Below are 71,657 nucleotides of genomic sequence, written 5' to 3'. Positions count from 1 at the left end.
TTTTTGGGTCAGCCAAGCTCACAGTTGGGGCATTATCACCTAGCTTAAATTTTGAGTTTCATCACCTTCTGCCAAATACTCGGCACTTGCATGGATATGGTAATCAACAAAAAGCAAAGCCCCGATTATTGCTTGGATTCTTTGCATCCTGTAACCAAAAGTTTTATAAAATGACAGAGTTTAGTTACAAAATTGGTTGTCCTTTATAAAATGAGTACATAGACATGACACTGGTAAGTTGTAACCCACACAAAAGAACCAAACCACTTGCTGTAGTAAAACATAAATTTTTTAAAGGCACTGGGAATTCGGAAAATAAACAAAATATAAAGTATAAACAAACAATATCAACTATTAATAATAACTATATTTATAGAAAAAATATTTATAATAACTACCATAAAGATGTATAACTAGTTCACGCTGACCTTAACCTTCCTTAGATCCTGCTCACCCCAGCTTCTAGGAACATTACCAATGAATGAACCCTGCTTTGCTTGAGATGTTGAACATTTTATTTTTTTCACCATGGAGATAAAGGGTTTACACAAAAGCATTTAACAATTGCAGCATACATAAATAACAGAAAATACCCCATAAGAAAATGATCTTAAAAAAAATTTAAGTAAATTGCAAAGTACATCCCTAAAGTTTGAGATTATTTGGATTTTACAACTTGAAGTTTGACAAATTAGATTTTACACCCTGAAGTTTGGTTTGTTAGCAAAACTCCACCCTCTGTTAGTTTTGGGTGTTAAGTGACATGTTGGCCTACTGATGTGTTTTTTTTTTTTCTATTTGCCAAATCAACCCAAAAAACGATGTCGTTTTGGAAGCACCAATAATGCTCTTTATCTTAAGTGAGAACAGCATCGTTTTGGGAGGCTGATTTGGCAAAACAAGACAAAAAATACACATCAACATGTCAGCATGTCACTTAACTACCAAACTTCAAGGTGTAAAATTCAAACAACCCCAATCTTTAGGGGTGTATTTTGCAATTTACCCAAAAAAAATTTAAAAGATCTAAGAAAGGCTAATCTTAATCTTTTAGCTAACAATAATAATTTTACTCAAACTCAATATTCAACTTCTCATTAAGTCCTCGGCTTATGTGGGGGAAAGGCAATAAGAAATGATGCACAGAAGGTTATGTTACCTTAAATTCAGTATTATTCAGCTCATCAATGGCTTTAGAAGCTAATTCTGCACTTCTAAAGGTCACAAATGCAAAGCCCTTGTTCTCACCAGAATCTTCGTCTTTCATAATTTGAACCTGTTGTCACGACCATAGTGGCATTGATATAAATATTCACAAAAGGCACTTAATAAGATTACTTTTTATAGAAATGGAGCTAACCTATAGATCCACAAAAAAGGTCCAAGTCCCCCTAAGCATCATGGGAATGACAACTATGTACACTTCAGAACCATAGCAACAGGGCAAGAAGTTCAGCATTTTTTTTTCTCATCCTCATCTTCAACCTTTGTCTCATCACCAGCTCCATTGGCATTATCAGTATCCTACTCCTTTTCCTCCTCTTCTTCCTCTACTTTTTCATGCTCAACCTCTTCATTCATCACCTCCTCAGGATCATTGTCTTCATTGAGATCAGCCACATCAGACTCAACTGGCTTTCAGGCTCACTTGACCTTTCCACTTCAACTGGCTTAGCAATTTTCCCTTGCCCATGGCATCTTATGTATCTAATTAAACATGCTGGCAAGGCAACTGTGAAGAACGCACAGAGACTAGAAGAATTCATGGGAAGAAGTATACACATACCAAAAGGAGGAAACAAAATGAAAGGCCAAAGGGAGTTGCAGTCTTGCAGAGTATGAATTTCAGTGCTTTTAGTCAACAGGGTATGAACTTTAACTAAACCCACGTGATAAGATAAAAACTCAAAGGGGTTGCAATGTGAAAAACTTTACAAATGGAATGATGATTACATTAATAGCAGTACAAACAAGACCGGCAAAAGAGATTTATGAATGATACTTATATAAAATTATAATGATCATGAAGGTGGTGCAAATTTTCAAATAATGATTTCCTTGAATCAGAATAAGGCTGCTGTAAAAAACCATATAAGCCAAAGCCCAAAAAAAAAAAAAGGCCTTTCACTATCTTCAACCCTAAGGGTGCACATAACCCCCTAAAATTCAAGAATACCAGAGAAGCACAAAAAAATAAATAAATAAATAAATTAAGGATAATTGAATTAAATATGGAGACAATTATAATGCTTCACAGCCAAGGCAACACACCAAACTCAAAAGAAGTTTCGAGGGTTATGATTAAGAGTCATTCAGATATGAAAGGAACAACAGAGCTCAAACAAAAAGGAGAAAAAAGCCACAAAAATAATGCAGTTCCAAATAAACATACCAATTTGTGCAACTTCCTGCAATAAATTTAGACATAAAAGTTGAGATTAGGTATTTGAGGTGGACATTATAGACATGATTTACATAACCAGTACTCACATAATCAATAATACGAATTTAAAATATAAAAAAAAAAAAAAAAAAATCTTACAATATCTCCTGATAAGTAACATAACCCAATGTTTAGACTTCCTGAACAAAAGACACAAGAAGGTCAATAAACAATGGCGTGCCATCTTATTTACAGACTACACAGACACATTCTTAAAAAGCAGAGAAGGAATATAAATCTACTATAAATTAATTTCATTATTTAAGGCAACTATGAACTATCTCAAATGGGTCACATATATGATACCAAACTGTTATCCTAGGACTATATAACACAGAAGAAATATTCAATCGTCTACCAAAACCCAATTATAGACAAATCCTTACCCTGATTATAAGAACCCATCTAAAATTCAAAACCCCAGAATATCCAAGGCAAATTTATGTCCCACCAAGATTCAATAACTATCATTTACCAAATTCACCCAGATTCTCATATTAAATCTACATGAGTGACTTTATTTTTTTAATGACTTGATACCGACAAAGGATTCTGTAAAATTCCTTTTTCAGCACATTATATTCTTGCACCATATCATCAGATTATACATTAATGCTACTTAAGAAAGTATATAAATAATTTCAAGCATTTTTGTATTCCCAAATACAAGGGAGAAAATAACCTGAAGGAAAAAAAGAAAAAGAAATGTCTGCTAAGTTTTCATATCCAGGAAGTTCCTTTCCAGAGTGAGAGAACCTGAGCAATAAATAAACATGCAGTATCCCTCTCTACATATCTGGAATTATAAATGTAATAGTAAACATGTTTTTTAGTATAATAAGGATTTAGAGCTCCCTAATGAAAACAGCTTATTGTATTATTATTAAAAGCAGAATGAATAGATTTTGTGAATGTAAACATCTAAAAATTTCTTATAAATCTGTGGGTTCCATAAGCAATTCTAACTACATTGAATTTAATTGTCCTTGAAAAAATAACACTATTTATGCTTCATTGGTTAATGCAACCATGCGTTTGAATTTAATTGGAGGACCTAATGTATTTCAACTACAAAACTGTACCTAAGTTTTGCCCCTCTTGAAATTAAAGTTTTGCACTTAAAATCTGCTTTGAGTGAGTTTTCATGTAAAGAACGCAATGCTTTTGTATTTTTCTTGAAAATAGTTTTTTTTTCATTTAAAATAAATAAATAAATAACGATGTATATTGCCAGAAGAAGTTTAGAAATAGAGAAACTAAGGAACAAGTTTTCTGATATAATATCTGTGTCTCTCTTTCTCAACAAAATATTGTGCTGAGAGCTTAACCACAGTCCAAACATCTTTCTATTAGGCAACAACAGAAAGTTTATCAGTGATGCTCCAATCATCCATTAGTTTAACCTTCATTTCAGAGCAAACAATCTGGGCCTCTTGCAACCTCCCCTCCTGTCGAAGGCCAGTGATGAGCTCATTGAATGTACAGGCATTTAGGGGAAAACCGTTATCAGACATGTCTCTGTACCAAATATATGCCCCTGTGAAATCCTTTTGTTCACAATGCCCCTTAACAAGTATGTTATAAGTATCAGCTTTAGGAACAAATCCTTTAGCCTTCATATCATTAATAATATCCTTTACTCCAGACAACTTTCCCTCTCTAAAGTTCCCCAGAATCAAGCTATTATAGGTCATCTTGTCAGCATGAATACCCTGGTCTATCATCTCATGATACAAAGCAAATGCCTTTTGAACGTCACCATGTTTTGCATAACCGTGAATAAGTGCATTATATACAACTCGATCAGGAGACAAACCCATCTGTAACATTTCATCAAACAAATTCTCTACAAGCACTATATCTTTCTCACTGCATGCACTAATTAGAGGATGATAGGTATTTAAAGTAGGTTTAATGCCCAACTTCCTCATATTTTCATATAAGTTGAGACATTTCTGGATGTTTCCTATATTGGAATACCCCGAGATTAGGGAGTTGTATGTGATAGCATCAGGATTATAACCACAAGAAGTGATCTGGGAAACCAAATCTTCAGCTTCTATCATTGTTCCCCTTTTACAGAGCCCATTAATGAGCACATTGTAGGTTACAAGTGTTGCTCCTATCCCATTTTTCACCATTTCATCCAAAAACCTAAAAGAATCTTTCAGTTTCCCTGCCGTACAATTACCATCAATGAGCATATTATATATCTGTGCATTTGGCAAAACCCCTCTTCCTACCATATCCCTGAGGATTATCTCAGCTTCAAGTAGCTTACCATCCTTGCAAAAACAATGTATGAGAGAACCATAGCTTACAACATTTGGCTTTATCCCTTTATTTTCCATTTCTTCAAGAATCTGGAAACACCTATCAAACAATAACTTTCGTCCATAGCCATCAATAAGGGTGTTATATGTCTCAACATTTGGGGAAACTCCTTTCTCTGCCATCTTCTTTACCCACTCCTCTGCCTTATCCATCTCCCCCATGTTACAAAACTTGTCAATTAAAGTATTGAAAGTGATGCAATTCGGCAGCAACCCATGACTTCCCATTTGTTCAATCGTCAAAATGGCTCTGTCCACCTCACCCCTACGACAAAATCCATTTACAATTGTGTTATACATTACCTCATCTGGAACAAGTCCATTCTCAATTAGCTTCTTCAATACCTTCTCTGCCTTTTCCATCTTCCCTTCTTTGCACAACGCATTTAACAAAATGCTACAAGTATAGTTGTTAAACCTTACACCTTTTCCAATTGCTTCTTCATACAAAGCCAATGAAGCCTCATCATCACCACACCTCAAATGCCCATCGAATAGAATACTATAAGTAAATCCATCTGGCACAAATGCATGGGCCTCCATTTCTTCCAACACCCTCTTGGCATCATCCATTCTCCGTGCCCGACAAAGCCCACTAAGCAATGAATTGAACGTAACAAGACTCGGCTCCACATTCTCCGCCTTCATCCTTTCTCTCAAACCAAAGGCACCCTCCAATTCCCCAACCTTACAATAACCATCAATCAATGTATTATATGTAACCAAACTCGGCACCAACCTCCTCTTCAGCATTTCATCAAAAACCTTCTCCGCATCCCTCATTCTCTTCTCTTTACACAACCCACTAAGCAACACATTGTAAACAAACACATGAGGACTCACCCTGCTATTCTTCATATTATTCAGCAACTCAAAGGCCCTATTCAAGTCCCCCAACTTCACCGCCGCCAGAATTGCCTTACTATATGTGAACCTATCAAGTCGAATACCCGACTCCAAAAACTCCGAAAACAAATCCAGTGTTCTCTTAAACTGTTTTGAAGCCACCAATGACTCAAGCAACATATTGAAAGAAGCCAAAGAAGGAAAAATACCATCTTTCTTCATTAAGGTATACAATTCTGTGGCTTCGGTTGTCATTTTGGACTCTGAACAAACCAACAATAGCACGTCAGAGAAAGCAGGCTTCATGGAGGGTGAAGAGAGGGAAAAGAGGGTGAAAAGATCAGAGGGCGAAGAGAATGGATCTTTGGAGTGAACGAGGGTCTTGATGAGCCTATGAGCGGTTTCCATTCGGCCATGTTGGAGGAGGATTCGGAGCTTTTGAACTTGATCAAGGCGTTGTTTTTCATGAAGGGTGGTAGGGTTATGATTTTCTGTTGGGGTTTTAGTAGGGTCTTCAGGGGTAGAGGCTGAGCAGAGGCATTGGGAGAGAGGGACTGAGATGGGATTTTGGGGTTTGGTTGGAGTGGTGAGGAAGAACTTGGGAAGAAGATGGACACGCCTTGCCATTTGAGGCTATCGGCACTCACCTACCCAAAAAGTAAACAAAATTATACTATTTTTATGTCCATTGAAAACACACAGAAATTAGAATCAAACAAATACATTACAAATTCAATAGTGTCTAAAGCCCTTCATTGTTCATACTTGACTAGCTAAAAGTTTTTGCATTTCACCCAAGCTCATGTAATTACACACCTCACCCAAAAATTCAGATTAAAAACAAAAGAAAACAAAAAGAATCCAAAACTTGGAATCCCCAGTTGATATGAGCAACAAACCAACAAATACATAATGAAACTATGCTCAATTTTGCTTCAATTTCAACAAAAATAAATAGTCACACCATGCCACTATGACAATCAGGAAGGAAAAAAAAAAAACAAAAGTAAGTTTTTTCTTCTTCTTTTTTTACATATCAATGACCAGCAAGACTGTAGTACTAGAATAACTTATTGAGCAAGAATTCTAGAGAGAGAAGATGAGAAATTTAGAGAGAGTACAGGAATAAACTCATCCAAATTCATCAAAACTAATTCTCAAAATACCTATAAAAAAAAACTACATAAACATTTAAACACCAACAACCACTCAACTTATACTAAAGCGTGCTTTTTGATACAACAGAAGTAGCACAACTTGTAGGTTTCACAACTCAAATTACAACACAAGTTTGGACCCATTTGATGAAAATTGAAACACAAATAAATTTAAACTTAGCAACCTATTTATCAAAAAAAAAAAAACTTAGCAACCAAAGAAAAACAAAATAGAATAGAGAGCAGAGACTCACTGAGCTTGGCAACGGGCTTATACGGTGGTTACGAAGGCCATGGTTACCCTTGAAATTGTCTGTCTCACTTTCTCCAGCCAAGAAGAGAAGGGGAAAGTCGATGGCCAACGGCTGAGGGACTGGTGCTGATCGAAAGCAGTTCCGGCTTAGGCTCACAACTTTTTTTTTTAAGAAACTGCTTTGGCTAACAGTAACACTAATAGAAGTAGGTATAGAAGTGTATTGCAAAGTGTTAACGATTTTATGTAATAAAAATAAGAGTAAAATGCAAATTTCACCATGAATCTTTAGGCCGTTTGTAATGATAGTTTAAGCAATATTTTTTAGTTTTTAAATTACATTATATGTATTTTTATGTATTTTTTTATTTATATATATTTTTAAAAAATACAAATAACGTTACTAAAACAGTATTATCAAACGGCTCTTTAAGGTTTTAAATTTATTCAATTTAAGTTTTTTATTCAATTTCATTAAAAAAATTCTCCCCTAAAAAAATCTATAAAATTAATAAAAAAATTTATAAATTTATTATGTGATAATATTTTTTAATAGTTAATTGCATATTTAACGAATTATTTTTAATGTAATTGGATGAAATGTCTGAATTAAAAAATTAGAAACTTAGTGTTGATGCTCATTTTGGGAAGGCCAGTAGAAAGAAGAAGCCCAACAAAATGGGCAGAAAAGAATTAATAAGTGGATAGAAAAACCATTAAACTCAAGTGGTAGGAATAATGAATCACAGGCTCCTGAAATAAACAAGTGGGCCTTGAGAAAGCAAATGGGCCTAAAAGAGCCCGGAGAGAAAAAAGTAGCAAACTCATGGGCAGTATGTGATATAGAAAAGTGAGAATGGACCACAGCAAACCCGAAGTAATGCAAACAAAGAAAGTAAGGAGTTGATGACAAGCCCATGAGCCCCAAGGATGAGGGATAAGGTAATTAGGCTGGAAAAACCCATAAAAGTTAAGTAAAAACTCATGGGAATGCGGAGTCAGGGAAAGGGCCAAAGAAGCCTAATGAAAGCAAATGGGCCAAGGATACCCAAGAAAAAACAAATGGGACACAGCAGCCCGCAAGTAATGTAATAAAAGGACCAATGACCATACTGAGTTATTGAGAGAAGAATAAACGGCAAACCCAAAGAGGCCCAGCAAGATTGGGTCAAATAACATCACAGTAGGAATGATAGAGTGGTATAGCAGGAAATGATAGCAAGGCTACGGAAAGAGTAAGAAAGTAGGCTGAAGGAAGGAAAGCCCACAATTCTGCAAAGCCCAACCCCCAAAGGAAGCAAGGCATAGAGAATAAGAGATCAAAAAACAACCCATGCCATAAGAAGCCAAAAATGACCAGCAAATTGAGCAGACAAGCTTCTAGATCACGACAAACACATGAGTAGTAGGCAAGCTTTGAACATACATAGAAGTAAAGCACGCACAAGGCCTAGACATTACCAGCCTGTACCTAGCCAATACAGGACGTGGTGAGGTCATGGGTCAGAGGTAAGAGGGCATAGTCTGACGGTAGGGAGAGGGGAAAACCTATTCTGGGGTTTCTACTCAGGCTCTTTTGGGGGAAATGTCCTACTAAAATGACATATTGCCCAAAAGAAGTAAGGATGAGTGGGAATCACTAGGTGCATGCCATGAGGGATAAAGAGAGAAAACACCCACACCGTAACAGGTAGAAAAGCTATGGCAGACAAACAAACAAAATAGTCTTATTTGTTTGGTAATGGGAGGTGGCACAACCAGTATAGGCAAGTAATAATGGTTGAACGATTGACGAACCAGTAGTGATCGACAAGGACACCCATACCAGACAAAGGTAGTTAAAGGCTAAAATAGTAAAAACCAGTCATGGCAGGCACTATAAAAAAGGCCCTTGCCGTGCACAAAGGGGGCAACACAATCAAGGTAATAGTAATCTCTAGGAGAAAATCATAATATAGGAGAAAGCACTAAGAAAGGAAGAGGGAAAAACAAAGGAAAAACAGAGAATTTAGAATAGTAAGCATGCACCAATAGGTTGGTCTCCTCTCTCCCTCTAAAGCCCTGCTCTCTATCAAAGAAAAAGGATTCTCATTGAACATAGACCATTTAGGCCCATTCCCTTAAAGCAATTTTTTTTTTAGGAGATTAATCACATCAAGGAAGTGGTTTCCCTTCCCGGTTTCAGCTCTGTAGCGTTACTTGGCGTGGCAGATTGATTTTCCCTTCCTTGATCCAAGAAGCCCATTATTATTATTTTCCCATTTATTTCTGTTACTTTTTTTGTGTACGGGGGGTACTTCTCGTCGCTCCCTTTTATTTATTATGTCTAGTATTCCTTATTCTATCTTTATTATATTTGTCTGCCATAACTTATCTGTAACAACTCTGCCTGCCATGGGTATGTGATCAAAGTCTAGCAAGAGGGGCATAGTTTGTGCACAAGCCGAACTAAAGTAAGTTGCAGTTGAACTGGTCACAACTCCGTTATTCAGAACACTTGGGCCTAGTACCACAAGAGGCAGCTCAACCCAACATTGTAAAAAAGGCCCACTATACTTAGAACACTCAATTGAAAAAAAAAAAAAATATATATATATATATATATATTAGATAATTAAAATGAATTTGACTTTTTTGCCTAAAAATAAAGTTCTAATAAGCATTTTAGTTTATTTACTTATTTATTTATCCTTACCATGGAAAAATCTGACTTGATAACTTGTGTGATTAAAATAATAAGTTTTATGTTGATTGAATGCCCTTTGGGATGCCACATGTCATTCTTTTCAATAATACTTTTAAATGATTTATTTTTGTTTAATTATCATTTTGATTCCTAACATTTACACCATATTTCAAAATGATTCTTAGTATATTAAATATGACAATTTGGTTTTTTAAAGTTCGTCGACAAGTACTTTTTTTTTAAAGCTTGATTAGAATCACCTACTACTACCCAAATGGCTTAAATAATCCTTGTCATGAGATGGGCTTCATCTTCTTCGCGTAATAAACAAAAACACTTTCCAATTCCAACAAAAACCTATAACTACTTTGCAGGTTGAGCTTTAGCAACGGTGGTAGCAAGCAAGTCGAGCCAAGCTGGAGGAGAAAGAGCTCAAAGTAGTTGGGTCTTAATCTTGATCTAGGAGGAAAAAGAGCTCGAGAGGCGAGTTAGGTCTTAATCCTATCTCTAAAGATCTTTAGCCTAGTTTAGGGCCTTAGGCTACAATGCGGGGACAAGTAAGCTGAAGAGTTTGAGAAGCACTAGAGCTAACCAATAACAAAGGATGATTAACAAAAATTCCCAACAATATTTTGTATAACATTGTAACCACCCATTTGAAGGATTTCTCTCCAAATATTTCCATAAAAAAATTGGTCTTTTAATAAATTATTTTTCTTTAGTTTATACTTTATAGTTTACACATAATTGAAATTGGGTAAAATTTAGATATAGTACTTAAAGTAAGGACAAAGTATAGTTACAAAACTGGTTATAGCCTTGTAGCCTAAGGCTACAACTTTACTCGATAAAATAAACATTACTATATATTTTTAAAATCTAACCATTGTATTATATGTTCTTTATGTTCTTAATACACATGTCAAATTTTGTGTTAATCGGATATTATTTACTATATGATCTATAAGCTTATATTTTATGTATTATTTTAAACAACAAAAACTTGCATTTTAAACAATTTATTGATAACATCGTTATTAATTTTTAATTTTCTATAAATTTTGCAAGTATAGAGGATATAAGAAGAAGATATAATCCAATGGTGAATTTATTAAAATTCACTCCTAATAAAAAGATATTGAGTAAATTTTGCAAGTATAGAGGATATAAGAAGAAGATATAATCCAATGGTAAATTTATTAAAATTCACTCCTAATAAAAAGATATTGAGTAAAGTTGTTATCTAAAACTACAACAAATTTTGTAACTAAATTTTGTTCTTAAAGTAAATTTATTTTTTAATCATGTGCTAATTAATCATGTCAGCAAAGATCGTCGAACCTAAAAAAAAAAAGCAGCATTTAGGTTTTTTTTTTTTTTTTTTTTTTTTTTTTTTTTTTTTTAATGCAAATTGCACGTTCAAGTTTGGCTAAAATTAACTAATAAAATCTATCAAAAAAAACTAATAAAAAAATTGAAATCTTTTTAATTTTTATAGATTTTTTTATGTGAGAAAATTATTTTTTTAATGAAAATTATTTATGAAAATTGGAAAAAAAAAATTTGAATTAAATAAATTTAAAACTTGATTGAAAAAAAAGTAAAATTAGGAACATTGAAATAAATTTAAGTGACATGGGCAGTTTGCATTTTTCCTTTTCTTTTTTGGTGGCAAAACACCGGAGGTTTTGAGCGAAATAACCTCCTTCAGCCTTTCTATTTTGTAAGTTAGACAACGTTTGAAACAATTTTGGAAAATAGCATCTCGAGTTTCAAAAAATCGAGATCTACTTACAAAACTCGACCTTCAAAGACTCGCGTTCTGAGTGGGAAAATGCCACATAGATCTCGAGTCTTTAAGACTCGAGTTTTATGCAAAAAATTTCACCTATAGTGGCGTTTTTAAGCCTTACAGTGACGTTTTAAATCCCTATAGCGGCGTTTTCTGCAAAAAAAAATTTGTAAGTACCAGGTTTATGGTGCCCTATAGTGGCGTTTTTAATACCTATAGTGACGTTTTAAAGCCATATAGCGGCGTTTTTTGCAATTTATGGAAATCGAGTCTCTAAAACTCGATTTTCAGCGCAATTTTTTTTCCCCAAATCGAGACTTAAAAACTCGAGTTCCATCTGGAACTCGAGTTTTAGATACTCGAGATGTTATTTTTCAAAATTGTTTTGAAATATGACAATTAACTAAATTGTTTAATATTTATTGTTATTTTAAAAAAAAATTCCAAAACACCGTCCAGTTTGTTTGATTGGGGCGCGGTTGATGGCTTCTAACTGAAACGGTGCCTTTCAAAATCGGATTTCTCTCATGCATTCTCTCGTCGCAGATCTAACTACCCGACTCTCAATTCCTCTCGCTTCGAATCCGAAAATCCATCACAAATCTGCTATTCAACTCCATCATCATCATCGTTAGATCACAGCCGTAGATCGGAGTGGAGCCCAAACATGGTTCTAGTATCGGCCGTACGCGATTACATCAACCGGATGTTGCAGGACATCTCGGGCATGAAGGTTCTCATCCTCGATTCTCACACGGTATCCTCATTCCCAAACACTCCTCTTTTCATTTCTCTTTTTTTATTTTATATCCACTCTCTATTTGGATTTTGGATTCCTAGAAAGTTGACGGTAATGATTTATAAATTTCTAGGAGCAATTGAAATTTCCATCTTTTATGTATAACTATTAAATGCTTCAATTCTAAACGAGTGTGTCCAGACCTCTTCGAGTATCTGACAATACTACATTGTATTGTGTGCGTGCGTGCTGTCACGTGTACAAATTTATTATCGTGAAGGGCTATGGCACCGAGCATTATGAATGTTGTTGAAACTTTACGAATTCTGGTGATTTTTTTAAAAAAAAATTTATTTTTATGAAACCCTTATTATATGAGAGATTGTTAGCTTGAATTGCTAATGTGGCTATTTGATTTTTTCGCGAGGATTAGCTAAGCTAATCTGACAATGCCGCATTGTTTTTGTTACATACGAATTGGGTCTAGTGGGTTAAAAGCAGGAAAAGAGAGATACTAATCAATTCGGTTAATGATTTGCAGGTTAGTGTAGTTAGTGTCGGGTATTCACAGTCGGAACTTCTTCAGAAAGAAGTATTCTTGGTAGAATTGGTAGATTCCATATCCAAGTCAAAAGAATCTATGTCACATCTTAAGGCAGTTTACTTCCTTCGGCCCACGTCAGAGAATATCCAGCATTTGCGGCGACAGCTAGCTAGTCCTAGATTTGGAGAGTACCACCTATGTAAGTTTTGTTAAATTACCTTATAATTTGAGAGGAGCAACAATGACATCTTGCCACTGAAATTGTACTTAAAAGTTTCAAAAAAATTTATGTTAGTGATTTTTAGCTGTTGATTTGAAGCTTCTTTGTGTGAATACTGAATTTCGTACAGTTTTCTCAAATATATTGAAGGATACTCAGATTCATAATTTAGCTGATTCAGATGAACAGGAAGTTGTCCGGCAGATTCAGGTAACTCTCACTGACTAAACACTGTTTTGCATTTACTAAAAAAAATTTATGGTTGATATTTTACTTTACTGTTTTTCATTTTAGCCATTCTGAAAATTCATATTCAGCTCAAATTTGGAAATATATCATAATTGAAAACTTGGGAAAAAATGGGTAAGCTTAAAGTATCATTAGCACGTCATTGTCACAGGCTAGCATTTATGGGGTTGGTTAAGCATGGTCCTAATTCTTGTTCTGATGCATGAGTAGATGTTATCTTATTTGACCTTGTTGTTTTGCCACCTCATATTAAACTTCAAAGTTAGATATAATTATTATCTCAATCTTGCAGGAATTTTATGCAGACTTTGTAGCAATTGATCCATACCATTTCACTTTGAATATGCCGTCAAATCACATTTATATGCTCCCGGCAGTTGTAGATACTTCAAATTTGCCGCACTTCTGTGACCGAGTTGTTGATGGTATTGCATCCATTTTTTTGTCCTTAAAAAGAAGACCTATTATTAGATATCAAAGGACTTCAGATATTGCTAAGAGGATAGCACAGGAAACGGCTGTAAGTGAAGCACTGGGAGCTATAGTGTAGATATTACTTGTTCATGATATGTATTACTGAGTTTCATATGAATTTTGCGCTATCTGATTTCAGAATTTAATATACACACATGTAGATATTACTTGTTCATGATATATGTATCACTGAGTTCCATATTAGTTTTGCACATTCTTTTTCAGAATTTCATTTTTTTGTTTAATTTTTTTTTTAAATTGAAAATTCAATAATTACAACAGAGGAGGGGAGATTTGAAACCTAGATGTCATAGACACACCAAGATATCTGTTTTCAGGATTTCATGCACGCATGTGTCGTTTTTTTTTTCAAAGAAACTGAGTGATGATATGTGTATTCATGATATTTCGTATCATTGTTTATTTTATTGGATGCAGTTTCTTCTTCTAATTTTAGGTACATAGAAACCTGACTTTTATTCTTTTTTGGGATGTATCAGAGGCTGATGTACCAACAGGAGAGTGGGCTTTTTGATTTCAGACGAATGGAAGTTTCCCCATTGTTGCTGGTAATTGATAGGAGGGATGATCCTGTGGCCCCATTGCTAAACCAGTGGACCTATCAGGTATTTGGGGTTGTCAGTACAGGTTTACCATTTGTATGAGAAACGCCTCTTTGTTTTGATGTAACATGGATGGTTTTATTATTTATTGAACTCATTTATTATATCATGTTCCATAGGCAATGGTTCATGAATTGATAGGTATTCAAGACAACAAGGTCGATTTGAGAAACATTGGCAAACTTCCAAAGGATCAACAGGTTGCATTGCATTTCCTTGTATAGTGCACATATTTATTTTTATGGTTTACATTGCTAAGAAAATGATCTTTGTTCAATTCTCACTCACAGGAGATTGTGTTGTCATCAGAGCAAGATGCCTTTTTCAAAGCTAACATGTATGAGAATTTTGGAGATATTGGGATGAATATCAAGCGATTGGTAGATGAATTTCAGCACATTTCAAAGAGTAACCAGAGTATTCAGACAATAGGTTTGTATGAGGCTTGATAAATTCAGATTTACGAGATATTTTGTTACTAAATTAGCACGGTTGCTTGAGGTATAACATTCCATCATTCTGACATTTTGAATTTCTGCAGAAGACATGGCCAAATTTGTTGACAATTACCCTGAGTACAGAAAAATGCATGGAAATGTTTCAAAGCATGTGACATTGGTCACAGAAATGAGCAAGATAGTTGAAGAGAGAAAACTCATGTTAGTTTCACAAACAGAGCAGGAGTTGGCTTGTAATGGTGGTCAAGTGGCAGCATTTGAGGTAGTGTAATCAATTGTATAGTGTCTCGTTTTTCTCTAAATATTGTTTATGTTAGTTCATATCTATCCATGAGCCTACTTAGATATATGTTTTTCTAGATAATTTATAATAGAAATTATTATAAGATGCATAAGTATGGATTTCACATTTGTAGTCCCACGACAATCAGTTTTTATAAATTGAGGATATGATATAATTTTCTGGACAGCTATATGATCATGAATCAAGCACAATGAGTAGATTATCCTTGTAAAGAAGGTTGAAGAAAAGGATGCTATCTTGGATGAATTTGTTGTATGCACATAAACTAATCAGACATTAAGATGGGTTATGTTATTTACCCAATGTTCAAATATGGTGGGGAAATGAATTTACAAATTGTAACATGTTAAAATATATTTTAAAAAAATGATGACCTGGTGAAAGAAGTTTTTAGTTTTACACATTGGAACTAATAATAAACTTGAGAGGCTACACCAACAGCAACTGCATTACTAGCTCCGTGTGTTACTATTTGTAAAGCATTTTCCTTGTGAAATTTTTTTTTTTTACACAATATTTTCAAGGAAAATAAATTTTTTTATTGAGACCCTGAAAAATAATTTTCTACTATTTGGTTGCACAAAATCTAATCTGTTGAGGAAAATAATAGACTAGAATGGAGGAAAACAGTACATTTGGTCAACCCTAACTAATCTATTGAGGATCCATAGCCAACCCCAAAATTTTGGGACTAAGGTTGCACAAAATTTATGTTAAAACCTACAAAAAGTTAGTAGGCAGTGGTGGGAGGAGCTTCTGGGATTTTTTTTTTTTTGGGGGGGGGGGGGGTGGGTGTTGGTGGCGGCATAGTGAGGAGAAGTTGGACAGGGAAGGTAGGAAGGTGGTCTGGTATTTGGTTTTTTCTAGAGTTAGGTGTATCTTTCTAAGTATGTAAAAAAAATAAATAAAAAATATTACATAATTGTTAGTTGTCAGTCAGAGTTGTTGGCCTTGGGTTTAAATTTACTAATGGGTAAGTCTTACTTAGTTATGGGCTTTTATGTGTGGTCTTTGGTCCAATTCATTTAGGAGTTTGTTTATTAGTCAAAGGAAGAGTTCTAGTTCTATTGGGAAAAGTTAAGATCTAGAGTCTATACAAGTGTCATTGCACTCAAAGAAAGATGGAGTTGATTAATAGAAAATTGAGTGTTTTGAGTATTGAGGGCACTTTGGTCTTAACGTTCTATTCTCACTTTCAATTCCCTCTTTCTTTTCTTTTTAACATCTCTTTTTTTTTTTTTTTTTTTAATATTAGTTTAATTGAAAATGAGAAATACTGTGTTCACTATGATGAATTCAAAGTATTTAAAATTACAAACAATTATATAGAAGGTACCAAAGGGTTTTTGAAGTCAATAATGGAATTACAAACTGTAAAGCCCCATGTCCTAGCCCAATCAAACAAGTTATGGATCAGCAGAGATTGCAATTGCTCAAGGGATCTATCAGCATCTTCAAACATATGGTTATTCCATTACTTCGACACTAACCACATCAAACATGCAGGAACACCGAGAGAGGCCAAAAAAATGTTACATGGGAGAGAGAGATTAAAGAGCATGGAATATGCATTATACAAGTATCTTATGGTTGGAGAAACAATAATGATTCAAAATATATTTCAAAGAATATGATAAAACCATAAGCAAACACATATTGGAGAGATTTAAAAGCCAGACAAGTCAATATGGAATTTAAAAGAAAGAAAGAAAAAGATATTTTATTTGGTGGGGTGGGCGGCAGTCCTTACAGTTTCTTTTTTTTTGTGTGGCGATAAATAGGTTCTCTAGAGGTTTTGTGTAAGTTATTTTGAAGTTTCATAGGCGATTAGAAGTTAATGACATCATTCAATAGGATTAACACAAAATCTATGTCTTCTCTTAAAAATGAAAGGCCTGTGCAATAAATACATAAATACTGCTTGTTTGATTACCTAATTTTCCTTTCTGTGTTAAAAGATTATAATGCTATTTGGTCTTCTGAATTATGGTTTATATTAGCATATCATGTTTGTGCCCTTAAAGTGTCCATCTACTGATATTGAGTGTTGCTACATGCACCGATATTTGGAGACTTTTTCACCCCCCCCCCCCCCCCCCCCCCTCCCTCTCTCTCTCTCTCTCTGACACATGTACACTTACATGGGCACACCACAAAACACTGGGGAGGGGGAGTGAAAAGGTCAGTGGTGTCAATAGACTTACCAACTGATATATGATTTGAGATAATACCTGAATTTGACAGCTTGAAATTAGAGCCGGAAATATATAGTATAAGGTTTGAATGTTGAGCAATGACCTTCCCTTGCCAAACTTCAATGCAGGCAGTGACAAATCTTTTAAACAATGAAAGTGTATCTGATATTGACCGTTTACGCTTAGTGATGCTTTATGCTTTGCGCTACGAGAAGGAAAGCCCTGTTCAATTGATGCAGCTTTTCAACAAACTGGCTTCTCGATCTGCCAAGTACAAACCAGGGGTAAAATAAGCAAACCAGCATTTCTGTTTTGCATGCTTTGATGCTTTAGTAGAGTTGCAAATTTGTTGAAATTGTTGTGGTCCTTGCTTTGATTCACTGGTTTTGAAAAATTGGCCATCATGGTATGACAGCTTGTCCAGTTCGTCTTGAAGCAAGCAGGTGTTGATAAGCGAACTGGGGATCTTTTTGGAAATCGAGATCTTTTGAATATTGCTCGTAATATGGCTCGTGGACTGAAGGTTGGTTAGAAACACTGTACTTTCAGCTTGCGGATGTGGTTAGATGCTTATACATCATTTTCCCACCTGCTGTAGGGGGTTGAGAATGTTTACACCCAGCACCAACCACTTTTGTTCCAAACCATGGAAAGCATTTCCAAGGGACGGTTGAGAGATGTGGACTACCCATATATTGGCAATCACTTTCAGCAGGGCAGGTTTGTTTTCTAAAATAACTGTTTCTTCCCAGAAGGGTTGCAGTTTATCTCTTGCAAATTTTGGAAGGTAGTGTGGTTTCTTTCCACTGTTAAAAACTGGACCAGACGAGCTGATTCAACCAATTCAATCAGGAACTCTATACCAATCCAAATATGGCCTAAAACCAGATTTTCTGAAAAACTGGGCTTAACTGAATATCCTGTGGTCAGACTGCAAAAACTGGTAACCGGAATTTGTTATGCATCTGCATGTACATGTTCATGTATGTGTGTTTGTATGTATGTACATGTATGTTTGCATATTATCTATTGCCAAGATAACACTAGTTATGTAACTAATTTTACTCTTTAATAATGAGAAGAGTTTACAAGGAAAAACCCACTTCATACAAATTTCTCAGTCTTAAATAACATATTATCTCTCATCAGATATATGATGCAAATGTCTTAACTTTCAGCACTTGTTGGAAGAAGTTATGCTGGTCTGTAACTTCTCACCCCCCCCCCCCCCCCTTTTTCCCCTCCCCCCAAAAAAATACAAAGAAATAAGGTATGCTGGTCCATTAATGGCTCATTTGAAGCAAACCACATTATATCGACATATTTTATGGCAAGTCACACACCAAGGGTGGATGATTTATTAATTAGGCATTTTTTATCTTTGGGAGTTTGGCCTTATGCATATTTTGGGCATTGATGTTTCACCCTAATATAGTCACAGGGATTGATAAGAGTTAACTGAGGTGGCTGTGTCCCCTCAATTTGTTGAAGACAGACAGTTCTTAAGCCATCTAGCCTACCCCCAGAACTTAGATTATAGTTCATTTAATGGCAACTATTACTGTTTCTACGTAGCATCTTGATTCCCATACTACCACACATCCAAATCAGATATATTATTTTGATAAGTGATAAATTTTATTTAGAAGAAAAAAAAAGAGCAATCCTAGTGCATGGGAGGTCTGCAAGGAAAACACTTAAAAAAATTATGTAAGTAATAGTTTTCATTAAGAAAGTGCAAAAAGGGGCACAATCCTAGTACATGGGATCTTTACAAAAAGAAGACCCAAAAGAAATAAAATTAACATGTACAAAAGAAACACTAAAACCAATGAGGTCTAGCTTAAAGAGAATCTCCTCCCCTTGTAGGAGCTAGGTGGAGGGTGAGCTTGTGCAGTTACCAATAAATGCTAAAAAGAGGGGAAAAAAGGACTAAGATATGAAATTGCAAATGTTTATAAATTCCAGAAACAAAAGTAATAGTAAGCTAGAAGTAGATGTCAACGTGAAAATCAGATATATATGCCCTTGATCATGCCTTTAACGATTGGGAATTGGAGATAGTAGTGGACTTTCTTTGTATTTTGGAGTATAATACTCCTGCTAGGGAGGGTGGGGATCAAATGTGGTGGGTGCCAAAGAAGAAAGGGGAATTTGATATTTTCTCGTATTATAATACACTAAGAGGTTCCTCTTTGATCATATATTCCTTGGAAAGGTAGCTGGGGGGTCAAGGTACCTAGATGGGTTTCATTCTTTGTTTGGACTGTGGCTTGGGAGAAGATATTTACTAGTGATAATTTGAGGAGGTATAGTGGAGAGACTGTGGATCATTCATTGATTCATTGTGAGAAGGCGAATTAGTTATGGTGTTTTGTCCTTGGATCCTTTGGGATCTCTTGGGTTTCCCCTAGTGATAGATCTTCTTTTTGGATGGAAGAATTGGTTGGGAAACACTCGTCTAACATTTGGAATTTGATTCCGTTGTGTTTGATGTGGTGTATTTGGAGGGAGCTTAATAGTCGTACTTTCGAGGATGTGGAGATTTAAGACAATCAGCTGCTTGCCTCCTTTGTTGGCACCTTGTTTGATTGGTCTTGGGTTTGGGGACTCACATCTAGTGAATCTGTCCTAATGTTTGTAGATACGCTTCTTTCTTGTATATAGTTTTTGTTTTTCCTTTTTGTTTTTGTAATCTTTGGCTGATTTATGTTTTTTGCATAAATTAGTCCTTTTTTAATAACACTTTTTCTTACCTTAAAAAAAAAAAAAAGGTTCTCTACCATTTTTACTCAAGTCTCCTATCTTTCCCCTTCATTTTGCTATTACATCCTACAGTAAAGGCTTTTCAAGCATGGACAGACTATTGTAGGATTGAGCATTAATTTATATTTGAGATAGCCTTTAAAGTGAAAGTTATAGCCTTCAAATAAAGATTTTCGAAAGGTTTTGGGTAATATAGCTTGAATGATAAACACTTCATCTTTGAGCAGGCCACAGGAAGTAGTCATATTCATTGTTGGAGGGACGACATATGAAGAGTCACGTTCTGTTGCTCTACAAAATGCCAGCAATTCTGGAATTCGTTTTATACTTGGTGGTTCTGTGGTTCTGAATTCTAAGAGGTATGTATGCTTTGGAATCATCATTGTGATTTTAGAAGATGCTATCTGTGGTTCATGCTTGGCACACACTAGCTTTAAATGCAAACTTCTATGGCCTTCATCTTTCTTGCATCAGCTGCAAATTTGAGAATGTAGTTGTGGGTTGGATTGCTTCAGGTTAATTTGACACTTGGTGAAACTTTGTTGTGCTTGTGGATTTGGGTTTGGCATTATTCATCCCATGTAGGTTGCTAGCATGCAATGATATGAAGCTTCTTAAAATTTAGAAGTCAATTTTCTTTTTTTTGACCCAAGCCTAGAGATTGGAAGGTTGTTAAGCAGACGTCTAGCATATAACTTCAGTCACACTTTACTGAACTTAAATCTCAACTAATACAAATCGCCATAAATTGTATTTATTTTAGACTTTTGTCATATGTATAGGATATGTTTAGTGATAATTTTAGGCTAGTTTAGTCAATCGATGGAACGTAGTTAAGTGGAAACCATCCTTTCTTTACATGATGTTCCTCTGATCCAATATTCATTCTGGCCAAAAAAAGCAGGTTTCTGAAGGACTTGGAAGAAGCTCAAAGGATGGCTCGTTCTAGCACAGTAGTGGTTTGAAGCCCATCATATGTGTCTTCAGAGTCATTTAGATAATTTTTTGTGGCTTTACATGGAGCTTTTTGACCGGTGACTTGCAGTGGTGAGATTGTTAATGAATATTGGGAGGAGGAACTTGATGAGGGGTCATCAGAATCAACCCACCTTTACTGCATTAGACATCCAATATTCACCAATTTTCAAAGGAATAAAAGGTAAATAGGTTTTGAGAGGCTAAATCCATTACGTAATATGAGATATTACTGATTTACGAGAAATAATTTGCAGATAGCCATATCACTTGTTTAACAACACCACCTTGCATTGTTAAAGATGTAAAATCACATACATATTTTTTTCTTTTTCTATTTTTGGTTGTATACATGTTTGATGTATCCTGGGTAGTTGTGTAATTGGACAAATATTATGAAAAGTTACAGCTGAGCTATATTATAGTTGAGCCAGGGCCACGGGTTTTGTTTATACTTTAGCAAATCAATGATCTGGTGACATGGGAAGTTTTTGAATATTTCTGTGTATATAACAGGTATTGAAACTTTTGCTGTGCTGGTTATTACATATATTTTGATCAGGATTTTTTTTTTTTTTTCCTGGTGTGTTGTATGGTGAATCAATATTCAGGCAGCATCTTTTGCTTATTTTGATTGGCAATGGCATTGTGTTTAATTATATGCGACTGTTGCATTCTAGTCATCTTCCAAATTGCCAACGACGCAGGCCGAATTACACCATCTTTGCCTTTAGGCAAACACAGACAATCGGTCATATAACCAAGCTGCTTGTAGATTGCCGCTGAAATGTACTGCCTGATTCTTTTTACTTACTAAAGGAGGATGGTTGTGATATCAATCTCTCTCTCATGCAAAGCATACATACGAAAAAATAAAACTGATGGGGCAACACCTATCAAATTTGATTGGGTTAAATCATTTTTTTATATATAAAAATCATAATAATGTATGGGTTTAAACCGCTCAAAAAGAATTATAAAATTTAACAATAGATAATTTTCAAATTTCATTTAAATCAGAGAAGAAAATTAATTTATATCATTACTTATAGAATAGTTGAATTGTAAATAGTATTACATAGCCTATCCAGAAAAGAAAAAAAAAAAGTTATTACATACGTAATGACTCACCGTATTAAAATAAATAAGTATACTATGGATAAAAGTATAGAAGAAAAATTGAAATATTTTCGTACACGTATAATAAGAAAAATGTTTAATATGTGTTTTATATGTTAAAAAAAATTCTTAATATAGTTTTGTGTATTTTTCTTTGGTACAAAGAATATAATTTTTAAAAAAAAACGTACGTGTAACATACTATATTTATTACTTTTTTTTGACTAACTAGAATTTGTTAGTGTTGTAAACAAGGAACAATTATATATATATATATATATATATATATATGATGTGTGAAATCAGTACGACGAATGTTTCGAGTTTCAACGGTAGTTTGATGATCAGAAAAGAAAGAAAGAGATTATCAAAAGTGATCAGGAAGTAAACCAGCCAAGGACCCTCCAACAGTTAAGTCAATTTTCTCTCTAGAACTCAAGTTTAGTGAATAGATGAATAGTAAAATGTACCTTGGGCTGGTAAGATTGGGTCCCTTTTATAGAGAGTTTGAAATAGGTTTACTTGTTAGGTGCTGCTAATATCATGAGAGATATGTGGACTTAGTGGGGAGCGTGGAGTGAATTTCCGAAGATTCACCCAACGTTCTGAGATGAGAGATCATAGTCTAACTATTTATAATTAGTAGAAAATTTTTAGAATTTTAATTAAAGTGTTTATTGGTCATCCATACCTTCGTTATGGTGTGAACGACCAGAATCTCTTTAGATGACTGGTGACATGCTTAGACATCCATATTTTATGTTTGTGGTGCACATTTCTCCTTTCTCCTCTCTAAAGACTGTCTTGAATGACCATTCTTGACGGAAACTACTTGTTGTGAATCACCATCCAAAATATATATATATATATATATATATTCCTCAAATTATTAAGAATTTTACGGTAGAGATGATAAGGATGAAGGCCTTTTTGTGAAATGAGTGTTATCCTCTCTCCAACCAATTACCAGTGAAATTAGTGTTCTCACCTTTTTGTTGTTGTCCTTTTCCGCATGTCTTTACTCTTTACCCTAACATTCAATAGCATGAACTTTCCATTTTTCATTCCCCTCATTTTAACAAATTCACAACATGTATTCTATCATACTCCGTAGTTTCAACTTAACCAAAACAATGGAGAAGTGGAAGGATATGATCCCATATTTTGAGACACAGAATTTTAAGATAAAAGAACAAATCTTTTGTAATTATATGGTTTCTACACAATGAGTGAACAAAAAATACTGTGAAATTGGACCGAGTAAGGAACTACGCACGGTGCTGGTAGCAAATCGTTTTCACAAATCAACTATGAAAATGTAAGATAAAAAAGCAGCAATACTCAAACATATAATGCTAATACTTTTATTATAATTATAACTAACCAAAGCAATGGTTGTGTATTTGTTTTTTTTTTTGTGTATTTGTTTTATATCATAGAGGATTCAAAAACACAAAATACGTTATGAATAAATCTTGCATACAATATCAATTATTTGTTTGTATAAACCCTTATCTGTGAAGTCTCAACCTAGAAAACTCCATATTAGAAACCATCATACTAATGTTTGCGTCAGTCACATCAATGTAGGCCAAGCCCCCAATCCGCAATCCTCTCTCGGTCTCAGTCGTGTCGGTGTAGGCCAAACCCCAATCCGCAACGCTACGATACATACAAATATTAGGCCCATTCGGCATCTCTAGTATATAGCATACAGATAATAATCACAGTCTTGGATTCAGCTCGTGGTTGGTTGGTGACGTTGTGCACAAAATTAAACCACCAAATTTTTCTCCTTCAGCGCATTACTTTTTTCCTTTCTCTGCATATTACTTATTAATCTTTAGGTTTTCTCCAATATTCCAAGTGATATTAACAATAAGACTATAAATTTTATATAAAAAAAAATTATATTGTTTTATTTTTTAAATTTTATATAAAAAAAATTATATTGTTTTATTTTTTTTGGGAGAAGAAAAAAAATCTTGTTAATTGTTAAAAGCATTATGAATAAATCTTGTATACAATACCAATTATTTGTTTGTATAGTATGAGCATCCCTTATTTAATTTCTTGACCTATGTGAATTAACTCACTTACTCACAATTGTCATTCAAACTCACAAATAACATAATAATTTTGCTCGTCCGTTAAATTGTATTTCCTAACATGTTGTGAGTATGTCATTCTCCTATTTTCCCTTTAATTATTCTTAGTATCCATTTGGGTAATTTGTTTTGGCAACCATGATTTTGATTTTAAAAGTGAGACACATTTATATAAATTAACTAAAGAAAACATGATTTTCTCAACAAAAAAAAAAAAAAAAAAACCCTAAGAAAACATGAGAATTTAAAACTTGTACATAAATAAGTTGGGAAAAATAAATTAGCCTTAAGTCATTAAGCCTTATTGTACGCAGCACACACGAACTCAGTGGCTATTTTTTAAAAATCATTTATGTAATGCTCTTATACTACAAAAGATAACAATTATATTAGTAAATTTACAAATACATAATTATTTTGACTAATTTAACCAAAAAAAATTATATAATTATTTTTGATATGATAATATATATATACGTACTATATTGATTGCATATGTTATTTATTTATTTATTGTTTAATTCGATTGTTGTTAACCGAACAATTATACTATTGATTACATTGGTTATTATTGTGAAATTTTAAAGTACTCACAAGTATACGAACCGTACCGAAGTATAGTTTGACAAGAATGAGGTCAAACCCACAGGGACTTGAATGAATGTAGAAAAAATAATCAAATCTTAACCAAAATCCTAATTTAGTTTAATAAAAATTGCTTGTTTGAAATTAAATATACTAAGCAAAGGTATAATATAAAGCACTAAAAAAATATAAACAATCTTGTAAGGATACGATTTGTAACAACCCAAAAATGGTATTGGGTTCGCACGTGAAAAGGCCCAAACAATATCATTTATAGAGCGTGGGTTTGAAAGGCTAGGCCTTGGTCACAAGACGGTGGAGTTTTCGCAGTGTTAATACATAAGTAAATCGTGTTCGCCCTAAGAGTCTTTCTCCTAGAGGCGGGCTGGGAGGCTCTAGTTTTTGGCCATTTCTCCCAACCCCTTTCCCCGGATTGCTTACTTTTCCTTTTATACTAACCTGTATCCTTTATCCAACGCCCACGTGTAGGTTTGATTTTCCAGGACTGATACTTGTCCCATCAGCCCATACCCAGAGTGGTTTGGGGTGGTTGTAAAAGCTGAAGAATATGGCTCTGTCAAGTGCAGAGTATTGAATGGCAGTAAGGGCAGCTTTCCCTTTGTCCTTAGTCGTTATACTATCCAGCGTACCCTTCTCTATTGACCTAGATATTTTAGATCTTTTCCCAAACTGTTCCTATACCGTTTTTGCCCTTTCTTCCAAGAGGACCTCGGACATGCCGAGGACTGAATCGTCCTCGGCTGTGTCCCAAGACTATTTTGGACTTGTATTACCTATCCTGGGCTATAACCTTCCTCGGCTCGGGCCTTGGGCCCCAATGAATAAATGGGCCAGGGCCACAAATTATCGGGCCCCACAATAGCCCCTCAAAATCCTGCTGTCCAACCTCTTGGTCGGAGAGGAGGGTTTTGGTAATGCCAAGCCTTTATTACGGCTCGTTTAACTCTGTCCTTCATTAATGTTGGTGTCTCTTCATCTACCCAGGAAAACATACCGGGCTACGAGACATTCCTCTGAATTCATTCACAATGCGTTCCTGCCGTTTGATTATCCAAAACGCGCCTTTAATGATTTCCCTTTACGAGACCATTTAAATTTGACGGTTTATTGACGGTGTGGGGAAGTGGAACGGGTATATTCTCGTTTTATAGATTTTCTTGGAAATCTGGATAGATTAAATACCTCCTGTATTGCCCTTCATATAAGAAGACAGGCAAGTGGTTGTTTCTCTTGTACAAAGACCCCTTTAGTCCTTCTGAAATCTGAAACCCTTAGCCTCCTCCAGAGTTAACTTTACCCGCTAGTTACACCTTAAATTGTGATACGTTCGAGATAGGAGTAAGTAATGAAGGAACCATACCCTTCCTAGAAATACCATGTTCTTATGAAGCTCAAAATGGCTCAGTCAGGGCAGGGATGGCAGAGACTCAAGATACTTCGTACCCTCCTTTCAGCCAAAATCCGAAGCAAGGGCTCATCACGTCAAACTTTTGGGGCGACTGAGCTGGGGTCATCCATTATCAGTACCAGCCGCTCTCTTATGAGCATAGCTAACATGGCACCAACGTGTTAGGAGTCAGGACTGACGCAGGGACAAAGTATCCCTGCTTCTTCCTCTCTTCCTTCACTGGTGCCTCCTTTTACCTTTCTTTCTTCTTCTTTCCACCACCAGATCCATCCTGGTACTTTTCCTTCTTCCTCTTCTTCTCCTCTCCCACCAAGGAAGGTCCTCCTCTCAATATAGACGCTAATGGAGCAGAATTTGGAAAGACTTGGGAGCAGAGCTTAAAAAGATTTCTGGCTGTTCGTTTGTTGTTTTTGTTTTTGTTTTTTTTTATTTTTATTTTTTTTATTGTTTTAGTAACTCGTTTTCTATATAGGCTTGTTTAAGCCCTTCTTTGTACACTGTAATACCCCTTTATATTAATAAAAATCATCATTGCTTTATTTCATATGTTCTATCTCTTCTTTTTGAGATGGTTATGTCGTAAATAGACGCATTACTTTCTTTTTTATTTCTATACTCTGAACGATGCTTAGGGTCAAAATCCCAGTTAATAAAAAGATATTGCTCTGTGCTTATTGAAACTATCCGACTTAATAATACTGAATCGAACAAATGATACTTAGGGCTGAAATCCTTATTAAGAAGAAAAGGAAAAGATATTATGATGAGCTTATTAGGGCTGTCTGGCATAATAACGCCGACCTGAGAAAACAATACGTTATCATGAACTTACGAGAGCTGTCCGGCACAATAATGCCAACTTGAACAAATGACACTTAGGGTCGAAACCCTTGCTAAGGAAAAGATATTATTATGAACTTACGAGAGTTGTTTGGCACAATAATGCCGACCTGAGAAAACAATACTTATCCTAAAATAGCCGAGATGACAGCTGAATGCTCAGTGCGGTGTGGGAGGTAACCATCCGAGGACATCTAACCCAAAAATGAACAGCCCCTACAGGTTGCTAAGTAATAAGGCGTTTCACCATCTTCCTAATAACTTTCATAGCTTTAACATTTTCTGGTATTTGATCCGAGGATTGAGCAACTTAGAATTCTTATTAAGTAGCTGACCTTTCCATAGGTTTGAGTCCGAGGACCATGCAATACCTTGATTCTGTCAAAAACTTGATTTTGATAAGTAGTTGGTTTCCCCATAGGTTTGAGTCCGAGGACCATGCAATACCTTGGTTATGTCCAAAACTTGATTTTGATAAGTAGTTGGTTTCCCCACAGGTTTGAGTCCGAGGACCATGCAATACCTTGGTTCTGTCCAAAACTTGATTTTGATAAGTAGTTGGTTTCCCCATAGGTTTGAGTCCGAGGACCATGCAATACCTTGGTTCTGTCCAAAACTTGATTTTGATAAGTAGTTGGTTTCCCCACAAGTTTGAGTCCGAGGACCATGCAATACCTTGGTTCTGTCCAAAACTTGATTTTGATAAGTAGTTGGTTTCCCCATAGGTTTGAGTCCGAGGACCATGCAATACCTTGGTTCTGTCCAAAACTTGATTTTGATAAGTAGTTGGTTTCCCCATAGGTTTGAGTCCGAGGACTATGCAATACCTTGGTTCTGTCCAAAACTTGATTTTGATAAGTAGTTGGTTTCCCCACAAGTTTGAGTTCGAGGACCATGCAATACCTTGGTTCTGTCCAAAACTTGATTTTGATAAGTAGTTGGTTTCCCCATAAGTTTGAGTCCGAGGACCATGCAATACCTTGGTTTTGTCCAAAACTTGATTTTGATAAGTAGTTGGGGGGAGTAACCCCTCGGCTATGGCATGGGACCTTGGTTTAAGGGGACTTAGCCCCTCGGCCAGGCGCCTAGAACCATTCATGTTGCTGACGCTACGAAGGGCAGCCCCTAGTAAAGAAACATAGCCCCTAGTGGAACTTTACGCTATAACACTACAACCAGCTGTTAGAAATGATAAGGGGACTGTCTCGACCTGCCGCCTATGCCAACACACAAGCCTTTCCCACAGATGGCGCCAATTGTAAGGACACGATTTGTAACGACCCAAAAATGGTATTGGGTTCGCACGTGAAAAGACCCAAACAATATCATTTATAGAGCGTGGGTTTGAAAGGCTAGGCCTTGATCACAAGACGATGGAGTTTTCGCGGTGTTAATACATAAGTAAATTGTGTTCGCCCAAGGAGTCTTTCTCCTAGAGGCGGGCTGGGAGGCTCTGGTTTTTGACCATTTTTCCCAGCCCCTTTCCCCGGATTGCTTACTTTTCCTTTTATACTAGCCTGTATCCTTTATCCAACGCCCATGTGTAGGTTTGATTTTCCAGGACTGATACTTGTCCCATCAGCCCATACCCAGAGTGGTTTGGGGTGGTTGTAAAAGCTGAAGAGTATGGCTCTGTTAGGTGCAGAGTATTGAATGGCAGTAAGGGCAGCTTTCCCTTTGTCCTTGGTCGTTATACTATCCAGCGTACCCTTCTCTATTGACTTAGATATTTTAGATCTTTTCCCAAACTGTTCTTATACCGTTTCTTCCCTTTCTTCCAGGAGGACCTCGGACATGCCGAGGACTGAATCGTCCTCGGCTGTGTCCCAAGACTATTTTGTACTTGTATTACCTATCCTGAGCTATAACCTTCCTCAGTTCGGGCCTTGGGCCCCAATGAATAAATGGGCCAGGGCCACAAATTATCGGGCCCCACAAATCTAAAAAAAGGAATTAAGGTTTTGGAATCCACCTTGTAAGTTATATCAATCTTGCTATCATGAAAAATATTCTCATTAAAATCCTTATTTTAAAAATCAAAAGCATGTTCTTTTTCGCTTCTTAAGTATAAAATCAAATCATTAATTGTATCCTTAGCCAAACAAATCACAAGAGGTATCCAATTTTAAAATCAATAAATAATAAACCAAACATCAATTAATTAAGATAAATCCTAAATCATGAGAAAAACATGATTGAACTCGTATCTAGAATCCTATCTTAGTCAATTGATATGAAGTAAGAACAATTTAAATCATTAAAGAACAACTATTGTGGGAAAAATTAAATCACATAAATATTACTGATAATCCTTAACAAGGTTTCATCCTCAACCCTAATTATAAATTTAGCTACTCAAGGAAATTGAAATAAAACAAAAAATAAAATACAAAACATTATACTAGACAAATAAATAGAGAAAGAAATAGTCACAACACTGTCATGGAAAAAAGCTAAAGAGAAGCCACATGCGGCACTGCCTCTTACTCCAATTTTTTGTTTTGCATCTAGCCCTAGCACTAGCCTTCTCTGAATTTTTCCCTAAAGAGTCTTTAAATAGGTGAAGAAATCTTATTACAAGTTGAATTTTTGTTTGGAGAAAATTCCATATTTTTAGGCTTCACTTAACCGATGATTTTGGCCTATTTAACGTCAGAATTCGAACTTTTGGTAAACTACAAAGTTGTAGCTCTTTAAGTTAACTTTCCATCCCAACTTGAATCATCTCGATTGACGTATGAGCCGAAAGTTATGCCAAAAATACTAATTGAAGTGCAAGCTGGAATCCTAATCCGAATTACACTTGGATTTGGTGTAAATTTCCTTTGATTCCTTATTCCAATTGGACTTAAATTTAATTGGGCTGACCTTCTTTAACTTCATCATGGCACTTGTAAAGGTAAAGTCCATTAGCTTTCTTCTTTACACAAATCCATCTATTTAATTTCATTCTCCTACAAAAGATAAATTCACGCAATAAAATTCAATTAAGCACAAAATTGATTATTCAGCATTATTCCAAAACCAAATATAAAATGCATGAATTAACTCAAAATAAGTATGATAATGCTTTTTAACAATGATATAAATATGCAAAATTAAGCTATTATCAATGCACATCATTTATTTAATTTGCTTTATTTCAATTGTTGTCAAAATTGTTAAACATGAGAAATGATGCCATATTCCAATATATATATATATATATATATATTTCAACAATAAACATTCCAAATAAATTGTTTCTTATATAAATTTATACACTCTAGAAGTGGTGTATCCCAAGTTCTTCACATTCAAAAAAATTTAGGGGAAATTATAGTTTAATTCAAATGAATTAAACTATACCCTAAATTACACTTTGCACCATAAATAATGCGAATGCGCAGTCTGTACCCTACACTATGACTATTGTTACACTTTGTACTCCAACATTAGTTTTATTGTTAAATTAGATAGAAATATAAAACACATGACTTGCACATGTGTATTGCTTAAGGGGGAAAAACCTAAAAGACCAAAACACCTTTTTCATAATAAATTAAAAACAACAAATTTTTTCCAGCTCTCTCTTGTGCTGCGCATTAGCCCCTGCCAATTGCTCCACCATTGTGTGTTAATTGATTACTTAGGACATGTTTGATAGATTACAATAAACACTGTAATGTAATAGACATTCCTATGGCATAACTATTCGGTTGTTTGATTATATTTTTATTATAATGAATAATTATTCCTTATAAATAGTTATTATTCATAATAAGTAATAACTAAAGTACTGAATATTTATTCCTTCACCTTATGTAATAATTTTTTTTAAAAATTTCCTAAAAAGCTATTAGTTACCACATCTTCAAAAGGAAAGGAAATAAATTTTCTTTCTTGTTAATTATTAGCTCTATTTTAAACACCACTTATTTTAGGAAATTTGACTTAAAAATAATTTAATTACACATTATTTTTATAATCTACTAAATTGTGGATGTATATTCAGGATTCCATTCTTAAATAGTCACCAAACTAATGAATAGTAATACTTATTACATTCCAACTTAATGTATTTATCGTAATACTTATTTCTATTTCCATGTAGTAATTATTACAGTATACCAAATGTGCCCTTACTTTCTCTTTTTCCCTTCTCTATTTGATTGCCACTAGCATGGCTCACCCCTTAACCCAAGCCCCTTCTCATCACAAAAAGTAAAATTGTTCTCTATTAGATTCCAACTACTTTGTATTTTTGAGCAGTTCACAATTCCCACGCCCGTTTTTTTACCTCATCAATTCTCTTCCCTAGTATCATTCACAACACTTCCATAAGGACCATGACCAAGCTATAACAACCTCATAGCAGCATATACACAATCAAAACTACCCAATATGATTTTGATTTGGGGATTTAGGGTTGCAAGGATTTTGATTTAGGGATAGAGGCTAATACACATGAGAGAGAGAGAGAGAGAGAGAGAGAGAGAGAGAGAGAGAGAGAGAGAGAGAGAGAGAGAGAGAGAGAGAGAGAGAGAGAGAGAGAGAGATGAAAAAGATAAAAGTTTTTTTTTTTAATTAATTGGGAAAAGGCGGTTTTGGTCTTTTATGTTTGTGCCATTTAAGCAATACACATGTACAAGTCATGTGCTTTATATTTCTGTCTAACTTAATAGTAAAACTAACATCGTGGTGCAAAGTGTAACAATAGTCATAGTTTAGGGTGCAAACTATGCATTCAAATAGTTTATGGTGCAAATTGTAATATAGGGTATAGTTCAAGGTGGTAAAGTGTAATATCTCCATAAATTTAAACACATAGTTGTACTGAGTCTATTGATAAATACAACTGAAATAATGTTTTTTTTTCCCAAAGACAATTAAGTTCGACCACGTGGTACATTTGTCAATGCAAACATATGGCTAAATTTAATTGGGAACCTAAGATATAACTCCTAAGGAGCTTTATTTACTTTTTATCTTAAATATTTAGCATACCATCTATATATAATTGGGAAATGTTCACCAATTTTCTATTAAATATATTTATTTTAAAATCTTGTGTGTAAATACATAATAAAGTTCATTATTTTCTATGCCTTCAAAAAAAAGTTCATTATTTTCTATTAAATATATTTATGAGGCATATTCTAGTATTAGAAAATTAAGTTTCGTATTTTTCACACATTTATATTTATATTTATTTATATATAAGTTTGAGTTTATTTTAATTGATTATCGGTATCATAATTTGATCCTTTTGAACATATTCTTGAGTCTTAACTCCAGCACTTTTACTACATTATTAATTGATATTGAAAAGAAAAACAAAATCTGAACTAAAAATAAACTTTCAAGTACTTAAAAACATGGATACAAGTATGGGCACAACACAATAACACAATTATTTTGGAAAAATTAGGATATAACATGGTGAAAATATGCCTATTAAGTAATTATTAAATATATTTTTATGAGTAATGTTACCGTTACAAACTATTTTATAATATTTTACAAATTATTGATGCGACAAATTCTTACTAGTTTTAATCTAGACTCACCATTAACATCACATTTTTATTTATTGTAAAATAGTTTGTGTTTGTAGCATTAGTTTATTTTTATTTTTATTTTGAAATATTGTTAAGCATTTATTTAAGAGCAACATTGGATAAAATAAATTAAATTCATGATTAATGACTAAAAATAATGTTTAAAAATTAGAATACAAATCAAAAATAAAATTTAAAAGCATAAATAAATAAAAGATAACTTTCCCTCAAAAAAAAAAAAGAAAGATAACTAAATTAGAGTTTAGATTGAAACTAAAATAAATATATAAAAGATTTTTGAGTGTCTCATAATTTTTATTTTTATTTAAAAAAAGACGCAACTAAAACACAAGTACAAAAATATTGTAGACAATGTTCTGTGTTTAACTGGGTCTCAAAGTGCTTGTCTCATGTTGACCATGTGGTTGAACATTCGGCCTTAAAGTGCTTGTTCTAATTTTAATTGGGTGTGTTCTTTCGTTCAAGTCTGATTATCTGCACTTTAAAAAAAAAAAAATCCCTAAACTAATGATTTACTCCACTGAGACAGTGATTAACTTGTTCAAAACTTTTAGGTTGGAAACCCAAAAAAGAAAAAAAAAAAAAAAAATTCCGTATTTGAAGAAGCTACGAAGCGGATTCCACACCCAAATAAAGTTCTGAGTAGGCCACTTTAGCGTGATTCCCAGACCACAGTTCGGCAGTTCCCATTTACAGAGAGAGATTTGATTGCGCATTGAAGTATTGGATGGGCTGCAGATATAGGGTTAGGGTGTGCAAATATAGGCAAAGCTAAAAAAATCTGACAAAGTTTTCACATCCATATCCATTTGGTGCCTCCCCAGACTATTGATGATGATGAAAACCCTTAGGAATTATGAACCTGTCGGACTCAAGCCAGCAAAAACTACACTATTCCAGTACTAATATGAGATTGACAAGCTGACTAACATCACCAAACCGCCACCCCCATTGATGGCAATTTTCTCAGTCCCTCTGTTCCTCCAATCCAATCCAAGAATGGCTAAATGAAAAAGAAAAAGAAAGGGTTCGACTGCCATCTTCTACTAATTCTGCACTTAATAAAGGTTTTTTTTTAAATCTTTTCACAGATTCTTTGCTTTTGTTGCAGACTGTGGGATTACCGATATATCCCAGCGTATCTCTACGGTAATCATTTCATGTCACATCTCATTACATGGGTTTTTTTTTATTATTCTCGTCACAATTCACGTATCAAATTTGCCAATACTGTGCGCATATATATTAATAAAATTATAATTACTAGTTCTTTTTAATGAAAATATTTCAAGTTCTTGACAATAATACACTTTCCTCTATTTTTACTTTTCCGATCGTTTTTTTCATTATTATTTGGAAGAATTATTTTTTTATAAAGAAAATGTAATCGTATTTTATCTAATTAATTTAAGTCCATAAAATTTAACAATACCACACCAATACTTGGACTCGTGCTGTGATCAAGGACTTCACTTGAGAAGGTTAATATAAAAAGAGTTGCTTAATTCAACAATTACAATTACAAGGAGAGGAATTTTGAACTATTAATGCCATTGATATGAAAAAAAAGTAGCAATCAATTGAGCTAAAACAATATTTTTTTGTCGTTGATAAAAGCTAGAAGACTATTGATAATATAAAATAGTAGTAGTAGTAGGGGCTAACGAGTCACAAAAATCTTATTCTATATAATAAACATTTATTTTAAAAATTATGATTGTTCTAAATATTTATCTTTTTTATGCACCAAGTGGTTATTCTTTGTTAATTTTTTTTTAAAAAAGTGGTTATTCTTCGTTAAATTAAAAAAAAAAAAAAAGTGGTTATTCTTTGTTAAAATTTTGAATAAATTAAATAATTCCCCCATAATTTAAGATAGTTTCGAACTATATATTGAATTTCAAAAAGTTTATTAGAATTATAAACTTTTAAAATTATTTTAATTCAAGTCCTTTGACAATTCACTTAAACTAAAAAGTAATGGAAATTTACCTTAGTTAAGATTAAGAGTTCATTTGGATACAACTTATTTTGCTGAAAATTGAAAATACTATAACAAAATAATTTTTAAATGCGTGAATAGTACCATGAGACCTATTTTAATATTTTTTTCTGAATAAAGTGGCTGTAGGTCCCGTAAACAGTGCATAAACAGTGAATTTGCAAAACACAAGACGTAGATAATTCCTATCCAAACGCTCTCTAAAACTTCCTGATATAAGTTAAGACTAAAACTCATCCTAACACAAAAATTTATCTCATGTGAATCTATAGAGCCTTTCGTATATGATAATTTTAAGTTTTTTAGTTATTGTCACCAAAAGATCCATGGGAAAATTAACATTTAATAACTCATGTCCAAATTATGATTACATATCCTTAAATTGTCTTTTATTCGATTGGCAAATTGAGAGGTGGACTTCTAAATGACAATTTGATGAAAAAGTAGAGATTAATGGCTTGTTTGGATGGAGGGGGGAAGGAAAGAGAGTGGAGGAGAGTAGAGTTGCTAATTTTGTACTAAATCTATTCTACTTTACTTTACTTCTCCTCAATCCAAACGAACCATAAATTGAATCAGGATATTGATCCACTAATTCCACTCTCTATCCATAAAATTAAATATATAAAAAAGAAGAGATTTTCAATTTTCCCATTATATTCACTGAATTGAACGTACATAGAAAGAGAATCAAGAGGATTGTGATTTTTTCAAAATCGTTGTTGACAATCTTTTACAACAACGATTGTGATCCTTTCAATTTCTGACTAAAAAGTAAAAACTGACTTCACAATTGAATAATAATGCAAAAATGTCAAAAGATAATGAATAATGCAAAAGAGGCAATGCAATTCTAGAAAGTGTAAATCTTATTTCATGTGTCAAACAAGAAGACAACGTGACGTTATATAATTTGATCTCCCCGTTGTTGGGCCAATAAATAAAATAATGGCACACGTGAGAAGGCCAAAAGTTTATTTATAATTACTCATATAAATTACAATGTTTGTATGTAAGAGTAAGTTGTTGGGTAGTTTCTATCAACAAAAAAAAGTTGTTGGGTATTTAGCAATAAAATGAAGCGCTTAGGAGAATACAGGTGGCACCATAATATTAATCATTTATCAGTTATAAAGTGTGAGAGATTGCAGAGTTAATTTGAAGAATATAAGTGTGCGAGTAGTTATTCAACAAGTGGAGAGCACATGAGCAGTTATATAGACATTCAAGCACATAAGAAGCACATGGTTGAGCGAACAAATTATCTTTTCTTGAGAATCAACGTAGTGCCTTTTATTCAATAAATATCATCAAAAAGCACATAATTGGACAAACCAAATTTCATTCTGGACAATGTAACAATAACTGCATGCTTGTAAGTGTATATCATATGGCATTAATTATTTAGGAGTAGTTTTATAACTTCTTAGGAGTATTGTAACTTAATTTTGGTCATGTACTTGTGCAATCTTGTAATTTAGTTTTTGTGACACATTACAATATTAATTAATAATAATATATATTTTATTCTTTTTTACTTTTGAAAAATCCTATTGGTCTAGGTTGTGGGAAAGTCCATCCTTTTGGCACGAAGTCATGTCTCATATATATATAGTGTTTTAGTACAAACATTTCATTAGAATTAGTTTGTACTCTCGAACATAAGTGCAAGGTAGATAATGTGACCTTTCTCAAGTAGGGACAAATGGCAAGAAGCCATCAAGCCCATCAATGCAGCATAAAGGAAAAGTAAAAAAATTTACATGTCATGGAAACGAGAAAATCCAAAAATACGACTTTTATGTGTATGTGATTGTGGAAGTGAATAAAAAAATAATAGCTTTATATAAGATTATTATTTATCACTTATAGATGACTACTTTAATAAATTACAGTAAAAAATTCAGACAAATGGTTTGACCTGGAAGATCTGAAAAAAAAAAAAAAATGTTACCATATTTATTATTTTGGTAAAAGATGAAGATACAAAGGACGGGAGGTTTGTAAGAAGAGAGACAAATGTGTAAATGCAAAGTCCAAAGTGTACAAGAGGCAAGGACAAATGTGTAAATGCAAGTCCAAAGTGTTCTTAAACTTAATTTGCAAGGGGACAAAGTGTAAATATATTCTCATCTCTAAAGAAGAAAAAGGGGCAACTGAAAGAGACAACTCATGTTCTCTTTCTAAGCTTATCTAAGGACTTCTCTCCAAAGGGCAAAGGCAGCAGCTAGGTAGAAGCCTTTCTTGCACGTTCTCTATCAAAGCAACAATGCATCCTCTTCTTCTTTTTGGAAATGTTGGAGTATCAAGAAATGATACTCTCCTCTCTAACATTTTTTTTATAAATTTTACTGTAAATTTAATAAATAGATCTTATTATAATTATGAAAGAAAAAAATATTATCCTCCGTACTTTAAAAGTATTTAAGAATTACTTATATAATTTTGAAAAAAATAACTTTTTTTTAAATAATATAAGTCCGTTTGATATATATATATATATATATATTCAAATACATATTTTTAAATTTTAAACAATATTATATATATTTTTTTCATATTTTTTACTAACATATATTTTAAAATAAATAAAAATAATTGATTAATCACGTACCGACTTATATCTTTATACCATGCGTCACAAAAGTCATGTGGTGTCAAAATCACTCAATTTTTTTAGAGAGATGTTACGTCTACAACATTTTTACAACATTTTTACAACAAATCATGGGTGGTTAGTTGTTATTAGTTCAAATTTAAAACTAATATTAAGATTACTTTTTTGCCCCAACAAAAACAACCAGTAACAACTTGCCACTTAGGATTTGTTGTAAAAATATTGTAGAAATGTTGTAGACATAGCATTTCTCATTTTTTTATGTAGCACCGGCAGCTGGCAAGCAAAGCAGTAAGTAATAACTAATAAGGCAAATTCCCTCTCCAGAAGAAAAAATAATTAAAATTGTTGAGATTTTAATTTATTTTTTGCTGAGTAATTAAAATTGAGATTCTCTATCAATTCTATTCTACTACGTTTTCAAGGTTTTGATTTGATCTAGATAAGGGCTAAGAGTCCATCACTCAGACAGGAACCCCGGGACGGTGACCAGAGCATTCAAGTGGCCCAAAACCCAAAATGGAAAAAATTGAAAAAAATAAAAAATGAAAATGAAAAAAATATTTGTGGTCTTTTGCAAAATTGGCCGACAAATACGATATAAAGAAAACGACAAAAACTTGCTTTTCTTTTCTTTTTATATTTTGGTAATTAGGACAAAAACTTCCACAACTTTTCCCTTAAGTAGCAAATCTTTGAATAAGTTAAAACAGAAGTGATTTTAGGAAGCATGAAAAAAATAGGAGAAAATATTTTCTTTCTGTTTGGTAGGAAAAGAAAAAATATTAGATGAAAATTGGTGTGAGGGTTATTTCTTTCCTGGCCTATAAAATTTAATTTTTCAAATAGAGAGGAAATTATGGGAGAAAGAAAATTATGATTTTATCTTTTATTTAAAACTAATATTAAAAAATTATTTTTTATATAAAAGAGTATAATAATAACTTATTACAAACTACTATTTCTTTCCATCTAAACAAAGGATATATAATAATTTTATGTATCATACTTCTCTGTCCTTCCCACCAACAACTTAGATAAAATATTAGTATCTTCTTTATCCTTTAATTTTTTTTTAAATTTTAAATCAATCTTTACCATCCTTCCTTTACTTAATAAATGGCCTAGTCTACTCCACTCCATGCAATTCTTTGTACTAATTTCATAAGTTGCTCTCTTTTATTAAAAAAAGGTTGCTCATAAGTTGCTTCGTCCAATTTTTTGTTATCGTTATTTAAACAATAATTTTTAGTGTTTAAAATGATATTATGCATATTTTTATATGTTTGTTTACACACATATAATTCTAAAAAATACAAATAATATTACCAAACGAAAATTACTCAAACTCATTGCAATAACCTACGCTTGTTCTAGACACAAGACTGAAACACACACACAGGGGAGTGGGAACCCGGGTCTAATATCACACAACTCACAACATACAAAAACCGGTAACTTTTGAATGTTGTGTGAAGGTTTTAAACTCATTGGGAGACACACACTTGGGCGATGTGGGACAAACCCATTTGATTGCTTTTTTTTTTTTTTGAGAAAGACACAGGACTGAAACACACACACAGGGGAGTATCTATTTAAGCTTCCAAATTCCTATTAAGGCAATTTTCTCATTTTTTTTTCCCGGTGTATGCCCTAAAATATTATTACTAATCTGAAAGGTTTAAGCTAACATTCTCTGTTTCATGTGTGGCATTAGACTCATCTTTAATAAGTGAGGTCTAAACTTCTTCTAAAAAAAGTGAGGTCTAAACAAGACCATATCAATAAAATTTGAGGCCTAAGCGGTTTAAGTGAGATATTTTTATATATTTATATATCAATTAAATAATATTTATTTAGTTTTTTATATAATCAATTTTTTATTATTTAAAATATATTCTTCTCGACTCTTTAGATGCAAAATTTCTAATTAAAAAATTATGTTCAAGTTTTTCTAACATCCTTTTAATCTTCACTATAAATAATTCTCTTAATAATTATTCTTACAAAGTTCATTTAGATATGATTTTATCAATTTAATTTAATTTTGGAAAACTTTTTATGCAACAACTACTTTAACAATATTTTCAATAAAATTATGTAACGATGCATGCATTTAAATGAGAATCTAGTCTTTTTATTTAATTTAGTTTATGAAATTGAGGTTTTTTTCTCTCCTATTCGTAAGACGTCTTTTAAAATTTAAGTTTAGTTCTTAAAAATAATTATAAGCCATCAATGTTAAAATAAAATAAATTATGGAGCGATACATGCATTTAAAAAATAATCTAGTCTTTTTATATAAATTAGTTTGTGAAATGAAGGTTTTTCCATCCCCCTATTCTTGAGTCTTATTTTAAAATTTTAATTTAGTTCTTAAAAATTAACCTAGACTATCAAATATCAGAATAAAATAAATTTAGAACATACAGTAATATAACTTTAATGTTTAGAAAATGAGTTTATCATACAGTAATTGACAAGGTTTACTTGATAACATACAGTAATATGACCTCATGAAAATAAGTTTAGGAGTAACATAGAAAATGAGTTGTTTGACAATGATTGGTTATTAATAAATGCTTTTTAGAGAGTGAGAAAGTATAGGTGGTTTAATGGTCACCATATATATATATAAAAGGTGGGAAGATTTTTTTTATATGAAAATTTTTTAAAGCAAGATTGATAAATAAAAAATGCATATTTGAATTTCTTTTTAGAAATAAACACTTAAAAAAGGAATAAATAAGTATAAAACATATTTTATTTTAGGTTGTTATATCATACTTTAGAATCAGGATTGTGGAAACCCCCCCCCCCCCCCCCCCCCCCTTTTCTATTTGAAGCCCTACCGAATTTCTTAAGGGCTAAGTTAACCCTAGGTTTACTACACAAAATTATCGACATTTTAAATCAGTAGTAGGGTAAACATTCAAACTCATTATTATTTTTTGTTGAGAAAAATAGCTCATATTATAATATTATGATCTATTACCACTAATCCTAAATACTTAAATTATGAAAAGACAATGAATTTAATCCTTTATCATTATTTGAAGTTGAAACATAGCCCATTTATCATTCAACCCATGTCTAGAGGATTTTGTTTTGTTTTTAAATTGTTAAACCACATGCCGAAGTTTAGTTCTCTTTGTAAAGAAGGTTTACTTTAATGTTCCCCCCTCCTTGTATAAAAAAAATAAAGTGATTTGATCAGGAGGAATCTGATTATCTAAAGCTGATTAGGCGGGTTGACAATTACTTTGGCAAGCACAAAGTTGGCAGTGACACAGTCGTAAAAGAGTGTCACAATCAATCACCCCATTCTCAACTTGGCACGCAATTAGCAATAAGATTACTTCCCTCAAATAGATTAAAAAAAATTAAAATTGAGATACAGTCTTCCCTTATCCATTGCCATTGCCTCCACATTCTCAAAGATTTTGATCTAGATTAAGATGATAGGGCATCGGTAAAGTAACACCTGAAAGGATGTCCAAAATTGTTACAACCAACTAAAAGACAAAAAAAAAGTACTAAACTATAAAACTTGAGGTCTTCTTAAACGAAATTGTCCCAAAATTCACAAAATAGACAAACAAAAACTCCACCTATTTAACACCATTGATTGATTCTCATGTTAAAAGACAAACAAAAAGTGGGAGCCGGACAAAACTGAAAAAAGAACCAACTGGGTCTTTCTCTAAGGCTTCAAAATTGGAGGAACATAGCGTGCTATGACTTCACTCTTTACTCACCATACCCAAATCCATGTTCGTTGAGAGTGAGACTTTCTTGCATTCTTTGGAAAGCCACTTGGACCTCATGTAGTTGGCGTTTCTCCAAGGAGGAACGTGAAGACCCCTCTCTTTTAGTGACTTCTTTGCAGCTGAGCAAAGCAGAGAGATAATCTGGTTGAGCTTTTCTTCACTCCCAACAAAGACTGAAGGCAGAGTGTTGATCAGTTCTTTGTAAGTTGCTGTAGGCCTTGCCACTTCAAACTGAGACTTAAAATCCACATCTACAATCAGCCTTGTTGGTTCCTCATCATCACCATTGCTATCTCTCACCATGACATCAATATATTCATAATCACCTGTGCATTGGACAACTAAAACAAAAAAAGACATCAAAATCAGAATTAGGTTTTCAAGAATATAGCAGAGAGAGATCAAAGAGCTAGAGAGAGAGAGAGAGAGAGACCTTTGGAGTGACCAAAAGAGGAGAGCCAAGAAGTTTTACAGAGAGAAGCTTCATAACCATCCATTTTCAATTTTGTCACCAACCATTTCTTCATATGATTAGTATGATCCCCTGAAATATCTCTCATGTACATCAATATTTTCTCAAGGACCTCAACCTCAGCCTCCATGGCCCTCCCAAGAATCTCCTAGAAAAAATGTAAAAGGCAAGTGAATCGAAACCATCAACACAAATAATAAGTTAAATCATAAAGGTGATGAGAAGGAAAGCTGTGACTAAAAATATGAGGAAAAAAAAAAAACGTTTAGTAGTTGAAGCGATGGAAGAAGACATACCTTTAAAGTGAGATATGGGGGGTGATCATTGTGAGAGAGTGGTTTTGAAGATGGAAGTGAGAAGGGTGAGGCTGAATCTGATTCTATGAAATCTCTGACCATTTGAAGTAGTTCTTCTTCTGCTATGCTACCCATATTCCTTGAGTCTTCCTAGAAGGCAGGCAAGACTTCCTGTACAAGAACTTTTTAAGCTGGTATTTATAGATTAGCTTACCACAATAAATCTATAATTATATTTCTGTTGAGTAGTATATTAACAATAATTTGGAGGATACAATTTTTATTATATGGTATTAGTATTAATATTATATCAATATAAAATAAGGTTTTAATTCATTTCCATATGATCAATCAAATAAAAAATAAAAATATTTAAAAATTATCCTTTTTTTTTAATGAGATTTAAAAACAATCTTAAAAGTAATGGAGATGTACTGTCTAAGACTAAAAGTGTCTGACTGTGACTAACTTATTTTTTGTCAACTTATTTTACTATTCAGTTTTTTTTTTCTATTATTCATGGATCCACTGTACTTTTTGGTACTACTTATGAGTCTCACTGTACTATTTCAACTAACATTTACCTTTATTTATAGTACTTTCAATAAAAAAATTTCAGTTTCAGCAAAATAAACGGATCCTAAATAGACCCTAAGTTTTAAATTTTTTTATTTAAGAAACAAACACACATAAGAAAGAGGGAAAATGTTCTAATACAAAAGCAGATCAAGATTTAAACTTTCTTTCAAGTTTTTTGAAACTTTTAATTTAAGATTTTAATTTCAGTTATATTTTATAACAAAAACTTTAGGACTATGTCACATGACATAAAAATAAATATTTTAATAATTACTATGTCACATGACAAAAATATATTATAGGAACTGTAACAATCGTGTTGAGCTACTTAAGACATAAGTTTTATTGCTAATAAAATTTTTAATTGGAACAGTATTTAATATTTATAAAACTTTGTTCATAGAGATTTATTTCTAGTATGTGTATTGTATACCATGAAATATTTATGTTGAACCACACAATGTGTGGGGGAAATATTTATTTATTTATTTATTTTTATACATAGTATATCAGGTGATGTTTAGCGAAAAAGGAAAATTCATATTCAGCACCTAACGCAAGAAAAGATAAATAAAAATACTGACAAAGATGAGGAATTGTTCGACCATGTTATTATTTTTCTTATACAATAGCTTGGCGTACAAGCAACAGAAATGTATATGTGAATAAATGGTATCCTTTTTAGAGAGGGAGAGAGAGAGAGAGAGAGAGACAGTAAATGGTATTGATTGCTGCTCATTCATACAGTAACATTTTTTTTTCGTTTTTACTAAACCAGCTGTAAATTTTAAATTATGAAAAACAAATCTGACCTGCATGAAGTAAATGGTAAGAGCACTAGCATTGGGGTGTAAAACCCCTCAAGTTGCTATTTTACAATTCAAACCATTAAAAGCATGCCACAACTAGGTTGCTAGATGCAAAAAATTATATCCACAAGCTACATTAAGGTTGCATATAGAGTATTAGCATTTGTGTTTGGATCATTATGATCATTGTGCATTGGTTTATTGTTGTAATTCAATTACTGCCTCATTGTTGTAGTTAACCATGGTTAGTGAGGTATGTGGTTTGGTTAAGGGAAGTAACTGTTGTGTTAGTAAATAGGCAGTTAGTTGGTTAGTGTGTGCTGTGAAAAGTTGGTTAGAAGTATCATATTAGTACCATATCTTGTATAAAGATTACGGGGAAGACTGAAACCCACTCGAGGCAATTGGTTAATGAATTACTCTCATTCTTTCCTTATCTCAGTCTCATATTCTTTTACTATCTCTCTCTCCCACTCTCTCTCTGTTTCTTATCTCTTTGTTCTGGAGGTGAAGCTGTCCTCTAATTCAGCTATTATCAATCAAGTCATTTAATAATTCTTGCAATTTGGGAATGCAAAAAAGTTTATATTTTGTATTCTTAAAATTTACTTTATTTATTTTATCATCCTATTTTACAACTCACCCATCGTCCAGGGCCTTGGTTTCGGCTAGAGTAGATCTTTACTCTTTGATATCTTCTCTTATAGATAATCCACTGGGCTAAGTCATGGGTATTATTTGTGGTTTGGATTGATAAAGAAATAGATTGTATTAAGTTGGTCTTTATCTACTACAATATTACCATCCATCCAATATAATGTCATGGAACTCTCTCTCTCTCTCATTTACAACCAAATCAAATTATTATTAACAAACTTTGGTAAGCCATGATCATCCATCCAATCCACATTTTACATAGATACACTCGAATCAAGAGTTTTGTAACTCAATTAATTAACATCTTCTTATGTTTATAATGAAGATATATAGAGTTCAAATTTCTTTTTCCCCGTTATAACTATCAATTTATTAAAAAAAAAAAAAAATAGAGGCAGTTCAGATAGGAAGTAAATTACAACTGGAAGTCCAGCCCATGGGTGAGCCCATTTCCATAAGCCTGTCTTAAAACATGAAAAACACACTCCAGTCCAAGAACAAAAAGAATATAGGAATAGAATAGAGTGTAGGCTTTTCTTTCTTTTGGACTCAGCTACCCACCCGTGACAATGAGCCCCGCTCCAAAAACCCATATTCCTGTCAAACCAATCCGCAAATCGCGAATGACTGGTCGTTGGGATTTGGGACCAGCAGGTATATTTCAAAATCCAGGTAACTTAGCTCGCTTGTATAAAAAGTTAAAATGGGAATCCTCTTCCTGTTCCACTAAAAATTAAAACCACAACCCCTCACTCTCCCACAATCTCACAGCCCTCATCACCAAATAACACGTCAACAAATCCACATGATTGTTGCGGCTGTGAGAATAAAAAGTAGCTCACTGCCATCGTGACTCTAGCATTATATGTTTTTGTTTAATAAGATGAAAAATTAAAATTCCCAACTGCCGAAGCAAAATAAATCAGTTTGTAAACTTTTCCTTCCTTATTTATTTTCTCTTTATATTTCATTGGAGATCGAAATACAAAAAAAATTTGTTTTCCCGGGAAAATATTTTTCATTATCAAGCTGCGCAATCACAGGTCTGGATTTCGTTTCCCATAATTTCTCAATGATCTTACTATCATATACATTTTCTGCTTTTATTTTATTTTTATAAATTTTGTTTGGTGTGTGATCGATTTGATTATTGTGATTCTAGGGTTTGTGTTTTTTTTTGGTACCTTTTATTTTCGATGAATGTGTTTGTAGAGTAATTAGATGAATGTCGCTGCTGAAGAACTTTCCCAATCCGCTTGTTTGGCACCTGAGAAATCACAAAGGAAAAAAAAGCGGTGTTTTGAATTTTGTAATCTATTGCGTTTTGGTTTTCGGCAAAAAGTAGTAAGAATAGAGAAGACGGAAACTTAAAACTTAAAAGTCAACTAAACTAGCTTAGCTAACCGTATCGTTTCAATTTTTGTTTATTTTTTTTTCTCAGCATCCAAACAGACATTACTGGTTCTTATGAATTAATATTTATATTTTTGAAATATTAATTGCTGAACTTTGATGATTAGTAACCTATTAAATTCACCACATATTTGTTTGAGCCTTATTAAAAGATGAAAATTCTTCTCAAAAAAAGAAAAAAAAGAAAGACGAAAGTGTTTCTTTTTTTTCTTTAAGGTGAAAGTTTTGATAATTTGATAGTTACAATGGGAGAGAGGGGATTTGAACCCTAGATGTCTCCGTTGAGAACACTAAGAGGTGCCAACTAGTTGTACTACAAGGCTTTTGGTAAATATATAAATATGAACAAAAGTGAAATGATATAAATGTAAGCTTTTAGTTTGATCATTTGAACTTTTAAATTTTGGCACGGAAATTATGAGAGCTGCATTTGTGAACTGATAGGTAATCTTCTTGGGAAAAAATATCATGAGTAACTCTTAATGATCAATAATTTTGGATAGATAATAGCCTCAGGATCAAGCCACTTGATTCAGATGCCTAGTTGTATTACAGTAGAATGCTTGTTCCACTTGGTTGATCTTTATAACTAATTGGTCGGTATATTACTTCTGGGGTTTCACTATCAAGATCATGGTTAGTAGTATAGGTATTAATAATAGACACTGTAAAACATTGTATGTTTGTAAACTTGAAATGTGGAGGATGATGTTGTGGATCTGACATTTATTATGATTGGATGTTGCATAACTGGGATGTGTCGTGGATAGTTTAATGATTGGGAGAAAAAAGGAAAAAAGAAATGATTAATTGTTTTGGAAAGGAAATAGCCATAAGTTGAAACCATTTGATCCAGATGCTCTGTTGCCTCTTTGATTTACCTTTCTAGTTAATCAGTTGGCCTACAATTTGTAGAATTCCATTATCAAGATTATGGTTAGGAAAATATTTATTATGGATAGGGTTGGAACATTCTATGTTTGTGCACATGGATGATTTATTACCATCACATTTGTCTTTTGTGGACAAAGTCTCTGGGTGTTCAATTTTTCAAAAAGATAGTTTATTGACTGGACTTTCTCTCATGTAATTTTATACATTCCATTGTAGATGTTCGAATATGTCCTTGATTCCCTACTTATCAAAAAAAAAAAAAAAAAGGGTCCTTGATCCCTGTACTTCTATGTTTAGCTCTACACATCTTTTTCCAACTAACAAGGTTCCATATTTGCATAATTTGCTTTCAATGGTGAAATTTCCCTTGTCACATGAGATTTTTGAAAATTTCCTTTAGTTGGAGGAACTTGGAGGATGTCTTAATTTATATTATATTAGTAAATTGGAGGATATTTCTTAATGGGATTTATTTTATATTGCTATGGTGCTTATGTTTTTATTGTATTTTGTACTGATAATGGCTTTTATTTTGCTTAATAAAGCAGAGGTTTAAGCATTAAGGATATGAGCCTTAAAAGGCTCAGTTTTGGACATTTTAGTGGAGCTTTTTTCCCTTTTCTCTCTTTTTTTTGGGTAAGTCGCACGCACACCTGGTGTGTATTTTTTTTGATAAGTAATAAAGGATATATATTCAAGAACACTGCCTTATGCTGAAAAACATAAGGCAGAGAGAAAAATACAGATAGAGAAGATTAAGAAGAGAGTAAAAAGAAAGGAAAAGATACTAAATACAAAGGAGAGAGCTAAGCAACACAGGGAGAGATTCACTAGAGGTGATTTCCCAACCCCTAGACCAGTCAAATAGGGAGCCACTGAAAGAAGCCAATAATTGGTCATCCGAGCTATCCAAGTCCTCAAATGTCCTCCAATTTCGCTCCCTCCAAAGACACCAAATTAAGCATAAAGGAGCTAAATTCCAAATGCTAGATGAATGTTTTCCAGGCCAATTCCACCAACCAAAGAGAGTATCTGCAACCATTCTTGGCAAGACCCATGAAATCCCAAAAGATCTAAACACCAAACTCCACAACTTATGAGCCTTACCACAATGAAGTAGCAAGTGATCCACCGTTTCCCCATTACAACGGCACATAATGCACTGGTCAACAAAATCCATCCCTCTACCCCTCAAATTATCACCTGTGAGGATCTTATCCCACACAACAGTCCACACAAAGAAGGAGACACGCTGAGGAGCCTTAACCTTCCATACACCTTTCCAAGGAAAAATAATGGGCAATGGTTTTCTTAACTTATTGTAAAATGATCGGTAATCAAAATCCCCATTCCTTGTCAACTTTCATCGCATACGATGTCCATTTTCAGTGGGAGGTAGATTTGAACCCAAGGTGCGGAGAAAATCATCCACACCACCCATTTCCCAATCATTTGGTCTCCGAATAAAATGAACATCCCAGCTTCTCCGTTCCTCTATCCCCAACCGTTCAAGAGAAGAGGCCACTGATGCCTCTTTATTGGAAGCCATCCCATACACATTTGGAAAATTCAATTGAAGTGGAGACTCCCCACACCATTGATCTGTCCAAAGCTTAACTCTATCTCCCACCCCTACCTCAAACCGAATGTTTTTGCTAAATTCCTCTCAACCCATTCGGATACTTCTCCTCAAGCCACACCCATGTACCCCTCTACCTAGCTTGGATGTCCATCCCCCCATTCTTCCCCAAACTTTAGAGCTACAACAACCCTTCTCCAAAGCCTTGTCTCCCTGATCCCAAACCGCCATAACCACGCACACCTGGTGAGTTTGGAACCTAAAACAACACTATCCACTACATTCTTTTGGGGAAAGGGTTTTCATTTGAGCAAGAGCTCATTGGCCCTTAGACTCTAGAATTAATTTAAATTTCAAGCTGTTTGCTTGTCCTGCCTTTTCGAAACGACTGTAGAAATTAATGGACTGATGTTAATGGTCCATAAATTATCAGTTATTGGCATCTAGATCAATAGGAAGACACTGCTTCAAAGTATGAGATATATAGGTAGCTAGCATCTTTCTTTTAATCCACCAATTATATAGTATTGGGTCTCTTGTTTCTGGAATCAAATTGACTGCTGTACATTTTTGTCTGTTACTGAAAACTACACTTACTTGGAGCTTAATTATGCTTCTGGATTTGGGATATTAGCGCAACTTTATGAGAGATATATATTGAAGCTAGCACTTTCTTCTAGTTCATGTATAATATATTACTCCCAGTCAGTTATTCTGATAACGTCTATTTAATTAAAAAAAAAAAACCCGCTTATGTATGATACACATACTCTTTAAACTATGATCTTCTCCAATTTTCTGGTGGTTCATGCTATATTTTGTCTTGATTAATTGTTCCTTGTTTCAGTGCAGGTTTCAGGAGCCTGACACTTCATGCCTCTTTTTGCTAAAAGCTAAAGTTGGTATCCGGTCTTAGTATAATTTGTAGTTATTTGCTGTGGAAAATATTCTTTAGGCACTATTGTGGCAGGCAAGAAGGCTGGCTTTCCTCTGTTGCAATATAATATCTTGTGGGATGGAGTGGTTTCCTTACAGTTGACACAAAGAAAACATAAAAAGGGGAAAAAAACTGTGACGAAAGAAAGAGGGCTGATAAAGTGTTTAGGGACACATGTAAAGTTTCAACTAGAGTATCACAAGCACCTTTTATTTATTGGCGGATCAAGTGGAATTTTTAATATAGTTCTGCTCAATGGGATGGAGAGGGGTTTTCTATTCATTGTTTTTTCTTCTCAATCTTGTTGAGTCCTCAACAAGATCAGGGAAAATGTGGTCACTTAACTTGCATGCTGAGTCAGCAATAGCCTTCAGCTGGCCTATCTACAGTGCAAGCATATTTGTCGCCGTTGCTGTTCTGCTCTCCATGTATCTTATCTTTGAGCATTTAGCTGCTTATAATCAGCCAGAGGTATATTCTTGTAGTCCTTTAGACCTTTACTTGTTTTCAATCTCTCTCTCTCTCTCTCTTGGGTATGTGTGTTATTCCTTTGGTGCTACGCTCTGTATGTACAGTCACCTATGCTATTCCCATGTTGCTTTTTATATACAGATAACCTTGTTTTATCTTTGTGGCTTGGCTCGTTCCACTTAATATTATCATTTGTTTTATAATTATTATCCTTTCCTTTAACATGATCTCTGAAATTGATAGCAGCAATTTGTTGTTAATACAGGAGCAGAAGTTTCTAATTGGTCTCATTCTGATGGTTCCTGTTTATGCTCTAGAATCGGTATGATGGACACTACTTGTTATGTTTCTTCCCCCTTCATTTTGATTTATTGTTGCTCATTCATCTTGTTTCAATGGCCTGCTAGTTTTTCTTAAATTTTAAACACTAGATGGTTTTTATAATGCTCCCTTGGATGCAACAAATAGAGTTTCATCCTGCACTGTTTGAATTAATGTTATTACATCATTTTCCTTGGAGTGAAGAAATTAATGTTTTGGGTAGGATATTGTCTTATCAAGAAATGTTTCATTTTTGTTACGTAGCAAGACTAATGAAATGAACTTGCTATTTCATGTATAGTGTGTGTGTGTATATAATTATGAAGGTTCTAATGTGGAAGGCTCTAAGATTGATAAATAGTTGTAGAGATTATGGAGTTTTGTGTGAATTTATCCAATAAAACAAAGGCATAAAACTTCTTTTGGCCCTCAAGTTTATGAGCCAATTTCATCTTGGCCCTCATAAAATCAAATTATCCCTGGTTTTTTGATAGCATTGCAACGGAGTCCTTGCTGTCAACTGACTTACAGAAAATGATGACTTGGTTATAGAGTTTCACTAGGCTTTGTTTGTTTTGTTGTAAAATGTTTTCCAGAAAACTTTTGTAGCATTTTCAAGTGTTTTTTTCGTTGTGAAATTTGATCAACCCTGAAAATGTTTTTTGTTGACTGAAAAACACAGTTATAAAAGTTGGAAAACATTTTATGCCCCAAAATATTGTAAAACATTTTCTAAATTTTGTCAACACATACCTGCTTTCTCTCTCTCTCTCTCTTGATCCACCATGGCTTAGACACTCCTTGATGCTCTGCCTCTCATGACCACCAGTGGATTCCATCTCTCTTGAGCAAGACCTCAACGCGTGGATTGGCTCCATGCTGTGCCTTGCCACTGCAATTGAGGCCATGCCAGAGCTAGAGAGACGACCTACTGCGCTGATTAGCTGCTCATTTCTCTCTGCCTCACTCGCTTGATTACTATTGTAGAGTATATCTTTGATGGGGAGTGGATAATGAAAATTTTATTGGACGGTGGAGTTTGGGTGGTGCTGCTTGCAGGACATAAAAATTGCTGGATGGGTGTTGTGATTAATGTGTTTTGACCTTTTTGGGTTCTGTAATGGGTTTTGGTTATGGATATTCAGGTTATGTGATTACAGAAAATTTCCACATTACATTACGCCAAAGACAAATAATGATTTCTGGAGTATTTTCAAGAATGCAACCAAGCACTGAAAAGAAAATGTTTTCCTTTGTACATTGTAAAACATTTTACAACAAAACAGACAGAATCTAAAGTAAACTATATTAATAATTTAAGTGTACTTATTATATGATGTGTAACACCTTGGGACACATAGCAACCATAGTTTGTAGGACGCAACTTTTATTATATATATATATATATAATATATGGTTGCCTTGGGAGACTCATAGACATCTAATGCCCACTTACATCTCTTTTTTGCTTACATTTTTTAATTTTTAATGAACAATATTGACATGATCTGCCACTGCATATGAGAAACATTGCAATAAATTCTTGATATTATAGAGATTGACAACCTTGATTATTCTCAAGTTCACAAATCTTATCGTTCACAAATATTTTGGCATCTGCTTCCCTGCTCTGTGTAATAAATTCAACTTGTATAGCAGTGTGGTTCTAGTTATTCTATTCCTTTGTGGACTAATTTTTTTGTTACAGTTTTTGTCACTGTTGGATTCAGGCGCTGCATTCAACTGTGAAGTAATTAGGGATTGCTATGAGGCGTTTGCATTGTATTGCTTTGAGCGGTACCTGATAGCTTGCTTAGGTATGTTAAAGGATTGTGCATGTATACTTTTTAGATTGGTGATAGACATCATCTCTTAAATTTTTCATATTGGATAACATCATAAGTAAATTTTTAAAACAGATTTGACTTTTGTTTTGTCTTTTTGTTATGGTTTCTTTTTTCCTTTTAAAGATCCACTGTGTTCACATGTTAATAGATTTGATAATTGGATTATCAAGTTCTTGAAATTTATTTAGTAGTGTTGACTATTGAATTTTGGTAATAATTGTTTACCCTTTTTTGCAAAATATTTCTGCCTGTAGGTGGTGAGGAAAGTACAATTGAGTTTATGGAAAGTCAGAGCCTAGTTGATTACAGCACCCCTCTTTTGAAAGAAGCATACACATCTTATGGAGTAGTAGAACATCCTTTCCCATTAAATTGCATCATAAGATATTGGTATCTTGGTGCCGACTTCTATAATGCTGTAAAAATTGGCATTGTTCAATATGTATGTGCTCATTGTTTCATTGGAAGCTATTGTAGTTTTCTTTTTCACTTTTGCATTTCATGGCCCCTGTTTGGTACTCACTGAGGCATTATTTCCCAGATGATATTAAAGATGATCTGTGCACTGTTAGCAATGATTCTAGAGACTTTTGGGGTTTATGGGGAAGGGACGTTTGATTGGAGATATGGGTAAGGCATCCTTATTTACCTTTCTAATTGAGCTTGTACATTCATAACACACATGCTCACATGCTCCTTTGTTAGTGCATAAATGGCAAATCTATTGGCCTGTTTGGGATCAACAAAAATGTCTGTAAAAATCACATTTTTCTTTGCAATTTTTGTGATTGTCTCTATTGCAGTAGGTGTTGCTATAACCTGAATGTCTCTTATTTTCTTGCAGCTATCCATACTTGGCTGTTGTTCTTAATTTTAGTCAGACGTGGGCTCTATATTGCCTTGTTCAATTCTATACTGTTATTAAAGATAAATTAGAACCGATTAACCCTCTGGCAAAATTTCTCACTTTCAAATCAATCGTATTCCTGACATGGTGGCAAGGCATTGCTGTTGCATTTCTTTTCTACATGGGAGCTTTTAAAGGATCTTTGGCTCAGGAGCTTAAGACACGCATACAAGACTACATCATCTGTATAGAGGTATGTAATGAAACTATTCATTCATGATTATTGTTCATCTCCTATTTGTGTATTTATTGTTCATCTCCAACAACATAGTGACATATACCACTTGCTTAATCACAACAATGCAAATTTCTTTAAAAGTATATTGTACAAGTCAGGATTTTTTTTGAAAATAAATCATTTGTTGAGGGTGATTTGCGCTTGAAAGCCTGATATGATATTGTGCTAACAGTTTGTACAAATGTAGGTCAATGTGGTCTGGATTTTACCAAAGTTAATATTATGTATAGGAAAATGATAAACTTGTTTACTTCACAACCAGAAAAATGAAAAAATCTAATATTAATATTATTGTTTGTTCCTTTCGTTTGATATCATTATGGGGTTTTAAGGGGCACAAGATGCAGAAGAGTTGGGGCCTGTTTAGTCCCTGTTTTCAGAAACTGTTTTCTAGGTGTGTTGAGAAAAAACAAATTGTAATGGCTCCCAAAAAGTTGTTTGGCACTTGTTTTCTATTTCCATTCCTCTTAAAATAACTAAAACAAATAATGGCAACCCACCACCGCGATCCCCGACCCACAACAACACACTACATGGAGCTTGATCTGAACGTGTTCCTTTGTTCAGCCACCATGAGCTGCGATTCACCATGAGAGAGATGATTACAAAATATTACAAAAATGCCATCAAGTTATATACAATAATGTCATGGAAAACAAAAAACAGGTGAGTTGTTTTCAGAAAACAAATGTTTAAACAAACTAGTTTTAGTGGGTCCCACTTTTTTCTTTTTTAAAAACTGAAATCTGTTTTTAAGTATAGTTATGAAATAGGCTCTTGTATTGGTAAAGTGCAAGACCTAATTTGGGAGAAGAAGCTGTTGAAAACTGGGCTAAGCTATTTGAAGGTTGCATTAAGAGAGCCGTGAGATGTAGTAATTATGGAAGCACAAATCATAGTATTGAAAGAGATCAAGTTTAACTTATCAAAAGAAGAAAGAGAGCAAGTTTGTTTACAAGGATGGCATGATGTTTGGATGATTTTAAGACTCTTATGTCATGGATTCATTATAGATAAAAATGACTTAAGATGGATATTTGAAACTTAATGAATTTAAACTGGAAGTTAAATTAAATTTCAATATATCATTCTCCAAATCACCAACGCAATTTAAGGTTGAGATTAGATGCTAATGTAACATTATCTCAGTCACTTGACTATGACAAATCCTCCATCAGTTTCAAACTTGTTTGGACTTAAGAATATTTTTTTGATATGATCATCACTCTCAGATTTGACAAATTTTCTTCTTAGCTCTCTCTCTCTTTCATAGTGGAACTTCAACTTGCACTCCTTTGAAGGAATTGTCAGGTTTTTTTTATTTTTTTTTGTGGAGTTGGATCTTAGTATTTGATTAATTTTGGATATATTTTGACTAATCAAAAGAATTTGCATAGATTTTGTATCTTTTTTATGGCCATTGGGGTATGTTTCTGCAGTATTTGTATCACTAGGAGATATGGGATTTTTTTTCCTATTTGGGAATAGCTTATTTAGCTTTTTGCTAAAAGTGTACTAAAGTATACTTGTGCTTTGAAAAAGTGAGAAAAAAAGAGAGATTTTAAAAAACTATACATAAAAGCTAAAAGCAAAAAAGCTGGCTTATAAGCCAATTCCAAATAGACATGATTTTGGAATTCTGAGTGTTTATGATCAGATAGTACTAGTAAATTTGTACTTCATACTTTTTTCACTTAACGTTTTTGTGTTTTTTAAGTATAGTTATTTGTTTTAGAAATGGTTATTTGTTTTGTTTTGGGGGATGAGAGACCACACAATTTACAACAAATGAATGATATAATGGTATTCTGCTTAGGTTAATGCATGATTTCCCAAGTATTGAGTATACCTAATTTGCTTTTACAGTGCTTCTAGATACTGAAGACCGTATAACAAATCGTTTTGCAAAGCAATCTGTGTATTAATTAAAATTATGATGCATGAGGTTTTTCTTCACAATTTCATGGCATTATATGTATTATTTCATTAAATCATCTGATTGTCATTCATGTCAAGATCTTTCATTTAATTTCTGGAAGTTCAAGTTTCTGCTTGTAAAGCTTCTAATTTCAAGCTTGGCAAATAGATGGGTATTGCTGCAGTGGTGCACCTGTATGTCTTCCCAGCTGTACCTTACAAGCGTGGAGAAAGATGTGTTCGTAATGTGGCTGTAATGACTGACTATGCATCATTAGGAACACCTCCTGACCCAGAGGAGGTTCGTGACTCTGAAAGGTCAACTAGAATACGCATGGCTCGTAATGATGAGCGAGAAAAACGTTTGAATTTCCCCCAAAGTGTTCGTGATGTGGTCCTTGGAAGTGGAGAAATTGTGAGAAATCAACCCTTTTCATTTACAAATAGTCTAGATACACAACAAATTTCACAACTGTTGAGGTGGCAGGTTGTGATTGGTGAACAATAAAAGTAGTGTTAGTGGGGGTCATGTGTAAAAGTGATGTTGTACTAATCCCAATCTGCCACCTTAGATGTTGTGAAAAAAGTAGATACCATTGTTATCTCATTTTAGTTATTGCTTCTCTCTTTTGCTGAAATCGCTCATTTTTTGTTTCAGATTGTTGACGACATGAAGTACACAGTTTCACATGTAGTAGAACCTGTTGAGAAGGGATTCGCAAAAATAAATAAAACCTTGCATCAGATATCTGAAAATGTGAAACGCTATGAGGAGAAGAGGAGGAGCTCTAAGGATGATAGTTATCTAATCCCCATGAATTCATGGTCGGGGGAATTTTCTGGAGCTCATGATAATCTTGTGGAAGGTAGTGTTAGTGACAGTGGTTTGTCCAATAAACCGCATCACCAATCCAAGGCCTCAGTATCTCGTAATAGAACTGGTAGATAATGTTTCACATCTTTATGTCTTGTGTAAATACAAAGTAACACAAATTGCATTAGATGTGCGTCATGATTTTTAGACGCTGTCCATAAACTTTGGTAAGCATTTAGAAATCATTCTGTTTCTACTGAATTCCTGGGGCAAAGCATCTTCAAGTGTCCTTAGTCCTTGTTTTTGTCTGTATAGGGGACAAAGCATCTCCAAGTGTCCCTAGTCCCTAATTCTTACCATAAAATGGTCCATTACATTCACACTTTATTTTGTTTGTACTGAACTCTTAACAATGAATTGCTGACATTAATACAGCAAAAGGAATTAGTCAAGTGCGGGATGCGTTGTGGAAATGGAGTTCCTACAAATTTTATTGCAATTTTTATGATATCTGTGTGGATTCTCTTTTGCGTTTTTGTTGTTTTTTTCTCATTATTTTGTCCGCGGGATAGATTAAAAAAAGAAGAAAAAGACAAAAAAGAAGAAGCGCAGATCAGATAACAACAAACGGATTGAACTGGGTGGAAAGATTAAGAGGATTAGAAAAAGAAATAAGAAAGGTTTGAAAAACACAAAATATTCTAAAAACTTGAAAACAAAAGCGAAAATTTTGGTCAAGCCGTCCATTACGCCCGCTAAAGGCTGTGCTTGCTAGAAATTTGGCAGTAAAATTGATGAGAAATTATAAACAAAGAGTAATGCTACAGACATAAACTATTTTACAATATTTTTACAAACCGTTGATGTGGTAAATTCTTACTAGTTCTAATATATATATATATATATATATAACCGAAGCCTTTGTTGGCACCACAATTTTCCACGTCAGCACAATATTTAAAAAATAAAAAATAAATAAAAATTATAACTCCTCAAAACCCTAGCAACCTTACCCCTCTCTCAAGTTAAGAAATATAAAACCACGGTTTCTGCAAACTCTCTCTCTCTCCAGACATAGGAAGCCCTAAAGCATTCAAGATCTACAAAACCCTAGCAACCTTATCCCTTTCTCAAGTTAAGAAATATAAAGTTACAGTTTCTGCAAACTCTCTCTCTCTCCAGATGTAGGAAGCACTAAAGCATTTAAGATCTACAATGCACGGTATAGATTTTAGCTTATAAAGTTTAGCTTTTGTAAGGTTAGTTTTGTTTATATATTAATTAATATATAGTACTTTGTTCACCATTGAATACTCATATAATCAATTTCCAATTCAGTGTTCAAGAATTAAACCAAAATTCTAACTGCGCTATCATAAAATATTATTATTAGTATGAATTTTATGGAGTTGCGGTGTTCAAGAATTAAACCAAAATTCTTTTAAATTATCTATAATATTTTGTCCTCTGAAAATTTTATCTCTTTGATTTTATTATATTGTGTTTCTTAAACTATAGAGAGATTTTCTTTGGTTTCTGCAAACTCTCTCTCTCTCTCCAGATGTAGGAAGCCCTAAATGCACGGTATAGCATTCAAGATCTACAACTTACGGTATAGATTTTAGCTTATAAAGTTCAGTTTTTGTAAGGTTTGTTTGTTTATATATTTAGTCCTTACGTTTAGGTTTAGGTTTTAAGAGATTTATATATTACTACTATGTGGCTAAATTTCCCGTGACATCAGTTTTATGTTTTTAACCAAATACATCAGGAAAGCAAGAGAAGGCGCATAAATATTTAGTCCTTACGTTTAGGTTTAGGTTTTAAGAGATTTATATATTACTACTATGTGGTTGAATTTCCCGTGACATCAGTTCTATGTTTTTTTTTATTTTTATTTTTTAATTTGTTTTATGTAAGGTTAGTTTGTTTACATCAGTTCTTTATCTCAAAGATAAGGCTTTTATTTCTACCGCAAGAACTATTTAGGTATGTATTCCTTGCAAGCACACATGAACTTAAATTGTCTTTTAATATATGCATGCTTTATTATTTTCTAATAGTTTTCCCGTGCATCGCACGGGTTAGCAACTAGTATGAGCATATTACTAATATCACATTTTTACTTGCAATAACTATTTGGAAAATACTAAAGCAATATCAGTAATTTGTAAAAATGTTGTACAATAGTTTGTGTTTGTAGCATTACTCTATAAACAAATCTGGTATGGTTAATTAATTTTTTAGACATGTTGAATACATGATATAAGTCTTAAAATCATCCAAACATCATGCCATTGTGTGTGTTTTTAAACTAGTTTGGTATATATTGAATGAAATATTGAATATCCAAAAAAAAAGATAGTTATTGGTGATGGCAGGTTGTTTTTTTTTTTTTTTTTTTTTTTTTTTTGAGAGAGAGTTTCAACCTATGACGTCTGCTTCTAATGATTGCTCTTTATCATCAGACCAAGACATTAATCAGTTTTTGGTGTCGGCGGGGATTGAACCCCAGATCTCTTATTCAACCATCAGAGACTTTACCAGTTGAGCTAACTGGAACCCACATGGCAGGTTGTATTCAAATCGTGTGGAAGTACGAATATTTTACAATATGGTTAATTCTAACCCAATTTATTTAATAATCGTATTAAAACTTCTCAAACTTAATACAACTCCGTTATTAATTGGGTTGACATGACACTATTCACATAACATGTTTAATAAATAATTTGGGTTGACTTGACATGGATTGGACCAGTTGAATCCATTTAATAAAGATGAATTGGATGGTTACATATAACCCATTTCAACTTTATTAAAGAATATAACCCAAAATGATTAACATATTTTTATATTTTGTAAGCACATAATTATAATAATTAAAAATATTTTAGATAAATTATATCTCATGATATTTATTTATTCTATATTTAATAAACATGTCAAAGCGGGTGCCAACTCATTTAAACTAAGCACTGACAAAAACTCATGATTTGTTCATGTCGCATTTACGATTCGTGTCAAATATTTCACCTTACATGCAATTATGTTAGCTAAGGATGTATTGGGGACATTTTTGTGACAAGGGTTGGAATGATAGAACAAGCCCAAAACTCCCTCTCAATTTCTTTAGAGTATGATTAAATTGAGAGAGTCAAGTCCAAAATTCCAATATTCAATGAATAGTGGCTACTTTGCATCATAAGAATGAAATTAAAGTGTTAAACACCAAAGGGTGGAAAAATATGCATAATACACTAAGTTTGAAATTGTTTCTCACAGACAATAGGAATAGGAATTTGAGAGAGAGAGAGAGAGAGAGAATACTCCTTGGTACCACTATTTTCGTCCCTAGATTTTAGAATGGTGTAACTCCTTGATGGTTGAATGAGTTTTTGTTCTAAAGTTAGAGGTAAATGTGTCTTCCTTATGTTTTATCTAATTGGGAGGTTTTAAATCAAGCTTAGGATGCTCTTTAAGGGCCATGGTTCCCTATAATGTCAAACTAATAGTTGTGGTTAGATTTGCCTTTTTGAATAAAAGGGTTGGCTTGCTTTTTGCATAGTTAAGGAAATATTTTGACTAAGCCTCATTAGTTGCAATTCCTGGTTGATTTTAGGCTTCGTTTGGTTGGAGTATTTATAGGGTGGATGGAAAATGATGGAGAGAAAAGTGAAGAGAAAATGGTGTCTGTGGTTATTTGGTTAAGGGTGGAAAAGGGGAGAGATTTTGGTGGGTGGGGCCCACAAGTTTTCTTTCTTACCCCACCAAAACACAATCTCTCCAAATTGGGAGAAAATAGGAGAGAAAAGTGGCCAAAAATATTTGGATAAAATTGCCCCTAGCTAGGCGTAACTATGTTGCCTACCCTATTTTTTATTCCTCTCTTTTTCTTTTCATTTTAACTGGACGAATTTTTTATTTTAGCATGATACATGTGCACCGTACACCATACACTGCCCTTTTTTTGGACATTCTCTTTTTATTTTTTATTTTTTAATTTCTTATTTTTAATTAGGCATGAATTTTCTTTTCTAATAAACTTGGGTAATTGTTTTTTTTTTTTTGGTTGATTGTTTGCATTTTTTTTTAATTGGGAATCATTTTTGATAAGGAAATATGAGTAAATTTATACAAACTCTATTTTCTATCCTCCCATTTCTCTTCTCTACCAAACAAAAAAAATTTCTATCTCTCCACTTTTTCACCCTTCCAAACCAAACACAAACGAGGAAAACTAAAATATTTTCTATTCTCCCAACCAAACAGCCTCTTAGGTTTTTGGGAGGTTGCATTTATTGGCAGGTTGCAACCAAAGTTAGTTAAATGGGGCCAGCCATGCTCTAGGAGCCAAAATGACTTGGTCAGAAAGTTCGGCCACAAATAGCAAGAGCTAGAGACCTCTATTTGGCTGAAATTTTTGGGTACTAGACTCTTCTCGTGAGCCTTAATTGTTTTTAGTGTCCCTAGTTCGCTTAGCAACACACACGGCAGGAGCTCAAGCAAAAGGTTCAAAAGAGTCTATTCAAACACTCCAAACCACACCCCCTTAAATCCCCATAATGTCACATGGGTTTGGGCTATACTTAAAAAAAAAAAAAAAAAAAAAAAAAAGAAGTGAATTGGGCTCACAAGAAGGTCAGACTTGACTGAATCAGGCTTGTAAAAAATCTGTTGTGAAAACGACCATCAACAAGTTATTTTTACGGAAAACTCATCAGTCTTCGTCCTTATAAATATGGGGTGTTTTCATTTTTATTCATTGATTTTAAGGAGTTATTGGTTGATTTAAGGTGTTACATAAGTTAGGATTGTGTTATATCGGCTGATATGAAAGCTTTTCTATTGAGGTAGGATTGTGTTTTATCAACTGATTTGCGGGAGTTACTAATTATTTTTTTGATAAGAGGAGTTACTAATTAATGTGGTAGAATTGAGCTAGTCCTTGCCTTGATATATATTCTCTACGTCTTATTCAATCATTTACAATGAATCAATTCCTCTCATCTTATTGATTTCAACGACAAAGTTCTCCAATCCTTAATTTCTAAACTTCACAAGGATAGTACCAAGTGTAGGGAATTTAATCAAAATCCCAACCTGTGAGAAACAAAACAAATAGAGAAAATACACGCCAAAGAAAACAATCATACGCACAAGACAATATTTACGTGGTTCGGTAATTTGCCTACGTCCACGGAGTTGCAGGGATTTCACTATTATCAGGGAAAATACAATAGTGCACAAGAACACTCTTAAGAAACCTAATTCCCAATTACACCCTAGCACTCTCTCACAGAAAAAATAAGAATAGAAGCTGGCTGCCTCTCTTTTCTCTATTTTCTCTCATGCGGCTGCTCACTAGGTTAATTGGAATTTCTCTTAAATCAATTCTCTTCTTCTTGGCCGCATATAATAAAGCGCACACACATATATATATATATATATATTACTTTATAAAGTCGGTTGGATGGGATTCCTAATACAATTTGTATTAGGTCAATTTCTATGACCGGATTGGGCTTGGTTGGGCCTTATGGGCTTGTGGCAAAATTCAAGCCACACTAACAAATCTCCACCTTGGCTTGAATTGATCAAGTTACACTAGCAAACTCCTCTATTAGCTCCACCTTAGCCCTTAAGGGCTCACAAGCTGCAAACATCAGCCACAATCCTCCATAACATAATCCCTCATCCCTGCAACTCATTCTCCTGTCCTCAAGCTAGAAGACCAATTGAAGCTGCGCATAGCTTCAACTTCTCAATAGTGACACCCTTAGTCAACATGTCTGTCGGGTTCTTAGATCCACAAATCTTCTCAAGCATTACCAGCTTATCTTCAACAAGGTAACAGATAAAGTGGTATTTTGTTTGTATATGCTTCGACTTTGAATGAAAAGCTGAATTTTTGGCAAGAAAGATTGCACTCTGACTGTCACTGTGTGGAATTCCCATATTCTGCTTCTTACCCAATTCATCTAAGAAACCATGTAGCCAAATCATCTCATTTCCAGTTTCAGTTGCTGCAATATACTCAGCTTCTGTACTAGACAAAGTGACAATCTTTTGCAGATTTGAAGCCCATGATATTGCTGTACCACCCAGAGTAAAAACAAACCCAGTAGTACTCTTTCTACTATCAATATTACCAGCAAAATCAACATCTACATAACCCTGCAGTTTCAAACTTGCACCTGTGAAGCAAAGACATGTATCTGATGAACCCTTCAGATATCTCAGAATCCACTTGACTGCCTCCCAATGCTGCTTTCCAGGCCTACTCATGAATCTGCTCACAACTCCCACTGTATGTGCAATGTCTGGCCTTGTACACACCATAGCATACATTAAGCTGCCAATAGCTGAGGCATAGGGCACCTTGCTCATGTGGTCCTTTTCTTCTTCTATCTTTGGTGACTGCTCTTTGCTTAATTTGAAATGACTACCCAAGGGTGTGCTCACTAGTTTAGTTTCATTCATGTTGAACCTGCTGAGAACTTTCTTCACATACTCTGACTGTGAAAGTTTCAATGTACCATTAGCCTTGTCTCTAATGATTCTCATACCAAGGATTTGCTTTACAGCTCCCAAATCCTTCATTGCAAACTATTTGGACAATTGCTTCTTCAGATTATTAATCTCCTCAATGCTAGACCTTGCAATAAGCATATCATCCACATACAACAGTAATATGATGTAAGAATTTTCAAAAGACTTAACATAGCAACAGTGATCAGCTTCACATCTCTTGAACCCAATTCTATACATAAAACTGTCAAATTTCTTGTACCACTGTCTAGGAGCTTTGTTTTAGGCCATACAAGCTCTTTCTCAGTTTGCAGACTAAATTCTCTTGTCCTTGAGCAATGAACCCTTCTGGCTGAATCATGTAAAGGTCTTCCTCCAAGTCACCATGAAGGAATGCTGTCTTCACATCTAATTACTCAAGATGTAAGTTTTCTGCAGCCACCATTTCTAGTACCAGTCTGATTGTTGACATCTTCACAACTGGAGAAAATATTTCTGTGTAGTCAATGCCTTCCTTTTGTTGGAACCCTTTAACAACTAATCTGGCCTTGTAACGTTTGCTACCATCATGCTCATTCTTTATTCTGTATACCCACTTGTTGTGCAAAGCCTTCTTTCCTACTAGCAATTCAGTCAGTTCCTATATCTGATTCCCCAACAAGGAATCCATCTCATCCTTCATGGCTAACTCCCACTTGCTTGAATTCTCATATTGTAAGGCTTCATCATAACACTCTGGCTCACCACCATCAGTCAACAGGAGATAATTTAGAGTGGGTGAATAACGCTGTGGAGGTCTAATGTTTCTGGAAGATCTGCGGACTTTAGCTACAGGTGTACTCAGATCTACCTGTGAATTTACATTCTCCTTATCTTCTTCACCCCTTTTCGGACAGTACTTTCAGTTAATTCATCTAAGTTGACAAACTCAGATTTCTTCTGATCTATCTCTGTAACATCTGACACTACAGTTGACCTCTCCTTATACGTAACCTGTTCATTAAATATCACATTTCTACTTCTGATGATTTTCCTGTTTTGTTCATCCCAAAACCTATAGCCAAATTTCTCATCACCATAGCCAATGAAAAAACATATTTTAGACTTTACATCAAGTTTACTACGAGCATCAGAATCAATATGAACATAAGAAACACAACCAAAAACTTTTAAGTGTGAAAACTTTACCTCTTTATCGCTCTAAATCTCCTCAGGAAGTCTGAACTCCATGGGAATTGAAGGTCCTCGGTTTATCAGGTAAGCTGTAGTGCTAAGAGCATCAGCCCAAAAAGTTTTTGGTAGTCTAGCATGCAACCTCATACTCCTAGCACGCTCATTGAGAGTTCTGTTCATGCGCTCAGCCACACCATTCTGCTGTGGTGTCCCAGGAATGGTCTTCTCTATCCTAATTCCCTGTGCAGCACAATACTCACTGAACCCTCCATCTATGTACTCTCCTCCATTATCTGACCTCAAACATTTTACTTTCAAACCTGTTTCTATCTCAACCATAGCCTTCCACTTCTTAAAAGTTTCAAATACATCAGATTTATTTTTCAGAAAATAAATCCATACTTTTCTGCTTGAGTCATTAATGAAAGTGATGTAGTACCTTAAACCTCCAAGGGATGCAATCGGAGAAGGCCCCCACAAATCAGTGTGTACTAACTCCAATTTTTCAGCCTTCGGTGTCTTGCCAGTTTTCAAGAAGCTCACTTTTTTCTACTTTCCTAAGATGCAATTTTCACACATGTCAAAATCAATGGACTTCAATTCTAGTAGTTTTCCTTTTGACAGCAGCATCTTCATCCCTTTCTCACTCATGTAACCAAGTCTGCGGTGCCATAGGCTTGTATCAGTACTTGCATCAGCAACTGCAATTGTGTCTCTTGGACTTGAGGTCATGTACAGAGTACCAGTTTTCTTTCTATGAGCCAATACCCTAGCTCCCTTTGTAACCTTCCAAGTACCACCAACAAATAGTATTGCATGCCCTTCATCATCAAGTTGTCCAATAGAAATCAGATTTCTCCTTAGGTCAGGAATATGTCGAACCTTCTCCAGTAACCAAACAGACCCATTGGACAATAATATCCGGACATCTCCCATACCCATAACATCCAAGGCTTAACCATCAGCCAAATACACCTTACCAAAATCACCTGCAGCATAGTTCTGTATGATTTCTTGGTGTGGAGTGGTATGAAACGAAGCTCCTGAGTCCAAAACCCAATCATCAAGTGGACTGTCTACTGCAAGAAGTAATGCGTCCTGTACCTCTTCTGTTACAGTATTAGCAGAATCATCTTCATTCTTCTTCTTAGGACTTTTGCATTGGTTCCTAAAGTGACCTGTTTTCCCACAATTCCAGCATTGTACTTGTTGGCCTGATCTAGATTTACTTCTATTCCGATTAGAATTTCTGGATTTTGATCTGGCCCGATTTGAATTTCTGTTATTACCTTTGCCTCTTATCTCAAGGTTTAGGGCAGAACCAGATCTTGAGGTTTCACCTGCATCTCTTCTGCGAATCTCCTCAGCCAGAATTAAATCTCGTATATCATTGTACTTGAGTTTTTCCTTTCCTGTAGAATTACTTACTGCCATCCTCATTGCCTCCCAACTGTTTGGCAAAGAAGTCAAAACGATCAGTGCACGGATCTCATCATCAAAATCAATTTCTACAGACGACAATTGATTTGTGATAGTGTTAAATTCATTCAGATGTTGTGCTACTGATGCATTCTCTGCCATCTTCAGATTAAACAGTTTCTTCATCAAGTGCACCTTATTGTTTGCTTACGTCTTTTCATACATACCAGACAAAGCCTTCATCAGATCTGCTATGGTCTTCTCCTTTATAACATTGTGTGCAACAGACCTAGACAGAGTTAACCTAATAACTCCCAATACCTGTTTGTCAAGAAGAGCCCATTCCTCAGCCTTCATAGCCTCAGGTTTTTCCCCTAGAAGCGGTAGATGCAACTTCCTCCCATAAAGGTAATCCTCGATTTGCATCTTCCAAAATCCAAAGTCTGTGCCATCGAAATTTTCTATTCCAGACGCCTTTCCTGCTTCCTCTGCCATTGCTCCCACTCAAACCTAACCCTAGGCTCTGATACCAGTTGTAGGGAATTTAATCAAAATCCCAACTTGTGAGAAACAAAACATATAGAGAAAACACACGCCAAAGAAAACAATTACACGCACAAGACAATATTTACGTGGTTCGGCAATTTGCCTACGTCCACGGAGTTGCAGGGATTTCACTATTATCAGGGAAAATACAATAGTGCACAAGAACACTCTCAAAAAACCCAATTCCCAATTACACCCTAGCACTCTCTCACAGAAAAAATAAGAATAGAAGTTGGCTGCCCTCTCTTTTCTCTATTTTCTCTCATGCGGCTGCTCACTAGGTTAATTGGAATTTCTTTTAAATCAATTCTCTTCTTCTTGGCCGCATATAATAAAGCACATATATATATATATATTACTTTATAGAGTCGGCTGGATGGGATTCCTAATACAACTTGTATTAGGTCAATTTCTATGACCGGATTGGGCTTGGTTGGGCCTTATGGGCTTGTGGCAAAATTCAAGCCACACTAACACCAAGGTTCTAGTTGATATCGCTTGAGACAATCAAGGTGAAACTTGGTTTAGCGATTCAAAGTAAGTAGACTTTGGAACATGATTCCTCTAAGTTATTGTATTGTACATGTATATATTTGAAATGGACTTTTCTAATGAATATAAAAGTTCTTTATATGAATAAGTATTTTATGATTTATAAGTGTACAATATTTTATAAATATTATTAAAGAAAAAGAAAAGGTTTTTAAATATTTAGCTTGATTGTCTATAACCTTTACCAACATAGGGTTAAGTATGGTCTTTGGCCAACGTATTGTTTATTGTGATGTAGTGCATTGTATTGTTTACCCTTAAGAGCCATTGTCATCATTTGCCTCTCTAAGGTTATCATTTTCCATGGGACTGGTTAATACATTATATGCTATTATATTGTTTACTGTATTGAACATAGAAAGCAATTTTATTGTTAAAGTATATTATTCTTATTGTTATAAATAGTTTACTTTTATTATAATTGATGTTGTTTGTGCAAAGTTGTACATATTCATCGTACAATTAAGTTTGCTCTTATAAAATATGTTTAGTTGTTTATATTTTACTATTGTTCATAATGTTGATAATTGTTTCTAAACTTTAATATATTTTCTAATATCATATGTATTTTATCTTGAGAAAATCATGTGATGTAGTTTTTTTTAATAAAATTTTTCATTATAATTCTTGAGTTTCAATTTCATCATGGTCATCATTTGTTTCACGAAAAATATTGATGTGGCTAATTGATTTCTTATTGTGTTATTTAATTATAATAAATTATTTTATGTAGTATTAAAAGAGTCATGTCAATAACTACTTGTCATTTATTTCTTTTTTTGTTCTTTTTTCCCCTCACACGTGCGTGTGTGTGTATGTATATCACCTGATGCTCCATGGTGAAAAATGACTATTTACCTTTTATTTTTAAACTATTTAACTAAATAACTATAGGAATGAATGGCCCAGATAAGGATATTGGGCCGTGGGTCACACCCAAGAACGTTAAAGAGCCTGAGGACAGATAAGTACTAGCGAAGGCAAGTAGATTATTGGGCCGAGGAAGAGGTCTGGTCATAATGAACAGGTGATGTTGTCCGAGGAGCTACCCTTTCTCAGCCAATAGAGTGGAAGCCTAAAGTCTGACCGCTCATCAAGTATTGAGTAGCGGGCAATCATGCTTGGAAGGATAAGCTTCAGAGAGGGTTGAGCCAACAAAGAATTGAGAAATATCTGAGAAGAAAGCTGCTACCACTGCATTGAATGCTCTATACCAAATCAATTGGACGCATTAATGTGGAGGTAATATCTAAATAGTAACTTCTAGCCTTACAACTGGTGCTAATGGGACAAGTATCAAGGAAATTAGTAATCTGATCTACACGTGGATGGTTAAGATGAAAGAATGGAAGGGAGTATAAAAGGAGGATGACTCCATTACAGAGAGGATCATCAGAAAAACCAGAAAAGAAATCACTGTGGAACTAAGAACTTGAATATTCTTATAAGTCTAAGAGAAATATATAAGAACATACCATCCTGGGACCTGACTAAGGAGTATTTTTCCTTTCAAACTGTTTGTTTTACAACTTTTACTCATTCTAATACCAACTAGCCTATTTGTGATTCACATTCTAATTCATTGAATGTTCAGTAACAAGCCCACTCTCTAACAAATTTATTACTTTGGGCTCATTGGGCTATTGTCCAAATCTCTTAGGCTGTGGATCAAAACGTGTCCTTACAATAACCATTTTTTCAAAGTATCCAAGATACCTCTGTTGAGTTTTATGCAAAATTTTCAAAAAAATTCAAGTGGTAAAAATATGTGTAGAATTTGACATTGTTAATGTTGAGTTCCCCTAAAATTCGATATCAGTAATATTAAGTTTAAAAAATAGGACATTTTGCAAAATATTTTGAAAAATAACTATTTTGCTATATATTTTAAAAATAAGAGGTATTTAGCTTTTTTTTTTTTTGGGGTTAAAAGCCCATTTTGATATCAATTGCAAGAGGAAAGGAGAAAAGAAAGAAAGAAGGAAAGAAAGGGTAATAATGAGAATTCGAGTACAAATAAGAGGGTTAAAAATGTCATCACACTTCAAAGGAGAACTAGGGTTTTCTCGCTTCAGCTTTACCTTTTATCTCTCACAAAGAGGCTCAGACTAATCCTCCCAGTATATAAATTGGGGCAAACACCGTTCAGATCCACATCCCTCTCTTCTTCTTGTTTGTTCACTTCTCTCTCTCTCTCTCTTTATAGCTTATTTATTATTATTTGCAGGTTGAGTTTTGATTAGGTCAGGACTGAAATTCTCCGTGGAGGGAGCTGTGATGAGGAATAGAGATAGTCATGCACCACTCTGATGATGTTTACATCAATCTGTGCTGATAAATTTCTCACAACCCATATTTTTTCTGAGCTCCTTTCTCTGTTTCCACTCTTTCTGTTGTTGCATTTATTTGGGCAAATTTCTTTTTATGTTTTCAGTTTGTGTTTGCTAGTTTATTTTCTTGGCAATCTTCTGGGTCTTTTTATATTCTATAGATTTTTGATGATGATGATGATGATGATGATTATTATTATTTATTTTTAAAAGAAAATTAAGAGGAAAGAAAAAAAAGAAGGAACCAAGTGATGCGGTCTTCTTCTTTCAGAAGATCGAACCATGATGCGGACCGTACAACATTTTGTTTATGGGGATAAACTTTGGTTTCTGATGGTTCCTTCTTTTCTTTCCTTTTTAATTCAGTTTAACCATTTCAGTGTTTGTTTCGTGATCAAAAAATATACAATAGAAATCTTCGTACTACAGATTTTTGGGTTGTAATAAGATTTCCTTTTTCGAGTTATGGCCTATTGGCTCGAAGAACAGAATAATTTGGGCAAAAAAATGTTACAATATTATTTCGGAATTTTATTTAGTTTTGTTCAAATTGTTAACTGAGGCAGTGTCAATCAAAATGCATACGCTACCTGTATAGACAAATGAAAATATTAACACAATGTTTTGGTACCCTGAACCCCAGATAAATATGGATGTAAGATTTCAAGGGAATGGTTTAGGTTCACAAAACACAATTTTTACATGATTTGTGTTTGGCTTCTGTTTTCAAAAATAAGTTTTCAAGAAGAGGAAGAAAAGTTAAGAATAGGTGATATTTCCAGTTTCAAGGAAAAGTGCATTTGCTGAGTTTGATTGAGACAACAGATGGTTTGGTTCCTACTCACAACAGAAAAGACATCATAGAAATGAAATCTGATTTCTATTAAATCACTTATATCAGCATTTAATAAAAATATTCCAACAGTTGGTAGTGATACGAGACTGAGAGGCTCGAAATTGCAGCTGGGAGGCGGTGATTCATCACAAAAAGGTGTGATCTAGTGGTTGGAGGATGTGTATTGGTGATTGGGGTGCAGTGATTTTTTTTTTTGGTCGCATGAATTTAAAAATAGCAACAACACACATAGCAAATGAATATGGCATTTTCCTAACGTTGAGATTTTAAGATTCCTATAAATTTATTTTGAGTATTAAATATTATATCACATCATTATTTGTTACCATCTATAATTTATAATATATTATAAAAATTAGATTCTAAAACTAGTAGATGCATGTTACGATGACATCTATTCATTTACTTGTTAAAAAATTATTTGTGCATGTATGGCATACTAAACATGTGGTATATAATTAAAAATTTTGAATGGAATAAATGCATTTCTTAAGGGTTCACATTTTCATTCTTATTAATGACCACTAATTATTAATTTATCTTATTTATTTTCCTAACCATTCCTTTTTCACTTTTATCCTTTTGGAAGATACAAGAGCGAAACAAACAACCTATTGATATTGGAAGACTCTTTTTCTCTTTTATCCTTTTGGAAGATACAAGAGCGAAACAAACAACCTATTGATATTGGAAGAGCCAAAAGAGTTCCAATGTATCATTTTTGGGTCCAATGAAATTCATAGCTATAGGAAGAAGTCTTGTCAAAATAGATATTTTTTCTTTTGATCATCTTTAGATCCTTAATATGATATATAAGGACCACTATTACAAACAAAACTATGGTCAAAACTTAGGTATCATTTTTGGGTCCAATTAAATTCATAGGTATAGGAAGAAGTCCTATCAAATAAATATATTTTCTTTCGATTGTCTTTCGATCCTTAATATGATATATAAGGACCGCTACTACAAATAGTACTATTGACATAACTTAGATTCCTTAGATTTTCCTCTTAAAATTTAGCTATGTGGCTACTTAACTAAAAAATATACTTCCATTCTATAAAGAAAAATTCACTATAGAAGGGAATTTAAAGAACAACACTTAAGTACAGTACCTAAATCTTGCCCATAGTACTGCACCCTTGATTGTGAAATGTCGATTACTTGTTGAACCTTGTGAATAGCGTGAAGCTAAGATACTCCAAATTCGGGAGTCCAAGAGTTTTATAAAATGTTTATGAAGGCTATTCAAGTATTTTGTTCAAAAAAAAAATTATTTGTTGAAAAAATACTTTAATTGAGTAATAAACGTGTAATATAATTATCTATTATCCATTAAAAAAAAAATTACTTGTTGAAGAAATACTTCATTTTTGCTGCCCTATATATTTCATTTATATGAAGGCATTGGTTGGCCATTTTATATTTTTATTACATTGCTCCGTATTAAAAATTACTCTCCATACTTTGAAGTAGGGTTGTAAATGAATCAAACCATTCATGAACAACTCGGGTTTGGCTCGATAAAAAACTCATTCATGTTCGTTTGTTTATAAATAAGCCAAGCTTAAACTTTGGTTTTAGGCTCGTTTTATAAACAAGCCAAGTAAAAGCAAAAAAAATTATTTGTGAACAAGCTTGTGAACAATAAGGCTTGATACAAAACATGTTGAGTTTAGACTCGTTTATAGCTTGATATATGGTTAAATAAACTCATTATTATGATATTACACATTTGTTTTGGAATGTTAATTTATAGCTTGTTTATTCATATATGTTTTGGAATATTAATTTATTTAGATTTATGAAGATTATAGTTGCACGGATGACAAATGTGGATGTAAAAATTGTATTTTGAACAATTACTCAAGCTATAGACAATGAATGATGAATGGATAGATTTAATTATGTAAAGTTGTAATTTGAATAGTTTCTAATCACCGGTGGAATTAGAAGCATTATAAAATGAGTATTTTATTTTATTTTTTTTGTTTTCTTGATTTTTGGTGATATAAGCATTTGATGATGCAATTTTTTTTGGACCTCAAGCTAAAAAGCTTGAATTAAGCTCAAGTTTGAGCTTGATATTAAGCTCGAGCTTAGCATTCTCAAGAGCTTGAGTTCAAACATTGTTTTTAGGCTTGTCTCAAGCATCAGTATTTAATTTTTATTGACAAGCCAAGCTCAAACACGTACTACTTGGTAAAGGTTGGCTAATTTACAGCCCTAGCTTGCACAACAAGATAAAACGAGGTGTAAAAAAAAAGGAAGACGTTTTTAACAAGCGTATTTTCTTTTCTATCTTCTATATGCCCATGCATGATATTTTTGATTGTGCTCAAAAAAAAAAAAAAAAAAAAAGCAAAAAGAATTAAAATGTTTTTACATGATTGCAAGTGTGTTTTCTAGGAGATGTGAGAGTTATATGATGTAACTCTTTAGGTGATAGTCACTTTCAATCTAATGTGATTGATAATGCATAAAATTTGCTTGAATGCTATCTACATATTACTTATTCTGTATTTTGTACACTTACTAGTAGCACACACTACAGACAAATCTTTGCTAAATCAAGTACATGAGACTGTGTGTGTTGTCTAATCAGGCCATCTTTAATTGCATATGAATTGATGTGTAAATATAATTTTTTTTTTTTTAATTTTGGTTGAGAATTTGAAGAATAATGTGTTTAGAAGTTTAAATCTTTGTTTTCAACTTCTTGATTGGTTTTAATATTTACATTTAAGAGGCATCATGTTTTTAAAACTTTTCTAGATCATGTGCATAAGCATTGAGTCTCAAAAACTGCTCTAAAGTTGTTTTTTTTTTTTTTTTTTTTTTTTTTTTTTTTGCATAAAATCTCCAGATTTTTAAAGTTTTAAAATTTGCATTATTCAACCAATCTAAAATCTACCTTGATTGATCGAAACTGTGAGTTTTTGTGTTCAAAACTCTCTACCTCTCTCGATTGATGCTTGATCGATGTTCGAGCAATTGAAATTGGAAAA

At 33.7% G+C, this 71,657-nt stretch overlaps 5 protein-coding genes and 1 non-coding gene across 11 annotated transcripts in view; 3 read left to right on the top strand and 3 right to left on the bottom strand.

Annotated features, from left to right (window-relative positions):
• LOC126713069 (pentatricopeptide repeat-containing protein At5g12100, mitochondrial) overlaps window positions 1-7,249 on the bottom strand; it is a 7,401-nt gene extending 152 nt beyond the window's left edge. Inside the window, exons 1-7 of one of the 3 annotated variants that reach the window (XM_050412718.1) lie at window positions 7,034-7,249; window positions 3,126-6,269; window positions 2,543-2,583; window positions 2,393-2,408; window positions 1,361-1,720; window positions 1,160-1,276; window positions 1-148 (exon numbers count right to left, since the gene is read on the bottom strand). The exon at window positions 1-148 is cut by the window's left edge and continues 152 nt beyond it. In XM_050412718.1, coding sequence (XP_050268675.1) covers window positions 3,793-6,249 — 2,457 coding nt within the window. In that variant the 5' untranslated portion in view covers window positions 6,250-6,269; window positions 7,034-7,249 and the 3' untranslated portion in view covers window positions 1-148; window positions 1,160-1,276; window positions 1,361-1,720; ... (1 more) ...; window positions 2,543-2,583; window positions 3,126-3,792. Of the gene's footprint in view, window positions 149-1,159; window positions 1,277-1,360; window positions 2,584-3,125; window positions 6,270-7,033 lie in introns of all 3 variants that reach the window. The other 2 variants (XM_050412717.1, XM_050412716.1) reach the window with 2 other exon arrangements.
• Window positions 7,250-11,960: 4,711 nt separating this feature from the next.
• LOC126713068 (vacuolar protein sorting-associated protein 45 homolog) lies at window positions 11,961-21,633 on the top strand. Of its 2 annotated transcripts, XR_007651263.1 has the most exons (14): window positions 11,961-12,267; window positions 12,791-12,992; window positions 13,144-13,223; window positions 13,555-13,782; window positions 14,237-14,362; window positions 14,479-14,559; window positions 14,650-14,791; window positions 14,901-15,079; window positions 17,445-17,600; window positions 17,732-17,839; window positions 17,915-18,036; window positions 18,169-18,259; window positions 20,310-20,441; window positions 20,987-21,633. XR_007651263.1 is itself a non-coding variant. In XM_050412715.1 (13 exons), exons 1-13 carry the CDS (start codon window positions 12,178-12,180, stop codon window positions 21,045-21,047), a joined length of 1,707 nt encoding a protein of 568 aa, XP_050268672.1. In that variant the 5' UTR covers window positions 11,961-12,177; the 3' UTR covers window positions 21,048-21,633. The 2 variants fall into 2 exon arrangements, 1 of the variants encoding a protein (XP_050268672.1); XM_050412715.1 differs by lacking the exon at window positions 18,169-18,259.
• Window positions 21,634-40,796: 19,163 nt separating this feature from the next.
• Window positions 40,797-42,030, bottom strand: LOC126713067 (uncharacterized). 2 transcript variants are annotated; one of them, XM_050412712.1, is made up of 3 exons: window positions 41,857-42,030; window positions 41,522-41,708; window positions 40,797-41,429 (listed from the first exon to the last, which is right to left on the bottom strand). In XM_050412712.1, the coding sequence occupies exons 1-3, from the start codon at window positions 41,989-41,991 to the stop codon at window positions 41,062-41,064; spliced, it is 690 nt and encodes a 229-aa protein (XP_050268669.1). In that variant the 5' UTR covers window positions 41,992-42,030; the 3' UTR covers window positions 40,797-41,061. The 2 variants fall into 2 exon arrangements, with proteins under 2 accessions (XP_050268669.1, XP_050268670.1); XM_050412713.1 differs by having other exon boundaries at window positions 40,797-41,414.
• A 2,759-nt stretch (window positions 42,031-44,789) lies between these two features.
• On the top strand, window positions 44,790-55,691 carry LOC126713065 (protein LAZ1 homolog 1). 2 transcript variants are annotated; one of them, XM_050412710.1, is made up of 9 exons: window positions 44,790-44,944; window positions 48,640-49,195; window positions 49,461-49,517; window positions 51,225-51,333; window positions 51,618-51,805; window positions 51,905-51,993; window positions 52,208-52,463; window positions 54,595-54,840; window positions 55,084-55,691. In XM_050412710.1, exons 2-9 carry the CDS (start codon window positions 48,980-48,982, stop codon window positions 55,372-55,374), a joined length of 1,452 nt encoding a protein of 483 aa, XP_050268667.1. In that variant the 5' UTR covers window positions 44,790-44,944; window positions 48,640-48,979; the 3' UTR covers window positions 55,375-55,691. The 2 variants fall into 2 exon arrangements, with proteins under 2 accessions (XP_050268667.1, XP_050268668.1); XM_050412711.1 differs by having other exon boundaries at window positions 44,799-44,944; window positions 48,635-49,195.
• Window positions 46,996-47,757, bottom strand: LOC126696758 (uncharacterized). The gene is made up of 2 exons (XM_050393462.1): window positions 47,583-47,757; window positions 46,996-47,486 (listed from the first exon to the last, which is right to left on the bottom strand). The coding sequence occupies exons 1-2, from the start codon at window positions 47,755-47,757 to the stop codon at window positions 46,996-46,998; spliced, it is 666 nt and encodes a 221-aa protein (XP_050249419.1).
• Window positions 55,692-67,729: 12,038 nt separating the features above from the next.
• On the top strand, window positions 67,730-67,829 carry LOC126716215 (small nucleolar RNA Z221/R21b). Its single transcript, XR_007652033.1, has one exon. It is a non-coding gene; the product is annotated as a small nucleolar RNA Z221/R21b (small nucleolar RNA).
• Window positions 67,830-71,657: the final 3,828 nt, after the last annotated feature.

This window comes from Quercus robur, chromosome 2 (genome assembly GCF_932294415.1).
Source record: "Quercus robur chromosome 2, dhQueRobu3.1, whole genome shotgun sequence".
NCBI classification, from domain to species: domain Eukaryota; kingdom Viridiplantae; phylum Streptophyta; class Magnoliopsida; order Fagales; family Fagaceae; genus Quercus; species Quercus robur.
The sequence above is the reverse complement of the archived record's forward strand: the minus strand, read 5'-3'. Positions and strand labels throughout refer to the sequence as shown.

Coding starts and splice junctions, on each gene's coding strand:
- LOC126713068 (XM_050412715.1), top strand. CDS start 12,178: ATGGTTCTAGTATCGGCCGTACGCGATTACATCAACCGGATGTTGCAG. Junction 13,783..14,236: donor GGATAGCACAGGAAACGGCT/GTAAGTGAAGCA, acceptor GGGATGTATCAG/AGGCTGATGTACCAACAGGA. Junction 17,601..17,731: donor CTGCCAAGTACAAACCAGGG/GTAAAATAAGCA, acceptor ATGGTATGACAG/CTTGTCCAGTTCGTCTTGAA.
- LOC126713067 (XM_050412712.1), bottom strand. CDS start 41,991: ATGGGTAGCATAGCAGAAGAAGAACTACTTCAAATGGTCAGAGATTTC. Junction 41,709..41,856: donor CCCCATATCTCACTTTAAAG/GTATGTCTTCTT, acceptor CATTTTTTCTAG/GAGATTCTTGGGAGGGCCAT. Junction 41,430..41,521: donor CTCTTTTGGTCACTCCAAAG/GTCTCTCTCTCT, acceptor TTTTTGTTTTAG/TTGTCCAATGCACAGGTGAT.
- LOC126696758 (XM_050393462.1), bottom strand. CDS start 47,757: ATGGCTTCCAATAAAGAGGCATCAGTGGCCTCTTCTCTTGAACGGTTG. Junction 47,487..47,582: donor TCCCACTGAAAATGGACATC/GTATGCGATGAA, acceptor TTCCTTGGAAAG/GTGTATGGAAGGTTAAGGCT.
- LOC126713065 (XM_050412710.1), top strand. CDS start 48,980: ATGGGATGGAGAGGGGTTTTCTATTCATTGTTTTTTCTTCTCAATCTT. Junction 49,196..49,460: donor CTGCTTATAATCAGCCAGAG/GTATATTCTTGT, acceptor TTGTTAATACAG/GAGCAGAAGTTTCTAATTGG. Junction 52,464..54,594: donor ACTACATCATCTGTATAGAG/GTATGTAATGAA, acceptor CTTGGCAAATAG/ATGGGTATTGCTGCAGTGGT.